Below are 72,089 nucleotides of genomic sequence, written 5' to 3'. Positions count from 1 at the left end.
AATTTTGACGGCCAGTGTATATGATATGTTGCTTTGTTCCCTATATTTGCACTGGTGGTGAACTTTGATGCCCAGTGGATGTAATATGTGTAATAGCAGTGATAGCCTAGCGTTAGTTGCTTGCTTATTTATTTCCTTGTTGTCTTGTTTATTTGTTTGCTTGTAGTCATTGCAGTTATTTTTCCGCGGTTAATTAGTGGCTGCAATAACCTATTTTTAAAAACTAGGCCACAATAACCATGGGCTAATATTTACTATAGTGACACCGGGCCTCCTACGGGATGTAGAAACAGTGGGCCTTCTATGGGCCGTAGAAACAGTAGGCCTTCTATGGGCCGTAGAAACAATGGGCCTTATACGGGCTGTATGATCGATTGGCCAAACATGGGCCAATAACAGGCCGCATTATGGCCGTAAACGGGCTAGAGTTGGAATCGTCCGTTCATGGGCTGACCGTAACGGGCCATCGTTAATAGGCCGTATTTGATGACGCTATGAAAACGGCCCAACGTATTAACGGACCACAAACGGGCCGACTGTAACCACGGGCTGAATTTGGCCCACAAGCAGAAAATGACAGTAACGGGCCGTAAGTAAACGAATGCTGGAAATGAGCCCAAGAATAAATGGGCTCTGAGAAGGCCGAAAGATAACATGGGCTGGAAACGGCCCAACGGAATAACGGGCTGTTAATGGGTATAAAGTGATACACTGTTCATTACGGGCCGTTAATGGGTGTAAAGTGATACACTGTTCATTATGGGCCAGTTTCACCACGGGCCATTAATAGGCCAAGAGTTACATAGGGCCTCATATGGGCCGAAAGACGTCATGGGCCATACATGGGCCAGAAGTGAAAACGGGCTGGAATCATATTGGATGGCCCAGATGATGCTACTGGGCCTAATTCGGATAGGGCGTAACGGGCCTTGGGTTAGCGGGTTGTAAATGGGCTATATGCGAACAGGCCGTTAACAGGCTTTCCATGGGTCGGCCCGCCACCTTTTGATCAAGTCAAACGGGTCGGCCTTTTCACAGGAATGGGCCTCTGTTGGGCCGTGCCACGTGTCGACGTATCATAGGCGCCTTCCGTCCAATGAGTGGTTGACATCTGTCCCAACGATGAGCCGACACGTGTTTCCTCCAGCTAATGATGATTTTACACGTGGAAAATCCCCATTGGTCGGGGCTGTTAACGGGTTATCGGATCCAAAACCCGACCCGATAGCTTAACGGCGTTCCGTTACGGTGGATGCCACGTGTCGGTCACCCTTGATGAAAGCACTTCTATGACGCGCGATTTATCGTCATGGAAGTGGACACTTCCATGATGATAATGTTGGTAATGTCATGGAACACTTCTACGACAGCACAGGTATGACTATCTTGATTCTGTCATAAATTTGTCATGGATGTACATGCATGACAAAAACGCGACCTACTATGACAAACACGTATCATCACGGAAGTGTATTTTTTTGTAGTGCTTGATGGTGATTCTTCTCTTCCACTTCTTCTTTTGGGAGAATCTTCTCTTCTCTTGTGGGGAGCCGTACACTCATTGGAGTAGTGTCCGGGTCTTCCACAATTGTAGCAGTTTCTCTCTCGGCTAGAAGATCTTTTGTCATTGTAGGACCTTGACTTGGAACTTCTTTCCTTGCTTCTACTCTTGTAGAACTTGTTGAAGTTCTTCACCATTAGTCTCAATTCTTCATTGAAAGTTTGTTTCTCGCTTGATGATGTGGGAGCTTCACATGAGGCTTTGTAAGCACCACTTGAATTGTTATGGAGCTCCTCCTTATCCTTGAGTGACATCTCATGAGCAACAATTCTTCCAATGACTTCCGTTGGCTTGAGATCTTTGTAATTTGGCATCATTTGGATCAATGTGCATACGGTATCGTATTTTCCATCCAAGGCTCTTAGGATTTTCTTGAAGATGAATTTGTCGGTCATCTCTTCACTTCCTAAGCCGGCAATCTCATTTGTGATAAGAGCAAGCCTAGAGTACATTTCAGCGACACCTTCACCATCCTTCATTTTGAACTTGTCAAGTTAACTTTGAAGCACATCCAACTTGGATTCCTTGACGGAGTCGGTACCTTCATGCATGTCAATCAAAGTATCCCAAATTTCCTTTGCATTCTCAAGACGGCTGATTTTGTTGAATTCTTCGGGACACAATCTATTGAAGAGGATATCACAAGCTTGAGCATTGTATTGTAGCATCTTCAACTCATCTGCAGTAGCTTCACGATTTGGTTCTCTCCCATCAAAGAATTCACCTTGCAAGCCAACACATACAATAGCCCAAACGGCGGGGTTATGTCCAAGAATATGCATTTTCATCTTATGCTTCCAACAAGCAAAATTAGTACCATCAAAGTAAGGACCTCTACGGTGATAATTTCCCTCGCTAGACGCCATACTCTCCTAGGTTGTGAAACCAAGGCTATGACCACCAAAAGCTATGGAAATCAAAGAAAATGGAGACCAGAGCTCTGATACCACTTGTAGGATCAAAAGTATGTCTAGAGGGGGGGTGATTAGACTACTTGATCAAATAAAAATCTATCCTTTTCCCAATTTTAGTCTTTGGCAGATTTTAGCTATCTTAGCAAAAGTCAAGCAATCTTAACACAACTCAAGCAAGCATGCAAAGAGTCTATGAGCAGTGGAAAGTACAGCATGCAACTTGCAAGAATGTAAAGAGAAGGGTTTGGAGAATTCAAACGCAATTGGAGACACGAATGTTTTTGTCGTGGTTCCGATAGGTGGTGCTATCGTACATCCACGTTGACGGAGACTTCAACCCACGGAGGGTAACGGTTGCACGAGTCCACGGAGGGCTCCACCCACGAAGGGTCCACAAAGAAGCAACCTTGTCTATCCCATCATGGCCATCGCCCATGAAGGACTGGCCTCACTAGCGGTAGATCTTCATGAAGTAGGCGATCTCCTTGCCCTTACAAACTCCTTGGTTCAACTCCACAATCTTTGTCGGAGGCTCCCAAGTGACACCTAGCCAATCTAGGAGACACCACTCTCCAAGAAGTAACAAATGGTGTGTTGATGATGAACTCCTTGCTCTTGTGCTTCAAATGATAGTCTCCCCAACACTCAACTCTCTCTCACAGGATATGGATTTGGTGGAAAGAAGGTTTGAGTGGAAAGCAACTTGGGGAAGGCTAGAGATCAAGATTCATATGGTAGGAATGGAATATCTTGGCCTCAACACATGAGTTGGTGGTTCTCTCTCAGAAAATGTGTATTGGAAGTGTAGGTATGTTCTGATGGCTCTCTCCACGAATGAAGAGTGGGTGGAGGGGTATATATAGCCTCCACACAAAAACTAACCATTACACACAATTTACCAATCTCGGTGAGACCAAAGTGAAAGATCGGTCAGACCGATTCAGCAAACCTAGTGACCGTTAGGATTTTCGGTGGGACTGAGATGCAACTCGGTAGGACCGATATGGTTAGGGTTAGGGCACAACGTAATCTCGGTGTGACCGATTACACAAACTCGGTGGGACCAATTTTGGTAATAAGCTAACCAGAGAGTTGGTCAGGTAAACTTGGTGGGACCGATCGCTCATTTCGGTGGGACCGAAATGTTACGAAAGAGAAACAGAGAGTTTACATTGCAATCTCGGTGGGACCGATCACTCATCTCGGTAGGACCAAAACGTTACGAAGGGAAATAGAGAGATTACAACCCCATCTTGGTGTGACCGAAATCCCTATCGGTGAGACCGATTTGCCTAGGGTTTGTGGCAGTGGCTATGACATTTGAAACTCGGTGGCGCCGGATAGAAAGAATCGGTGGGGCCGAGTTTGAATTTTGGTTTAGGTCATATGTGGATGTGGGAAGGTAGTTGAGGGTTTTGGAGCATATCACTAAGCACTATGAAGCAAGAACCTCACTAAACAACACCTCATCCCTCCTTGATAGTATTGGCTTTTCCTATAGACTCGAAGTGATCTTGGATCACTAAAACATAAAATGTAGAGTCTTGAGCTTTGAGCTTGAGCCAATCTTTTTGTCCTTAACATTTTGAGGGGTCCACATTCCTCATCCATGCCATGCCACTCATTGAGCTTTTTCTGAAATATTAATCTTGGAATAGCATTAGCTCAATGAGCTATATGTTGTTAGGAATTACCAAAACCACCTAGGGATAGTTGCACTTTCACCGCCCATTGACCTCGAAGTTCACCGGAGGAGAATGACCTTCAACAAGCTTGGCAAAGATAGGGGAGCACTGCAACACGTTGATGTCATTGTGAGTTCCTGGCATACCAAAGGAGTGCCAAATCCAGAGGTCCCGTGTGGCCACCGCCTCAAGTACCACACTGCAACCGTCTTTGGCGCCTTTGTATATCCCCTGCCAAGCAAATGGGAAGTTCTTCCATTTCCAATGCATGCAATCGATGCTTCCAGGCATCCCAGGAAATCCTCTTGCTGCATTCTATGCTAGGATCCGAGCAGTGTCTTCCGCATTGGGTGTTCGCAAGTATTGCGGTCCAAACACTGCCACCACTGCCCTGCAGAACTTGTAGAAACACTCAATGGTCGTGGACTCCGCCATGCGCCCATAGTCGTCAAGTGAATCACCGGAAGCTCCGTATGCAAGCATCCTCATCGTTGTCGTGCACTTTTGGATTGAGGTGAATCCAAGTTTGCCGGTGCAATCCTTCTTGCACTTGAAGTAGCTGTCGAACTCCTAGATGGAATTCACAATACTGAGGAAAAGCTTCGGCTCATCCGATAACGGCACTGAAATACTCTGCCTTCGTGTAGTGGAGCGTCGGCGCAGTAGTCGGAGTAGAGCATGCAGTAGCCTTCCAGACGATGCTGGTTCTTTGATTTCATCCACCCCAGTGCCGAGCCACCTCGCCGCGGCCTTTCATTGCTCGCGAGCAGGCAGGCGAGGGTGGCAAGGACCATGAGATGCTCCTCTTCCTAGACGTCGGCATCGGCTTCCCCCTCCAGTAGTGCGGCGAGCGTCTCCTCGTCGTCCGAGTCCATTGCCGAGTAGGTAAATCGCCAAACACCTTGTGGGCGTGGTGGGCGCACACCGCCGGTACACTGCCCTGCGCGGCCGGAACACCGGAAAAATCGCCTGGACGGTGGTGGAGAGGCTGCTGCGGCGAAACCTCCTCTATTTTTTGGTGGGAAATGGCCTATCTAGCGGTGGTGGGCAGTGGGTGGTGCCAGGATCGGTAGGGTGGCGGCCGAGCGCGCGTGGGGGGGGGGGGGTGGGCGGGTGGGGGCGAATGTGGACGGTTGGCTTGACTTTTCGCCTGACAGTGTGGCCCGGGCGTGTTTTTCTCTTGTGCCGGAGCCCCCGAGCGCGCCCCAGTGCGCCTGGTTCGGCCTGCGATCGCCGGGCCCAAAAACTGGCCAAACCAGCGGATTTCGGCGTCTTGGGGGCACAACTGTTGGGGTCGTGGTTGGAGTTGCTCTTAACATTTCACTTTTCAATGGGGAGATTTGTCTATAGATGATAAATGTCAAAGGAAGGATTGAAGTAGTACAAAGAGGTAGACCCTCGCTGTAAGTGTTAGGGCATCTCCGACACCGACTCTCAAAACGCCCGCATATGTCTGAACCGTGCTGTCCGGACATGTTGTGCCATTCAATCTGAGCATGTATCTGTCCACAGGACGGTCCGGACACACTTTCTTCCGCAAACCAGAGACAAACAAAGGGGGCTTTGCGAGCGTCCTAGCTCCCAAGCCTACGTCTGACCACCCTGACCCATCCAAACCCCCTTCCTCGCCTGCGCGCACTTCCCATCCGAAACAGTTCGTGCCGCTCTAGAGCATCAGTGCCACATTCATGCCCGGCCAGAGCAGATGTTACCACTGGCGCCGGCACTGAAGCGATGCGCCGCCCATGCGCACTTCCCGTCTGGAACAATTCGCGCTGCTACAGAGCGTCAGTGTCGCATTCATGCCGGCTAGAGCGGACGCGACCATTGGCGTCGGCATTGAAGGACATGCCGCCTGCCGGCACTTCCCATCCGAAATAGTTCGCGCCGCTGCAGAGCGTCAGTGCCACATTCATGCCCGGCCAGAGCGGACGCGACCACTGGCGCCGGCATTGAAGTGACGCACCGCCCGCGCCGCTTCCCGGTGCAGGCGACTGCTCTGCGTTTAAATGACACGACGGCTGTCCACACGTCCGTCTACCGCCCACATTAATGACACACAGTTGCCGAGGCGTCTACTTCGATGCCACCCGTCCGTCCCTCTGCCGCTCACTATTGCTATATGAATTGCTGCCCCAGCCATATCCGCAGTCATCCGCTTCCGATCCCTTTCACATCTCCGCACCACTCCCACCATGGTTTCCTCGCGCTCCAAAGCTCTCTGGGATGGGTCCATGCTGCAACAGAAGAAGTAGATGGCCGTCATTGCCGCCAGCTGATTGGTCGGCAGGCGGATAGAGGAAGATGATGTCCCAATGGAGGACGCGACCGACGACGAGACAACGCCACCCTCCTCGTCAGCGCCACCCTCGTCGGTGCATTGCACCATGATCATCGGCGAGGCCCGTGCACATTACATGGACATGGTGCGGGTGGAGCGGGAGGAGTACTTCCGAGTGGCGCAGGCCAACGCCGCCGACAACCACCAGCTCCTCTAGGGGCACCAATAGGCAGAGGGGCGGCTCGCTGCCGGTAGAACGATCGCGGTGGACACGGACTTGGCGGACCAGCTGGCGCTGCTCTCAAGTCCTACCGCTCCGCCCGCGAGATCCGCCTCGCCGTCTGGCGGTACCGCCAGGGTCAGCGAAACTGGAGGCCGCCTACAAGGATTTTGATGAGGCGGCGGACGAGGTGTTGGGAAAGACCGACGACGAGGCAGTGTACAACGTCGGCTCTGTCAAAGCCGTGCCCCGCCGCCACGACCATGAAGTCGGCACGTCCGCGGGCGCTACTGGCAGCGAGGAAGAGCAGAGCACGGTAGGTCACCACTGCTCGGGTCTCAAGAAGGACACAACTCCTCCCCTCCTATTGAAGCCAAGCTTGGTGGGCTGAACATCGTCGTTCGATTAGCCGCTTGGCGGTGATATGGTGGTGGACAGCTTCACTTTCCGGGTCTCCGGAAGTGGAGGTTACAGAGCCGGAGCTGGAAAGCGTCGAAGCAGAGCTGGCGAAGGCGAAGCTTCAGTTCTAGGGGCTTGTGGCCGGACACAGGGAACGGGCGCCGGCGATCATAGATTAGGCGTATTAGTTATATCTCCAGAGTTGGACCAGCACCTCTTAGTTGATGTATGTCCAAGATGTAATGAGATTGGTCATGTTTATATGACATACGACATGTTTATATGAAATTCGGCCGTTTTTGAACAAATTTCGTCCGGTTAGTTCACATTGTTGTCCAAATGTATGTGGGCAGTGTTGGATGGCGGCCTCCCGCATTCGTGTCCGCAGCCGGATGCGGGAGGAAATTTGTGGGTTGCTGTTCGAGATGCCCTTACTAGGGAGCAGTTGTCCCTTGATTGGAAGTAGACACAGATCTTTAACACTTTAATTTTGGACACTTCTACTTCGGTACAGTTCCCTAAACACAATGACGGCTCAAATTAGCACATATTTCTTTAAAAAAGGGGCATGATAGTCATATTACTCTTCACCTACTGTATACATATGAGCTGTACATGGAGTAGGGTCACACAAACCGGCGCACGTAACCCTTCGTCCTGGGTCTGGCCCATTTATTTTTCTTCTGTTTTTAACCTTCAAAAAATAGATGCATGAAGTATGATTCAAACTCTGAACCTCTTGGATTGCTTCAACTCGCTCACTTGTTGTGCCTAGTTTCTTCTTTTATTCTTGTTGTTGTGCATCTTCTCGTTCTGTTTTTCTTCTTTTGTTTGGCCTTTTTTCTTCGGTTTTATTTGTTTTTAATCTTTTTTTCATGTGCTAATTTTTTTGAAGCTTTTCTTAAAATGATTTTTTTTCAAATCCATGAACTTATTTTTAATCCATGTTTTTTTTCAAATGAATGAATGTTTTTTAATTTTTTCTTGTCAAATTCATAAAAAAAATTCAAATCAGTGATGTTTTTTCGAGTTCACGAACTTTTTCCAAATTTATGAACTTTTTTGTCAAATTCGTTAACTTTGTCAAATTCGCAATTTTTTTAAATCAATGAACTTTTCAATTTTATGAATATTTTTGTCGTACTTTTTTAAACTTATGAAGTTTTCTTTAATCTCAGGGTGGGTGGTAGAAACCGAGAAGTCAGTTTTTACCATTCAGTTTATTTTAAATTCCAATTAGCAAAACTATAAACCAAAATGACCATTTGGTTAATTGGCTTACTCAGTTCGATGTTCAGATTACATCGAACCAACTCGTCAAATGTGTTTCTTTATATTATGACACTCGGTCACATTATATAGCAGAGCTCTATGCCCCCATATTCGTTGCTCAGTGGGCTAAATTGAGCGCTATGAACGGCTGGGCGCACACGTGACCGAAAAGCTCAATCAGGTTTGGGCCTTCGTGGTTGGGTCCGCCCATATGGCGTGCAGAGAGCAAGCTCCACTCGCTACTTGGCGTGGGCTTGGCCCCTTGGGTCCTTAGCTCCACTCGCTACGGCGACAGTTTCTGTTTGTCTCGTCAATTCATTTTTCTTCGAACTTTATTATTCTTTCTGAAACCTGTTTAAAATTTTGAAATATTGTTTGAAATACTAAAAAAAATTTGTTTCAACTTTCAAATATTTTTTACAATTTTATAAAATCTTCTATAATTTAGAAAATATTCCAGTTTTTTGAATTTTTTGATCACAAATTTAAGAAATATTTGCATTTCAAAAAAGTTGATAATGGTATGAAGTATGAGGTTTGCAATTTGTGTTCACCATCAATTATTGGAAATTTCTGAACAAATTTCAAGAAATGGTTAGATATAAGAATATGTTCTTGTTGATTGGTAATGACGGAAATTATAAATAACTGAAGCATTTAAATTAGGAAACTTACATGTTCACGACATCACCCGTCTGCGCTAGTCTAGCACACTCCTCTTAAGTGGTAGTTTTTTGGACCATGGGTAAATGACCCCAACTTCTTGCGCAGTTTGACACGGACATATGAGGCATCCATGCCAGGTTTAAACAACTTCCAACACCATTTGCATGCGGCAACATGTTCGGCCATTTATCGACCATTTTCACCCAAAAAACTTCAGAAAATGCAAAACTTTGGTCATAGAAGCCATCGGGAAAAATTTGGGGCCATTTGACGGATGTAAACAATAATGTGCTTTCAAGTAGACCCTTCTCGCCCTATCTGAACACCATCGGTTGCACATGGTTTATTTTTGGACATCCTTAAAATGACCCCAAATTTTGCAAGCAGGCATGCAATGATAGGCATCCATGCCTGATTTGAATGACTTTCGACATCGTATGCAAGTCGCAATATGCCTGACCATTTATCATCATTTTTTATAGAGAAAACTTCAGAAAATACAAAACTTGTCGAAAACTCAAACAACTTGGCATGGTGTCTTGAATTGGTCATAGATGGCAATGAAAATAACTGGGGCCATTTAAGAGATGTCGAGAAACTAGGTGCTCCCAAACGGATCCTTCTTGCCTACACGAACATCCCTCCATTGAATATGGTCTAGTTTTGGACATCCTTGAAATGAACCTAGCTTTTGCATTGCAGGAAGGTGGGCATGCCCATGGTATGAACCCTTGCTAGGTTTGGATGATTTCCGGTACCGTATGCAAGTTGCGACATGTCCGGCCATTTATTGGTCTTTTTTCACCGGAAAAAACCAAAAAAATGCAAAACTTATTGAAAACCAAACAAGTTGTCATGGTGCCTTGAATTGGTCACTTCAAGGATTTCGAGAAACAAATGTTCTCACACAGAGCCTTCTCGCCTACCCAAACACCATCCGTTCAGCATGGTTTATTTGGACATCATTAAAATGACCCTAACTTTTGCAAGCAGGTGGACATGCCCATTGTAGGCATCCATGTCAGGTTTGAATGATTTCCGACACTGTATGCAAGTTGCGATATGTCCGGCCATTTATCGGCCTTTTTCCACCGGAAAACTCTAGAAAATGCAAAAATTATCGAAAACCCAAAGAACTTGGCATGGTTCCTTGAATTGGTCATGCGAGGCTATGAAAAAATTGGAGCTCTTTTAAGGATGTCGATAAACAATGTGCTCTCAGACAGAACCTTCAATCCTACGGAACACCCTCCATACAACATGGTCTATATTTGGACATTCTTAAAATGATTCAAACTTTTGCAAGTAGGTGAGCATGACCATTGTAGGCATCCATGTTAGGTTTGAACAAATTTTGACACTGAATGCTAGTTGAACTCATCCGACCATTTATCGGCCTTTTTTCACCGGAAAACTCCAGAAAATGCAAAAAATGCCAAAAGCCCAAACAACTTGGCATGGTGCCTTGAATTTGTCATACAAATCCATGGAATTTTTTTTGAGGCCTTTGACAGATGTCGAGAAATAACATGCTCTCAAATGGAGCCTTTTGGCCTAGTCAAAAACCCTGAGTTGAACATGCTGTGTTTTGAACATTCTTGAAATAAGCCCTAATTTTGCAAGCAGGTGGGCATGCCCATGGTAGATATCCATCAGGTTTGAAAGAAAAAGTATTTAAAATCATAATTTAAATAGTAAATGTTTTTAAAAAGCATTTAATAAATATTTGACGGAAAAAATAATTTCAAATCATAATTTTAAAAACTTCCTTTAAATTATTATTTTGGTATTAGAAAAGTTTTTTCAAATTTTTGGAAAAATTAAAAAAGGCAAATAAATTCAAAAGGGAGAAAAATGAATTAACGACAAAAAGAGAAGAAAACGAAAAATATAAGGAAAAAAACGCTCAGGCATGGCCCAACTAGGCGACAACATCGCTCCTATCAGGAGCCTGTTGGGTCGGCCAAGCGCTCGCAGATTTGAAAAAGGTTCAACGACTAAGGAAAAATGTCCCTATTTTCAAAATATGTTCACAAATTCATACCATATTCGTATTTCTAATACTTGTTCACAAATTAGAAAAATAATCGATGAGTTTCAAATAATGCTCACGCTTTCAAAATTTGTTTGGAATTTAAAATATGTTCCTGTTTTCAAATCTATTATACAAAAATACATAAAAATTGTTCATGTATTGTCATGCTTAGCAATTTATGAAGACACGGAGATTTTATTTCGAATTTATGCACAATTTATTAAAATATTAATATTTATTTTTGAAATAACGCGCATTTTTTGAAATTTTAACAAGTTATTATGAGCATATTTTGGAAAAAGAAAAAAATTAAAACATGACCAAAATACAAATAGAAAAAAGTAAAGAATGCAGGTTTTCTAGAAAAACAACATCAATAATCTGAAAAATATGAAAAAATATGAAAAATACTTCCTGGATTTGAAAAACAATTACAGGTTTGGCATTTTTTTTGCAAATATACTAAAAAAGTTCATGGATTTGAAAAAAGTTCAGTAAATGTTGCAAAAAACTGAGAAAAGTTCATGGATTTGGAAAAAAATCGCAAATTTTGAAAAAAGTTTGCGAAGTTGAATAAGATTCACATATTTGAGAAAAGTTTGGAATTTCTGGAAAATTCACGCATTTGTAAAAATCTGGCAAAAATAAAAAATAATATAACAAAAAATAATATAATATAAGAATTGTGTAAAACAGAAGAAAAACCAGCCAAAATTGCCCGATAGAAAAGGAAAACCAAAATCTTTATTTTTAGCGTTATATTTGACAGACTACAAAGAGATGGAAAAAGAAGTACTTCGACATAGGAGGTGAGTTATCCCACGTGGTTAACTTGTCGGATTATGAACCATGATGTTCTGATTTTGAGGCTAACATTATGCACTTTTTTTTAACACAACACAGACGCAAACGCTCATATACACGCGCATACACTCACTCCTATGAACGCACACACGCACATCCTACCCTTATGAGCGCCTCTGAAAGACTGGGCCGGCATATCATCTTGAAATTTACAATGTCACCGTAGGCACCTCGTCATTGACGGGAACGTCTCCTCTCAATGAATGCGCATCGCCGGAAATACTGAAATAAATCCAGGAAACATGCGAGCACTAGGATTTGAACTCTGGTGGGCTGGAAATACCATAGTACCTCTAACCGTCCAACCACAGGTTGGTTCGGAATGCGCTTATTTTTTGAAGAGTGCAAAAAATTGGGCAAATAAAGAAATAAAAAAAAGAATAGAACTAAAGAAAAAAAAGGCAAAACATGTTGGGTGAATAAGCCATGTCCTGCACAGAGGCGATCGTCGTCGGGTGCGGCAGGTACGGTCCATGCAGGGCACGAGCAGGTGTGTGTGCGCGTGCGTGGGTATGTTAGTTGGCGACAAGTCTGGAGGGGTGATCGCGTCAGGGCGCTGGACCTGGCTGCGTTGTGCGCGTACAAGCGCGACGGGCGCGCGAGCCTTGGAGCGCGGGGCGTGGAGATCGTGCGAGTGGGATGCGTCGGGAGCGCGACGTGGTGCGTCAGTGCGCGCACGTATAAGTCCCCCTCCCTCCTGGTTGTTGCAGCTGAGGTACCGAGTTCAAACTCGTGTGAAAATACAGAAAAGCCATCGGCGCTGCGAGGTATTTGTGCGCCACCAAAACTTGCGTGTTCATCCTCTCGCCACACTATCTTGTCTCCGGTGATCACTGGCGAGCCGTGATTCCATTTTTGCTATCAGTTGGCATCAGAGCTTCGGTTGGATCCTGCCGGCGGCCATGGCGATCGTCCCGCACGGCACTGGAGGGGGCACGAGGTCGCTCTCGCTGTCGATGCTCATGCCAGACAACTACATGGTGTGGGCGATCAAGGCAGAGGCGATCCTCGATACCTAGACCCTTTGGGAGGCAGTGTTGCTGGAGGGCGATGCGAAGAAGGACAAGATGGCGAGGGCAGTGCTGCTCGACGCACTCTCTGAGGATCTGTTGATGCAGGTGTCAACGAAGAAGACGACGGAGGTGTGGGCTAGCCTAAAGACGCGTTTTGTAGGAGCCGATCGTGTCAGGGCGGCACGGCTCTCCACCCTCCGCGGCGATTTTGATCGGCTGCGCATGGACGACAGCGAGGGTCTGGATGCATATGCTGGGAGGATCAGCGGCATGGCGGCGAGGTATGCGAGCCTCGGGTCAATGCTCGGTGACGCTGAGATGGTGAAGAAGCTGCTTGACACCGTCCCCGACCGTCTGTACTCCACAGTGGCCGGAATTGAGCAATTCCACGACATCAACGAGATGCCGTTCGAGGAGGCGCTGAACGGGCTGAAGACTTTCGACAAGCGCTCACGGCAACGCGTGCAGGCCGGCGGCGAGCGGGCGGAGGAGCAATTGATGATCACGGCGGCGCAGTTGGAGGCACAACAGCGACAGCACGGCGGCGGCCTCGACCAGGGCGGTGCTACAACTGTGGCTAGCGCGGGCACTTCTGACGGGACTGCACGAAGCCGAAGAAGAGTGCGGAGGAGGAGGAGAGGGCTCTTGTCGCCGCCGCCGACGTCGGGCCGGCGCTCCTCTAGGCCATGGCTTAGGGGGTGATTGTTGCGTGAATAAGCCATGTCCTGCACGGTGGCGGTCGGGGTCGGGTGCGCCAGGTACGGTCCGTGCAGGGCACGAGAACGTGTGTGCGTGTGTGCATGCATGGGTATGTTAGTTGGCGACAAGTCCAGAGGGGTGATCGCGTCAGGGCGCTGGACCCGGCTATGTTGTGCACGTACGAGAGCGACGGGCGCGCGAGCCCTGGAGCACCGGGCGTGGAGATCTTGTGAGTGGGGTGTGTCGGGAGCGCGACGTGGTGCGTCAGTGCGCGCACATATAAAGTCCCCCTCCCTCCTGTGTGTTTGCAGCTGAGGGTACTGAGTTTGAGCTCATGTGAAAATACAGAAAAGCCGTTAGCGCGATGAGGTGTTTGTGCTCCACCAAAACTTCTTCGTTCATCCTCTCGCCACACTATCTTGTTCCGGTGATCGCCGGCGAGCCATGATTCCATTTTTGCTATCAAAACAAAATCAAAAAAAAAGAAGAAAGTCTGAAAAGATGCACAACAAGAAGAATAAAAAAAGTAACCAGGCACAACTAGTCAGCTGTCCTAGTTTGTTAAAGCTGATGGAAGTAAACTAGGTGCTTGGGAGTTCGAATCCTACCTCTCGCACCTATTTGTTGAAGCAAGGCTCAATTTCTGAACAGTAAGATTTCTTTTCTTCATGTCTTAGTTTGGAGTAAAGTAGATGATTAGTACAGAAAGTTGTCATGGAAGTTCAGTTCATACTTCAACTTATTCTGGCATTTCCCGAACATATATATGGATGATAAGGAAATGCGCGGCCGATGAGCTGACGGCGGTGCGCAACGGCGTGGAGGAGTGTCAGCGACGCACGGGTGCAGGATACTAAAGATCACCACCAAGCGGCAACAGAGCCCGATACTGTTCACCATCCGACAAGCGAGGAAGTAACGGCAAAGAACCAGGCCTCGAGCGGGCCTGCGGCGCGGCCCACTCGAGTCAAGATGAAGCCCAGGTGGAACGGTGGCCCTGAATGGGTTCGGTAGTTAAATAGCACTGTATAACTCGAATAGGTTGCCTTTGGACTGGACGGCGGCTGTGGCCGATTGTAATGAACTTGTAGCTGTGAGGGAGGTTGGGAGGAAATACACGCTACCGAAATTCTCCATTCCACCATGAACCCTAGTTGCTAGTCGTAGATCGATCCCGACCCTTACACTTGGTATCAGATTTGGCGGTCCTGGCGCTTCCTCAACACCATCACGAGACGCGGTGGTGAGATCGGTGGCGGGCGGCGACGATGGAGAAGTTGTCGGAGGACGGGCGCGGTGTCTACGAGCTCCTTCGGGCAGATCTCGCGGTCGACCTCGACAAGCGCTTCCGCGACCAAGGTGCGGATCTCCTCAAGGCCATGGAGAAGCTGATCTCGACGAATACCTCGAACCTCGACGGCTTGCTCTCTTCGCGTGTGGACGGGGTCCGCGACGAGCTGTTGATGGAGATGGAGCAGATCCGCGGTGACCAGTTGAAAGGGAGTTCTCCTCCGCAAGAAGATCCTCTCCATCGCGTGGTGCTGGGAATGGTCGCGGCGGTGGCCTGACTGATTCCCTTGGCTTCGACAACGATCACCGGGGGAAGGTGCCTAATACTTATGTCCATCCTCCGGTCAGAGGTGCGCGAGAGTCGAATTTCCCGTTCCGTCCTTCACTGGGCCGTGAGTCAAATTCCCTTGATACTGCTGATTCGTTTGCCTTTGGTGCTCGTCTGGAACTGCCACGATTTGATGGAGCCAATCCACGTTTGTGGCAAACTCGATGTGAAGATCAATTCAGGCTGTGGGGTACACCGACCCATCGATGGATTTCTCTGGCCACATCTCAGTTTGAGGGTGCTGCTGCTCGTTGGTTGGAATCGATGCAACGTCGTCAACCGCAGGCGACTTGGTCTAAATTTTGTCAGAGTTTGCAGAACCAATTTGGGAGAAATCAACGTCAGACACTCTTGCGTTAGTTATTCAGGATATCTCAGACTTCGTCTGTAGCTGATTATGTGGAGCATTTTGCTGACTTATATGATCAGTTGTCTGCGTATGAGGATGCGCCCAATTCGCTGCATTACACTACATGATTCCTCGATGGACTCAAGCCTAGTGTTCGTGTTGCTGTCGATTTGCAGAAACCACGGGACCTGGACGCAGCGTATGATCTAGCGTTGTTGCACGAGGAGTTGGGGGAAGGGATTACTCCTCTTAATCATGTTTCGTTTGCTCGATCGGGGCCTATGCCGTTGCCACTGCCACCTTCTAAAAGTCACAGCTCTGACGACAAACGTAGCATGGAAATTCAGAAACCGGTTCAGACTGAAGATCGATGGTCTGCATTGAGGAATTTTCACAAGTCTAAAGGTCTCTGTTTCGTTTGCGGGGAGAAATGGTCTAAGGATCATGTCTGCAAGTCATCAGTTCAGTTGCACATTGTGCAGGAGCTTATAGACCATATTCAGTCAGAAGAGACAAGGTCATCTGTTGGCAGTGATCATGATCAGGATAGAATGTCTGTTTGTAGTATGCACTTGTCTGCTGCTGCTGTTGGAAAACAATCTAATGCACCGACACTGCAACTTCTGGTTGAGATACAGGGTATGGAACTAATTTTCCTAGTGGATTCAGGCAGTACCCACTCTTTTATTGATAGTAACTTGCAGCATCGATTGCTTAATGTTCAGTCACAACCTCCTGTGTCAGTAGCTGTGGCTGGTGGAGGCACATTGCAGTGTGATTCTGTTCTCAAAGCTTGTTCTTGGAGCTGTGGTCAAGCAAAATTTGCTACTACTTTCAGGTTGTTGCCCTTGGCTAGTTATGATGGGATTATTGGGTTGGATTGGCTTGCTCAGCACAGTCCTATGCAAGTGGATTGGGTGCAAAAGTGGATGTCCTTTTCCTACCAGGGTACAGTGGTCACTTTGCAAGGATTATTACCTGAGGATGTTGCTGTTACAATGTTTTCTATTTCATTAATCAGACCTGTAGAAGAGAAAGTGAAACATCCAGAATTGCAAGTGTTGTTGGATAAACATGTTGTAGTATTTGAAACTCCTACCACATTGCCACCCAGAAGACTCAAAGATCATACTATTCCATTGATTCCTGGAGCAAGACCAGTGTCAGTGAGGCCTTATAGGATTGCTCCTCATTTAAAGGATGAATTGGAAAAGCATATCAAAGAACTGTTGGCCTCAGGAATGATCAGGCATAGCAACAGTGATTTTTCTTCTCCTGTATTGCTGGTTAAGAAAAAAGAGGAGGCACTTGGCAATGGTGATTGATTACAGACACCTTAATGCTATTACATTAAAAATCAAGTACCCAGTCGTTGTTATAGATGAACTTTTGGATGAGCTGGCGGGTGCTTGTTGGTTTTCCAAGATGGATCTGAAAGCTGGGTATTACCAAATTAGACTAGCACCAGGAGAAGAGTATAAAACAACATTTCAGACTCATAATGGACATTATGAATTTAATGTGATGGGCATGGGGTTGTCAGGAGCACCAGGGACATTTCAAGGGACAATGAATTATGATCTTTCCCCTGTTTTGAGGAAGTCTGCTTTAGTGTTCTTTGATGATATTTTGGTCTTCAGTAAGACCTTATGGGAGCATTGGGAACATTTGGATGAAGTATTATCTATTCTGCATAGAGAACAGTGGAAGGTAAAAATGTCTAAATGTGATTTCGCTCAACCTAAGATAGCCTATCTAGGACATGTTATCTCAGCAGAGGGAGTTTCTACTGATCCTGATAAGATAGTGGCTGTTCAACAATGGCCTACTCCCCAAAATGTGAAGGAGGTGAGAGGATTTCTTGGGTTAAGTGGCTACTACAGGAAGTTTATTAAGCATTATGGAATAATTGCAAGACCACTGACTGATCTACTTAAGAAGAATGTTCCTTTTGTGTGGACCAGTATTACAGATGAAGCTTTTGTGACATTAAAACAAGCACTACTCTCTGCTCCTGTCCTAGCTTTACCAGATTTTACTAAACCCTTCATGATTGAGACTGATGCCTGTGAATATGGTATTGGTGCAGTGCTCATGCAACAAGGGCACCCACTAGCATTTGTCAGGAAAACATTGGGGCCCAAGAATAGAGCTCTCTCAGTCTATGAAAAAGAATATCTAGCTATCTTGTTAGCAGTGGATAAGTGGAGGCCTTATCTACAAGTGCAACATTTTACTATCAAGACAGATCAGAGAAGTCTGGCTCACTTGCAAGATCATAGATTACATACAGTGTGGCAACAGAAGTGTCTTACTAAACTGTTGGGTTTAAACTACCAAATTCAGTACAAGCAAGGTTCAGATAATACTGCAGCTGATGCATTGTCCAGAAGACCTCCAGACCAGTCCCAACTTTTCTTAGTGTCCAGTAATCAACCTGGTTGGTTGCTTGAGATCATGGATAGTTATCAGAAGGATGAGAAAGCTATAGCTATAATGCAGCAATTAGCTATTCAACCAGCATCTAAACTCCCCTACAGTTTGGTAAATGGATTACTTAAATATAAACAGAGCATATGGGTGGGTCCTGTTCCTGCTTTGCATCAGAATTTTTTTGCTGCTTTCCATGATAGTCCTTTGGGGGCCATTCAGGGTTTCCAGTTACATACAAAAGAATTCATGCCTTGTTTTCTTGGTTTGGTATGAAAAGGTTCATTCTGGCTCAGGTGCAGTCCTGTTTACTCTGTCAGAAAGCTAAACCAGAGAGGGTTCTTTATCCTGGGATGCTATCTCCATTACCAGTACCACATCAAGCTTGGCATACTATTTCTATGGATTTCATTAGTGGTCTTCCTCAATCTTCTCTGTTCAACTGCATTTTGGTGGTAATTGATAAGTTTTCCAAGTATGGTCATTTCATTCCCTTGAGACATCCTTTTAATGCTCAGAAAGTTGCAGAGGTGTTCTTGGACAATGTTTATAAGTGGGATGCCAAAGTACATTATCTTTGACAGAGATCCAATATTCACTAGCCAATTTTGGAAAATGTTGATTGCTAGAACTGGGACTCAGCTGAATATGAGCACAACAAATCATCCTGAGACTGATGGTCAGACTGAAAGGGTTAACCAGCAAGTGGAGTGCTATCTCAGGTGTTTCATTAGTGCTCAACCTCATAAATGGAGTAAGTGGTTGTCCTTGTGTGACTTTTGGTATAATTCCAATTGGCATTCTGCTTTGGGGAAGTCTCCTTTTGAGATCCTGTATGGGTACACTCCAAGATATTTTGGTGTTAGTGAGTCTGATACAATTGCACCAGTGGAAATGGAAGAGCGGTTGCAATCTCGCCAGGCGATTACAGAGACAGCAAGACATCATCTGCAGCGAGCACAACATCGTATGAAAAGCCAAGCCGACAAACACAGGTCTAACAGAACGTTTGCTGTGGGAGATCAGGTGTTCCTGAAAATGCAGCCATATGCTCAATTGTCATTGTATTCCAGGGCGAACCATAAACTTGCTTTTAAGTTTTATGGGCCATTCCAAGTTTTGGAGAGGATAGGGGACAGAGCATATAAGCTGGATCTGCCTGCAACCAGCCGCCTGCATCCTGTGTTTCATGTTTCACAGCTGAAGAAGTTCCTACCCCGCGATGCTGTTGTCAATCAGTCCTTGCCTACACCCCAAGCTGCACTTCAAATTCTGGTCCAAGTGTTGCAGCATAAGGTGTGTCAGGTCGGTCGCCGGAATATAGTCCGAGGACTGGTTCAGTGGTCTGATTCTTCGCCAACTGATGCTACATGGGAAGATTTGGAGTTTCTCAAACAACAATTGCTCCGTGCTCCAGCTTGGGACAAGCCGGCTCTCAAGGAGGGAGGATTGTCAGCGACGCACAGGTGCAGGATACTGAAGATCACCACCAAGCGGCAACAGAGCCCGATACTGTTCACCATCTGACAAGCGAGGAAGTAACAGCAGAGAACCAGGCCTCGAGCGGGCCTGCGGCACGGCCCACTCGAGTCAAGATGAAGCCCAGGTGGAACGGTGGCCCTGAATGGGTTCGGTAGTTAAATAGCACTGTATAACGTTCGAATGGGTTGGCTTTGGACTGGACAAGTCGAAATTATCCATTCCACCATGAACCCTAGCTGCTAGTCGTAGATCGATCCCGACCCTTACAAGGAGGGGAAGAGGGCATGCAGAGATGAGTAGCTGGCCAGTGAACGACGACGCCCCGTCCATGACAAGCCCGATTTCGACTTGCTTTGCTGGTTAATCCGTGTCCGGCTATTGTGTGGATCCGACTCTGGTCTAGGCCGCAAGCCCGATTTTGACTTGTTTTGCTGGTCGATGATTCCATAAATTGAAGAGAGGGCCATGCCATGATGTACAAGCATCGCAGACAAGCGCTTTGCGTTCCTGATTTCTAGTTGGCGAAACAGTAGCGGTTGGGCGATCGTGATCCTCGGGCCGACAGTAGTAGAACCATCTGCCACCAGAATCAATGAAGCTTCTTCCGGCCGTCCTCGGCCTCGCCCTCCTCCTGCTCGTCCTGAATCCGAATGGCGTGGAGGCCCGGCCTGCGCCTACCGGCGGTCATGAGAAGAAGTGATAACCCACAAGTATAGGGGATCGCAACAGCTTTCGAGGATAGAGTATTCAACCCAAATTTATTGATTCGACACAAGGGGAGCCAAAGAATATTCTCAAGTATTAGCAGCTGAGTTGTCAATTCAACCACACCTGGAAACTTAGTATCTGCAGCAAAGTGTTTAGTAGCAAAGTAATATGATAGTGGTGGTAGCGGCAACAAAAGTAAAGACATCAAAAGTAATGTTTTTGGTATTTTGTAGTGATTGTAACAGTAGCAGCGGGAAAGTAAATAAGCGTGAACCAGTATATGGAAAACTCGTAGGCACCGGATCAGTGATGGATAATTATGCCGGATGCGGTTCATCATGTAACAGTCATAACATAGGGTGACACAGAACTAGCTCCAATTCATCAATGTAATGTAGGCATGTATTCCGTATATAGTCATACGTGCTTATGGAAAAGAACTTGCATGACATCTTTTGTCCTACCCTCCCGTGGCAGCGGGGTCCTATTGGAAACTAAGGGATATTAAGGCCTCCTTTTAATAGAGAACCGGAACAAAGCATTAGCACATAGTGAATACATGAACTCCTCAAACTATGGTCATCACCGGGAGTGGTCCCGATTATTGTCACTTCGGGGTTGCCGGATCATAACACATAGTAGGTGACTATAGACTTGCAAGATAGGATCAAGAACTCACATATATTCATGAAAACATAATAGGTTCAGATCTGAAATCATGGCACTCGGGCCCTAGTGACAAGCATTAAGCATAGCAAAGTCATAGCAACATCAATCTCAGAACATAATGGATACTAGGGATCAAACCCTAACAAAACTAACTCGATTACATGATAAATCTCATCCAACCCATCACCGTCCAGCAAGCCTACGATGGAATTACTCACGCACGGCGGTGAGCATCATGAAATTGGTGATGGAGGATGGTTGATGATGACGACGGCGACGAATCCCCCTCTCCGGAGCCCCGAACGGACTCCAGATCAGCCCTCCCGAGAGGTTTTAGGGCTTGGCGGCGGCTCCGTATCGTAAAACGCGATGATTTCTTCTCTCTGATTTTTTTCTCATCGAAACTCAATATATGGAGGTGGAGTTGGAGTCGGAGACGCAACAGGGGGCCCACGAGGTAGGGGGCGCGCCCTAGGGGGGGCGCCCCCCACCCTCGTGAGAAGGGTGTGGGCCCCCTGGTCTTCATCTTTGGCGAGGATTTTTTATTGTTTTTTCTAAGATGTTCCGTGGAGTTTCAGGTCATTCCGAGAATATTTGTTTTCTGCACATAAAACAACACCATGGTAATTCTGCTGAAAACAGCGTCAGTCCGGGTTAGTTCCATTCAAATCATACAAGTTAGAGTCCAAAACAAGGGCAAAAGTGTTTGGAAAAGTAGATACGACGGAGACGTATCAACTCCCCCAAGCTTAAACCCTTGCTTGTCCTCAAGCAATTCAGTTGACAAACTGAAAGAAAGAAAGAAAAACTTTTACAAACTCTGTTTGCTCTTGTTGTTGTAACTATGTCAAGCCAGCATTCAAGTTTTCAGCATAGATCATAACTAACCACATTTGCAATAATTCTCAGGTCTCATCATTACTCATATCAATAGCATAATCAACTAGCAAGTCATAATAATAAATCTCGGATGACAACACTTTCTCAAAACAATCATAATATGATATAACAAGATGGTATCTCGCTAGCCCTTTCTGAGACCGCAAAACATAAATGCAGAGCACCTTTAAAGATCAAGGACTGACTAGACATTGTAATTCATGGTAAAAGAGATCCAATCATAGTCATACCCAATATAAATTAACAGTGATGAATGCAAATGACGGCTGTGCTCTCCAGCTAGTGCTTTTTAATAAGAGGGTGATGACTCAACATAAAAGTAAATGGATAGGCCCTTCGCAGAGGGAAGCAGGGATTTGTAGAGGTGCCAGAGCTCGGTTTTGAAATAGAGATAAATTGTATTTTGAGCGGTATACTTTCATTGTCAACGTAACAACTAAGAGATGGCGATATCTTCCATGCTAAACACATTATAGGCGGTTCCCAAACAGAATGGTAAAGTTTATACTCCCCCTCCACCAACAAGCATCAATCCATGGCTTGCTCGAAACAACGAGTGCCTCCAACATACATCAGGTCCCAGGGGGAGTTTTGTTTGCAATTAATTTTGATTTAGTTTGCATAAAGCATGGGACTGGGCATCCCGGTGACCAGCCATTTTCTCGTGAGTGAGGAGCGGAGTCCACTCCTCTTGAGAATAACCCGCCTAACACGGAAGATAAGGACAACCTTTGTTGATACATGAGCTATTCGAGCATACAAAACAGAATGTTTATTTGAAGGTTTAGAGTTTGGCACATACAAATTTACTTGGAACGGCAGGTAGATACCGCATATAGGAAGGTATAGTGGACTCATCTGGAATAACTTTGGGGTTTAAGGGATTGGATGCACAAGCAGTATTCCCGCTTAGTACAAGTGAAGGCTAGCAAAAGACTGGGAAGCGACCAACTAGAGAGCGACAACAGCCATGTACATGCATTAAAATTAATAAACATTGGATGCAAGCATGAGTAGGATATAATCCACCATGAACATAAATATCGTGAAGGCTATGTTGATTTTGTTTCAACTACATGCGTGAACATGTGCCAAGTGAAGTCACTTAAATCATTCAAAATAGGATACCACCCCATCATACCACATCATAATCATCTCAATAGCATGTTGGCATACAAGGTAAATCATTATAACTCATAGCTAATCAAGCATGGCACAAGCAACTCTGATCTCTAATTGTCATTGCAAACATGTTTATTCATAATAAGCTGAATCAAGAACGACGGGCTCATCATATTTACAAAAACAAAAGAGGTCGAGTTCATACCAGCTTTTCTCATCTCAGTCAGTCCATCATATATCATCATAATTGCCTTTCACTTGCACGACCGAACGGTGTGAATAATAATAAGAGTGCACGTGCATTGGACTAAGCTGGAATCTGCGAGCATTCAATAAACAGGAGAAGACAAGGCAATATGGGCTCTTGGTTAAATCAACAATAATGCATATAAGAGCCACTTCAACAATTTAATTATGGTCTTCTCCTACTGACCCCCAAAGAAAAGAAAAGAAATAAAACTATTTACACGGGAAAGCTCCCAACAAGCAAAAGAAGAACGGGAAATATTTTTGGGTTTTCTTTTTAATTATTACTACTACAGCAGAAAAATAAACTACTACTAATTTTTTTGGTTTTTCTTAAGGTTTAACAAACACACAAGAATAAAGCAGGAAAAAGAAAATAAACTAGCATGGATATTACAGTGAAAAAGTATGAGCACCGACATCTAGCAATGAGTGTGTGTGAACATAAATTTAATGTCGGTGAGAAATACGTACTCCCCCAAGCTTAGGCTTTTGGCCTAAGTTGGTCTATGGCCACGACTGGCCTGGCGGATATCCATAATAATAGTTGTTGGGGTCGTACTGTGATGAGGAGGAATAGTTGGGATCATACTGTGATGAAGAAGAAGACTCTGACTGCCACTGGCTGACAGTCATCTCTGGATCCCAAGAATAAATAGATTGTCGTGGAGGCTCATCTTGTGGTTCCTGTTCTGGCTCCTCGACTGGTGCAGGGTTCCGGTAGGCGTGAATAGCCGTCAACGGAATAAGGTACGTGCCTGCAGTCAAATCAAACAAAGAAGGAGCAGGCAAGGTAATAGTCTCAGGATGATATTTATTAAAGAGCAATTGATACTTAAGCTCTCCTGCCCTATTATTAACAATAAAATCATGTGCCACCATACTTTTATGATCTAGATAAACACGGGGCATCACCTTTTCTTCCTTCTCAGCATGCCTAATAGGTATGTTAAAATGTGCGGCTAGGCGTGTGGCATAGATGCCTCCAAAGATGGGGCCCTTAGTACGGTTCATATTTAACCGTCTAGCAATAATACCGCCCAAACTAAAAGTGTTATCACTGTATAAACCTTGGAGCAGAATAATTAAATCAGGGATACTAAGGTTTCCAGAATTTCCGCGTCCAATTAAACAACAACTAGCAAATAATGCAAAGTAACGCAAAACAGAAAATGTATGCTAGTGATTCGTGCGTCGGAAACCTTCCTGGTTTCTCCTACAGTGATATTATCAATAAACCAAGCCACATCATCATGATGTGGTTCTTCTATCTTGCCCTCAAAAGGGACTAAACAAATCCGACAGAAATCATAAAGTGACATTTCCTTATGCTCATCATATAAATGAAACTCCACCGTAGGTGGTGAGTTCCTAGAATGAAAATGAAAGTTTTGCACAAAGGTATTTGTGAGTAAGAGATACTGACCGCATTGGTCGTGGAGGAAAGCGGTGAGGCCTGCATGTGAGCCAATTCATGAAAATATTCATAGATACCGGCTTCTCTCAAGAAATCATCAGAAGGCCATTCACACGCCCGAATCTCCGCGGTGCGTGGCAAATTATACTTAGGCTTCGGTGCCTTTTCCTTCGAGTTTTGGCTCGATGAGCCCCTCAATAATCTCCTCATCATTTTCTGAAAAATTCTGAAATTTCTAGTAACTTCAAAATAAAAGTGAACCAAACTCAATAAAACTGATAGCAACTACTCCTACAAGTGCCTAGAGCCTATATCAAGCATTAGAACTACTTGGAACCATATAAATTTGACATGCAAGCTCAAGAACATGGTCACCTATGCAGCACAAATTTGCAAAGAATAAAGCACTAGAACAAAAACTAATTGGACCAATGGAGGAGTCACATACCAAGGAACAATCTCCCCAAGCAGTTTTGCGAGAGGTGCTTTGAGCAAGGAGATCGAAAATCGCAGCAAAAGTGGCTGGAACTCGTGCTTGAGTTGATTTTTCGGGTTTGTGTGAGATAGAGGAAGAAGATGGGTGCTGGGATAAGTGGAGGAGGGCCACCGTGGGCCCACGAGGCAGGGGGCGCGCCCTATAGGGGGGGCGCCCACCACCCTCGTGGCCAGGTGGCAGCTCCTCCCGCGGTAATTTTTGCACAGTAAATCCTCAAATATTCCCGAAAAAATCATATTAAATTGGCATGGCATTCTGAGGACTTTTATTTTCGGGATATTTTTATATTGCACAGATAAGTCAGGAAACAGACAGAAAATACTATTTTTACTTTATTTAATATAAATAACAGAAAGTATAAGAGGGTACAGAAGTTTGTGCTTCTAGTTTCATCCATCTCATGCTCATCAAAAAGAATCCACTAACAAGGTTGATCAAGTCTTGTTAACAAACTCATTCCGATAATCATGAAACCGGAGAAATTTCGAATAACACTAAGTTACCTCAACGGGGATATGCACATCCCCAATAATAAGAATATCATATTTCTTCTTGACAGTAGGAAGAGGAAATTCAAAACCTCCAAATATAATCGATGGAATTTTTCCAATAGAGTTGATACTATGAACTTGAGGTTGTTTCCTCGGAAAGTGTACCGTATGCTCATTACCATTAACATGAAAAGTGACATTGCCTTTGTTGCAATCAATAACAGCCCCTGCAGTATTAAGAAAAGGTCTTCCAAGAATAATAGACATACTATCATCCTCGGGAATATCAAGTATAACAAAGTCCGTTAAAATAGTAACGTTTGCAACCACAACAGGCACATCCTCACAGATACCGACAGGTATAGCAGTTGATTTATCAGCCATTTGCAAAGATATTTCAGTAGGTGTCAGCTTATTCAAGTCAAGTCTACGATATAAAGAGAGAGGCATAACACTAACACCGGCTCCAAGATCACATAAAGCAGTTTTAATATAATTTCTTTTAATGGAGCAAGGTATAGTAGGTACTCCGGGGTCTCCAAGTTTCTTTGGTATTCCACCCTTAAAAGTATAATTAGCAAGCATGGTGGAAATTTCAGCTTCCGGTATCTTTCTTTTATTAGTAATGATATCCTTCATATATTTAGCATAAGGATTTGTTTTGAGCACATCAGTTAATCTCATACGCAAAAAGATAGGCCTAATCATTTCAGCAAAGCGCTCAAAATCCTCATCATCCTTTTTCTTGGATGGTTTCGGAGGAAAAGGCATGGGTTTCTGAACCCAAGGTTCCCTTTCTTTACCATGTTTCCTAGCAACAAAGTCTCTTTTATCATAACGTTGATTCTTTGATTGTGGGTTATCAAGATCAACAGCAGGTTCAATTTCTACATCATTATCATTACTAGGTTGAGCATCATCATGAACATCATCATTAATATTTTTACTAGGTTTATGTTCATTACCAGATTGTGTTTCAGCATCGGACATAGAAATATCATTTGGATTATCAGGTGGTTCAGCAATAGGTTCACTAGAAGTTTGCACAGTTCTATCATTTTTCTTCTTCTTCTTTTTAGAAGAACTAGGAACATCAATATTATTTCTTTGAGAATCTTGCTCGATTCTCTTAGGGTGGCCTTCAGGATACAAAGGTTCCTGAGTCATTCTACCAGTTCTAGTAGCCACTCTAACAGCATAATCATTTTTTTCTATTCATTTCATTAAGCACTTCTTTTTGAGCCTTAAGTACTTGTTCTACTTGAGTGGTAACCATAGAAGCATGTTTGCTAACAAGTTTAAGTTCACCTTTAATATTAGCCATATAATCACCCAAGCGTCTAATCATATAAGCATTTTCTTTTAATTGTCTACCAAAATAAGCATTGAAGTCGTCTTGCTTAACATAAAGTTATCAAACTCATCCAAGCACTGACTAGCAATTTTAGTAGGAGGGACTTCACCTTTATCATATCTATAGAGAGAATTTACCTTTACTACCTGTGTCGGGATATCGGGATCAGGAGGTTCTTCAGTAAATAAATAATTGAGATCATATGTTTCTTCAACAGGCGGTATATTAAGACCATGTATTTCTTCAATAGGAGGTAAATTCTTAACGTCTTTAGCTTTAATACCTTTTTCTTTCATAGATTTCTTTGCCTCTTGCATATCTTCGGGACTGAGAAATAAAACACCTCTCTTCTTCGGAGTTGGTTTAGGAATAGGCTCAGTAATTGGAGCAGGAGTGGCTCAGGAGCTGGCTCAGGAGGTGCCCAATTATTTTCATTTGTCAACATATTATTCAATAGAATTTCAGCTTCATCCGGTGTTCTTTCCCTGAAAAGAGAACCAGCACAACTATCCAGGTAATCTCTGGAAGCATCGGTTAGTCCATTATAAAAGATATCAAGTATTTCAGGTTTCTTAAGAGGATGATCAGGCAAAGCATTAAGTAACTTGAGAAGCCTCCCCCAAGCTTGTGGGAGACTCTCTTCTTTAATTTGCACAAAGTTGTATATTTCCCTCAAAGCAGCTTGTTTCTTATGAGCAGGGAAATATTTAGCAGAGAAGTAATAAATCATATCCTGGGGACTACGCACACAACCAGGATCAAGAGAATTAAACCATATCTTAGCATCACCCTTTAATGAGAACGGAAATATTTTGAGTATATAAAGTAACGCGATCTCTCATCATTAGTGAACAGGGCAGCTATATCATTTAACTTAGTAAGATGTGCCACAACAGTTTCAGATTCATAGCCATAAAACGGATCAGATTCAACCAAAGTAATTATATCAGGATCAACAGAGAATTCATAATCCTTATCAGGAACACATATAGGTGAAGTAGCAAAAGCAGGGTCAGGTCTCATTTTATCTCTAAGTGATTCTTTGTTCCATTTAATTAATAACCTCTTAAGCTCATATCTATCTTTGCAAGCAAAAATAGCGGCAGAAGATTCCATATCAAAAAGATAACCCTCAGGAATAACAGGCATATTTTCATCATCACTATCATCATCGTATTCAGATTCAATAATTTCTTTTTCTCTAGCCCTAGCAATTTGTTCATCAAGAAATTCACTAAGGGGCACAGTAGTATCAGGCATAGAAGCAGTTTCATCATAAGTATCATGCATAGCAGAAGTGGCATCATCAATAACATGCGACATATCAGAACGAATAGCAGAAGCAGATGTAGGTGTCGCAAACTTACTCATAACAGAAGGTGAATCAAGTGCAGAGCTAGATGGCAGTTCCTTACCTCCCCTCGTAGTTGAGGGATAGATCTTGGTTTTTGGATCTCTCAAGTTCTTCATAGTGTCCAGCAGATATAAATCCCAAGTGACTCAAAGAATAGAGCTATGCTCCCCGGCAACGGCGCCAGAAATTAGTCTTGATAACCCACAAGTATAGGGGATCGCAACAGCTTTCGAGGGTAGAGTATTCAACCCAAATTTATTGATTCGACACAAGGGGAGCCAAAGAATATTCTCAAGTATTAGCAGCTGAGTTGTCAATTCAACCACACCTGGAAACTTAGTATCTGCAGCAAAGTGTTTAGTAGCAAAGTAATATGATAGTGGTGGTAGCGGCAACAAAAGTAAAGACAGCAAAAGTAATGTTTTTGGTATTTTGTAGTGATTGTAACAGTAGCAGCGGGAAAGTAAATAAGCGAGAACCAGTATATGGAAAACTCGTAGGCACCGGATCAGTGATGGATAATTATGCCGGATGCGGTTCATCATGTAACAGTCATAACATAGGGTGACACAGAACTAGCTCCAATTCATCAATGTAATGTAGGCATGTATTCCGTATATAGTCATACGTGCTTATGGAAAAGAACTTGCATGACATCTTTTGTCCTACCCTCCCGTGGCAGCGGGGTCCTATTGGAAACTAAGGGATATTAAGGCCTCCTTTTAATAGAGAACCGGAACAAAGCATTAGCACATAGTGAATACATGAACTCCTCAAACTATGGTCATCACCGGGAGTGGTCCCGATTATTGTCACTTCGGGGTTGCCGGATCATAACACATAGTAGGTGACTATAGACTTGCAAGATAGGATCAAGAACTCACATATATTCATGAAAACATAATAGGTTCAGATCTGAAATCATGGCACTCGGGCCCTAGTGACAAGCATTAAGCATGGCAAAGTCATAGCAACATCAATCTCGGAACATAATGGATACTAGGGATCAAACCCTAACAAAACTAACTCGATTACATGATAAATCTCATCCAACCCATCACCGTCCAACAAGCCTACGATGGAATTACTCACGCACGGCGGTGAGCATCATGAAATTGGTGATGGAGGACGGTTGATGATGACGACGACGACGAATTCCCCTCTCCGGAGCCTCGAACGGACTCCAGATCAGCCCTCCCGAGAGGTTTTAGGGCTTGGCGGCGGCTCCGTATCGTAAAACATGATGATTTCTTTTCTCTGATTTTTTTTCTCATCGAAACTCAATATATGGAGGTGGAGTTGGAGTTGGAGACGCAACAGGGGGGCCACGAGGTAGGGGCGCACCCTAGGGGGGCGCCCCGCACCCTCGTGAGAAGGGTGTGGGCCCCCTGGTCTTCATCTTTGGCGAGGATTTTTTATTGTTTTTTCTAAGATGTTCCGTGGAGTTTCAGGTCATTCCGAGAATATTTGTTTTCTGCACATAAAACAACATCATGGTAATTCTGCTGAAAATAGCGTCAGTCCGGGTTAGTTCCATTCAAATCATACAAGTTAGAGTCCAAAACAAGGGCAAAAGTGTTTGGAAAAGTAGATACGACGGAGACGTATCAACAAGCCGTCGAGCGCCACCTTCTTTGTCTTCGGGGATGACTTCGCTGACAACAGGAACCTCCCTCTGACCGACCCCGTCACCGAGAAGTCATGGCAATGGGCTTACCCCTACGGCTCCAACTACGTCGATGCCGATGGGTTTCCGCGACCGAATACCCCGTCCGGCCACTTCTCAAACTACAAGATCCAGTCGGATTTCATCGGTAAGTACCGTTGTTATACTTATTTATTGCCCTAAAACAAGTACTCTGTTATATTGTATAAATCCCCGGTGCATCATAATTAACCCTACTCATTGTTCTATTGATAACTTGCAGCAACAATGTTGGGGTTGGAGGAAGCCCCTCCAGCACATGCCCGTACAGCGGAGAAAACCTGCGACCCGTCCGGCATGACTTTTGCTACGGGTGGTGCAGTGGTGTTGGATAGTACATCACATGAGTTTCCCACCTTTACCAAGCAAGTCAATACTTTCAGGAAGATGGTCAAGGACGGGACCATCACGGAGAAACAATTGACTCACTCTGTAGCGCTCGTGGCCTTCTCCGGCAATGATTATGCAAGCACCGGCGTCATTGGACTAAGTAGCCCCAACGATGTGAGTACTATATCAACATAGTATGCATACACTAGTTTGAACAATTAATTTGTTTGTGCATCTTACTAACTTAATTTTCATGTATGCGGTGCAGATTAATGCTTATATTGGGAAAGTGACAAAAGAGATGGCTGCTAATGTGGAGCAATTGTTGAAGCTTGGGGTTACAAAGGTTCTTGTCAACAACTTACATCCTGTCGGTTGCACACCATCACAAACCCGAACTAACAACTACACCACGTGCGATATTTTTGAAAACTTGGGTGCTTCCATCCATAACAATAACTTGAAACAAGTTATGACAGCAAAGAAGAATGTCCACATCACCGATCTGTAAACCACATTCATTAATATTGTGGATAATGTGCCAGGTATGTATCTACATGCATTCAAAAGTGTCTTTATTTCAAAATTTTCTAATCTAAATTAATTCGATGTACATTAATGTAGGTAAAGGCTCAGACCTAACGAAGCAATTCAAGCGCAAACTATCGCCGTGTTGCGAGAGTTTAGATTCGAAGGGTTACTGTGGACAGCAAGGCGAGTTGTCCAGAGAGCTTCTTTACACCATGTGCAACAAGTCCAATAAATTTTTCTATTGGGACGACATGCACCCGACGCACGTGGGATGGGAGGCTGTCATGAAACAATTGGAAAAGCCCTTGAGGGTGTTTTTAGATCAAGACTAGGTAGTCAACTTTCATATGTCGTTGTAGCGCTTTTCATCCATGATGACAATATTCTGATTGTATTTGTTCGATAGTTTCAAGCGTTTCAAAGACTGTATTTTCTGTATTCGAGGATGAATATTATATTGCATTTGCATCTTCTTTTTTGAAAACTATATTCCTAAGAAGTAATTAGTGTATATCATTTGGCACATCTACAATAAAGACGTGTTCTAGCTATACAAACCGAATGCTTGCCTATATGCGGCTCAATAAGCTCAAGGCATTTCCACACCGTTTGATTATTTGTTGTCGACGTGATCTATCGGGTCGGCATGTTCTAGGGGTGACGGGTGCCTTGTCACTTAATTGAGGATTGATATAGGGGTATCTATGGATACCCGACCCGAATGGGTATGGTTTAGGTTTGTTTTTATGTGCATATACAACGCTTAAACACCATCAACTAGTCATGGAGAAGACATGAGCATAACTCTATACTTGCGCAACTAGACCCGATAGTCTAACTCATAGGATCCATAACTGTTTTTTCCACGCTAACCCACGGCAGTGCACTAAGCAATCCTCTCACAAAACATTGCAACCCACCAACACCTCCCGCCGCTTGCCTCCAATATGTGACTTCGCCTAATATATCCATGACGAGCTCCCTGGGTCTCTTTTGGTGCTCCACCTTATTGAAGACTCTCACATTTTTTTGCTTCCACGGGGACCAGGTGAAGACTCTCACCTTTCTTTGCCTCCGCGGGGACCAGATGGAGACTCTCGCATTTCTTTGCTTCCACGGGGACCATTTGACCGCTATGATTAATGTGTCGAAACCAATACCCCGATTCTCCGTGTGTGCAGATTCTGAATGCTACCCTTTTTGTATTTGTTTTTTGCGCGAACCAATGGCAACATTGTTTCACACGGTTTTCATTGGAAATGACTTGTCGACATGGCATGCCATAGAGTATGGCCTTGAATTGCACAATAAATAAGAGACTATCCGGCGAGTGGGAAATGGGGTGAACATTCGGGTTTGGTGTGGCCACTCGATCCCAAGAGACCCCCTTGCGATCTACCCCCCCCCCCTCCCGAGGCCAGTGCCACCTCCACTGGGTGGTCGAATTCATCTAACAAGGAGGTAAAAAGAATCCGGCTAGGCTGCAACAATATTTTTAGGAGCTGGATGTCGAGGAGATTGCAAAGCTTAAGCCTTAGAGCACATGGAAGCGTGAGCACTCGGAGAAGCATGGTTTACAGTTTGCAACGCTTATTGATTGCCCTTGGACGAGCATAGGGTAGCGGTGTGTCAAGCAATAAACAGGCTAACACTCGCCCAGATTGGAAGTCCATATGTCACGGTGCCCCAAAAATGTGTATTTTCATATGGAAGTTAACTTCCAATGCACTCGCAAACTAGGAGAATATGTGACATTGAGGTAGTGTGTTGTCTCTCTCTTGCCCACGGGGCAACTTGTGGAGCGCCATGCCTCTGATGGCCACCAAAAAGCCTTTTATGGATCCGTTTATCGAAGGCTTACCACCCATTATTTTATGATTATGCTGCAAGCATGAGTTTGGAAAGCCTTTTGATCCTGGAAAATAGGACCGTCAAATAAACCAACTCCCATAAAGTAAAATGTCATACATTTCGAGATAGAATCCTATACTATTAAGTACTGAGGTTCAATGACACTTCATTGGCCATTGTAACACTTTACTTTGGTATATTATTTTTTATTAAGAGTGGGCTCATGTTTGATTGCTAACCTTACGATCAAGGGGGAGATTGTTGGAATTGATCTCGGGTTGTTATTGACCTAGAGAGAAGGGGGAGTCTTTTTCCACAATGGTGCTTTGATCGTGGGCACCTAGAACCAACATATGGTTTCAGTCCTTCGCCCATCGGCCCGTCGTATAAACAGAAGAGGTCACGTACCTCTTCGTGTGTGCACACATATATGAGTTAAACCTTGCTAGAGGGCTAACTACCGATCCTAAAAAAGAGAGTTGATGGCCAGAAGACCCTCTACCACCACCGGCTACCACATGGTAGTGTCGGCGGCCCTCCCACGTACCTGCTGCCGTCTACCCTGTTGTTGCTCTTCTCCTCCGAAGGATTCCACATCACTGGAGACTCATGACAGTAAAATCAGGGACTATCCCATCTTGGTCATACAAAATCACGGTTAGTATGTAATCTTCCGATGTGCTTCAGGTGTTTCAATCAGAGATCCATATCCTATTATGTTAACCCTTAAGGATTATCTCTAACATACTCCAGTCAGTGTCACAAGAGTTAATTACACGATAGTACCACATTTGGGGCGGTGGTGATGAATTGATACTACTTTTGAAAATTTTTACGTGTCAGTACCACGTTTTAGTCGAACCGTTGCGAATCGGGCTAAACCTCATATTTCTACGTATTGACGCTGGAACTGACCGCCCGGGCCCGCGCGTCAGCTGCCGCGCTGGTGAATCGGTACCCGCCCGCTCGCTCGATAGGTGCGGTCCGGCTCGAACCAGACCGGCCCGTGCTCTGTCTCTCTTCCTCCACGCTCGTGCCTCTCTGCTCGCTCCTCTCTCGTCGCCCTCGTCGGCGCCCACAGTGTTGCCGGACCGGACCGCCGCCGCCCGCCATGGTTTTCGAAGACGAAAGCAGTGACGACACTTCCAGCCTGCCGTACATGCACTCGACCTCATCCATGGACGGGCTGAGCCAGGTGATTTTCCTTGAGCTAGGTTTAGGGTTAGGGTTACAGATTTGGGTTTTTTTTGATTTGATTGATTTTGCTGGGTTTTGATTTGGGCATTTTGTTTGTACGAGCTTCGACAGGTCCCTTTCAGTGTTGAAGATCTAGATTACCACGGGCTTGAGCTGGAAACGATGTCGGTATGTGAGAAGCACGGGAAGGCATCTGAGAGGCTTGTCGCATTTGAAGGAACAGACACAGGGAGAAGGTTCTTAGCATGTGCAGAGCCGGTATGAACTGTAGGCTGATAGTGGGATATTATATGTCATATTATTCCTCATGCGCACATCCCTCATGTTCCAAGCTAACATGCATAACCTTATCACTTTTACATGAGTTTACAAGAAAAAGTGATAAAGGGAGACTTACATGTCACAAGGATAACTGATCTGCTATATAGTATGTTCACATTAGTAAAAGGGCTGATTATTAGGGCATATTTAACTTGGCAGTGGAATCTTTACTGTCATTTTGTTAGGGTTGATTATTCACTTTTGCAACAGCAGTAGCTTGTGTAGTTTAATGACAGTGGTACTGTTATTTTGCAATGGGATTGTTTTTGCCCACATGTGAAATATTCAGTTTGAGACTTCTACAGGTTTTAAGTTGTTATTGTGGCATTTTTATGTAGTTGAATGACAGTGGTACTGTTAATTATGTTGCTGTTACTTTTGCTCCTGTTTGTAACTAAATATTGATTGAACTGTTAGTTTTATGTTGGGATGCACCTGCTGTTATGTATGTAAATGCTACAAATATTCAGTTGAATGGATAGTATGTACTGCAAATGCTTTGGCAGTTCACCAAGTTTGCAGTTTGAGATTGCTTTTGTAGGTGATTAGCAAAAACTAGTTTAAATCTGTAGCTGACTAGTGTTGTAGTTTGTCATGTTGTTATTTAGTGGGTAGGTACATCTCAATTACCAGTGTAGCTTAGTGTTGTTATTATTACCAATGTAGAAAGGACAAAATAGTGTTATTGCTTTGCACTAGTTATGCACTAACTTGTTTATTTTTTCTTTTTTTTCTTTTTGCAGGAAGGGCAGAATTGTGGGTTTGTTGAATGGGTTGATCACCAGTGGCCCCCAACAATGCAAAATGCACTGTTGAAGCTGTGGGCAATGGTTGAAGATAGCAAGAGTGCTAGGGTGAATGATAATCTTGAAAGTTCTTTCACTATCCACCATCTGACAGAAGAGAAGAACAACCTGGAGGCCAACTATGACAAGCTAGTCCAAGATGTGCATCAGCTTATGAGCTTCCAGGAGGATAGGGTGGTGGATTTCAGACATCTGCAGTCTGCCATTACATATCAGCATGAATGCAGAAGTGAACTGGTGGTTGATATGAATGCACAGATGGCAAAGAAAGATGCAGAGTTTGAGAAGTTTAAGCAGAATTATGATGTGCTACTGAACCTGACAAGAGCTCAAGCTACAGTCATCTAGAACCTGAAGTTGAAGCATATTACTGATAAGCAATTGCTTACTGAAGCTAAGATGAACTTGGAGTTGAAGAATGCATAGCTCACAAAGTCTGAGGAGAAGCTCACCCAAGCTAAGCTAGAGTTGAAGTTTCAGGTTACTGATTTGCTCAAGGGAAAGGAAAAGCATGGTGAAGAGAAGGGGCAGCTAGAGCTTCAGATTGCTGAGCTGATTAAGGCAGAGGAGAAGCTGAAGGAGGAGATCAAGGGGATCCAGGCCATCTTAGAGAAGTGAAGAAAATGAATATGAGAGTAGTGGGCAATGCTGACCTTTTGGGCATGATGGTTGTGTAGTGTATGGCTCTACTAAATGTGAACTTCTCTAAGATGAACTATGGCTGTGTATGTATGTAGTAGATATGCTTTTCATCCTTTTGTGAGAAAAGGATGAACTATGCATCTAAACTCCACTATGTATTGTCAACAATGGTTGTGTACTTTATAATATGTTGAACTTGAAGGAAATATGCCCTAGAGGCAATAATAAAGTCATTATTTATTTCCTTATAATCATGATAAATGTTTATTATTCATGCTAGAATTGTATTTACCGGAAACATAATACATGTGTGAATACATAGACAAACAAAGTGTCACTAGTATGCCTCTACTTGACTAGCTCGTTAATCAAAGATGGTTATGTTTCCTAACCATGAACAATGAGTTGTTATTTGATTAACGAGGTCACATCATTAGTAGAATGATCTGATTGACATGACCCATTCCATTAGCTTAGCACCCGATCGTTTAGTATGTTGCTATTGCTTTCTTCATGACTTATACATGTTCCTATGACTATGAGATTATGCAACTCCCGTTTACCGGAGGAACACTTTGGGTACTACCAAACGTCACAACGTAACTGGGTGATTATAAAGGAGTACTACAGGTGTCTCCAATGGTCGATGTTGGGTTGGCGTATTTCGAGATTAGGATTTGTCACTCCGATTGTCGGAGAGGTATCTCTGGGCCCTCTCGGTAACACACATCACATAAGCCTTGCAAGCATTACAACTAATATGTTAGTTGTGAGATGATGTATTACGGAACGAGTAAAGAGACTTGCCGGTAACGAGATTGAACTAGGTATTGGATACCGACGATCGAATCTCGGGCAAGTAACATACCGATGACAAAGGGAACAACGTATGTTGTTATGCGGTCTGACCGATAAAGATCTTCGTAGAATATGTAGGAGCCAATATGGGCATCCAGGTCCCGCTATTGGTTATTAACCGGAGACGTGTCTCGGTCATGTCTACATTGTTCTCGAACCCGTAGGGTCCGCACGCTTAAGGTTACGATGACAGTTATATTATGAGTTTATGCATTTTGATGTACCGAAGGTTGTTCGGAGTCCCGGATGTGATCACGGACATGACGAGGAGTCTCGAAATGATTGAGAAATAAAGATTGATATATTGGAAGCCTATGTTTGGACATCGGAAGTGTTCCGGGTGAAATCGGGATTTTACCGGGTTACCGGGAGGTTACCGGAACCCCCCGGAAGCCATATGGGCCTTCATGGGCCTTAGTGGAAAGGAGAAAGGGGCAGCCCAAGGGGGCTGCACGCCTCCCCCCTTCCCCTAGTCCTATTAGGACTAGGAGAGGTGGCCGGCCACCCCTCTCCCTCTTTCCCCCTTGGGAATCCTAGTTGGAATAGGATTGGGGGGGAGTCCTACTCCCGGTAGGAGTAGGACTCCTCCTGCGCCTCTCTCTCTTGGCCGGCGCCCCCTCCCCACTTGGCTCCTTTATATACTGAGGTAGAGGCACCCCAAAGACACACAAGTTGACACAAGTTGATCCACGTGATCTATTCCTTAGCCGTGTGCGGTGCCCCCTGCCACCATATTCCTCGATAATACTGTAGCGGAGTTTAGGCGAAGCCCTGCTGCTGTAGTTCATCAAGATCGTCACCACGCTGTCGTGCTGACGGAACTCTTCCCCGACACTTTGCTGGATCGGAGTCTGGGGATCGTCATCGAGCTGAACGTGTGCTCGAACTCGGAGGTGCCGTAGTTTCGGTGCTTGATCGGTTGGATCGAGAAGACGTGCGACTACTTCCTCTGCGTCGTGTCATCGCTTCCGCAGTCGGTCTGCATTGGGTACGTAGACAATACTCTCCCCTCATTGCTATGCATCACATGATCTTGCGTGTGCGTAGGAAATTTTTTGAAATTACTACGAAACCCAACAGTGGCATCCGAGCCTAGGTTATTTATGTTGATGTTATATGCACGAGTAGAACACAAGTGAGTTGTGGACGATACAAGTCATACTGCCTACCAGCATGTCATACTTTGGTTCGGCGGTATTGTTGGACGAGACGACCCGGACCAACCTTACGCGTACGCTTACACGAGACCGGTTCCCTCGACGTGCTTTGCACATAGATGGCTTGCGGGCGACTGTCTCTCCAACTTTAGTTGAACCGAGTGTGGCTACGCCCGGTCCTTGCGAAGGTTAAAACGGAGTCTATTTGACAAACTATCGTTGTGGTTTTGATGTGTAGGTGAGATTGGTTCTTACTTAAGCCCGTAGCAGCCACGTAAAACATGCAACAACAAAGTAGAGGACGTCTAACTTGTTTTTGCATGGCATGTTGTGATGTGATATGGTCAAGGCATGATGCAGAATTTTATTGTATGAGATGATCATGTTTTGTAACCAAGTTATCGGCAACTGGCAGGAGCCATATGGTTGTCGCTTTATTGTATGCAATGCAATCGCGATGTAATGCTTTACTTTATTACTAAACGGTAGTGATAGTCGTGAAAGCATAAGATTGGCAAGACGACAACGATGCTACAATGGAGATCAAGGTGTCGCGCCGGTGACGATGGTGATCATGACGGTGCTTCGGAGATGGAGATCACAAGCACAAGATGATGATGGCCATATCATATCACTTATATTGATTGCATGTGATGTTTATCTTTTTATGCATCTTATCTTGCTTTGATTGACGGTAGCATTATAAGATGATCTCTCACTAAATTATCAAGAAGTGTTCTCCCTGAGTATGCACCGTTGCGAAAGTTCTTCGTGCTGAGACACCACGTGATGATCGGGTGTGATAGGCTCTACGTTCAAATACAACGGGTGCAAAACAGTTGCGCACGCAGAATACTCAGGTTAAACTTGACGAGCCTAGCATATGCAGATATGGCCTCGGAACACGGAGACCGAAAGGTCGAGCGTGAATCATATAGTAGATATGATCAACATAATGATGTTCACCGATGAAACTACTCCATCTCACGTGATGATCGGACATGGTTTAGTTGATTTGGATCACGTGATCACTTAGAGGATTAGAGGGATGTCTATCTAAGTGGGAGTTCTTTAGTAATATGATTAATTGAACTTAAAATTTATCATGAATTTAGTCCCTGAAAGTATCTTGCTTGTTTATGTTGATTGTAGATAGATGGCTCGTGCTGTTGTTCCGTTGAATTTTAATGCGTTCCTTGAGAAAGCAAAGTTGAAAGATGATGGTAGCAATTACACAGATTGGGTCCGTAACTTGAGGATTATCCTCATTGCTGCACAGAAGAATTACGTCCTGGAAGCACCGCTGGGTGCCAGGCCTGCTGCTGGAGCAACACCAGATGTTGTGAATGTCTGGCAGAGCAAAGCTGATGACTACTCGATAGTTCAGTGTGCCATGCTTTACGGCTTAGAATCGGGACTTCAACGATGTTTTGAACGTCATGGAGCATATGAGATGTTCCAGGAGTTGAAGTTAATATTTCAAGCAAATGCCCGAATTGAGAGATATGAAGTCTCCAATAAGTTCTATAGCTGCAAGATGGAGGAGAACAGTTCTGTCAGTGAGCATATACTCAAAATGTCTGGGTATAATAATCACTTGATTCAATTGGGAGTTAATCTTCCGGATGATTGCATCATTGACAGAATTCTCCAATCACTGCCACCAAGCTACAAGAGCTTCGTGATGAACTATAATATGCAAGGGATGAACAAGACTATTCCCGAGCTCTTCGCAATGCTGAAAGCTGCGGAGGTAGAAATCAAAAAGGAGCATCAAGTGTTGATGGTTAACAAAACCACTAGTTTCAAGAAAAAGGGCAAAGGAAAGAAGAAAGGGAACTTCAAGAAGAACAACAAGCCAGTCGCTGCTCAAGAGAAGAAACCCAAGACTGGACCTAAGCCTAAAACTGAGTGCTTCTACTGCAAGCAGACTGGTCACTGGAAGCGGAACTGCCCCAAGTATTTGGCGGATAAGAAGGATGGCAAGGTGAACAAAGGTATATGTGATATACATGTTATTGATGTGTACCTTACCAATGCTCGCAGTAGCACCTGGGTATTTGATACTGGTTCTGTTGCTAATATTTGCAACTCGAAACAGGGGCTACGGATTAAGCGAAGATTGGCTAAGGACGAGGTGACGATGCGCGTGGGAAACGGTTCCAAAGTCGATGTGATCGCAGTCGGCACGCTACCTCTACATCTACCTTCGGGATTAATATTAGACCTAAGTAATTGTTATTTGGTGCCAGCGTTGAGCATGAACATTATATCTGGATCTTGTTTAATGCGAGACGGTTATTCATTTAAATCAGAGAATAATGGTTGTTCTATTTATATGAGTAATATCTTTTATGGTCATGCACCCTTGAAGAGTGGTCTATTCTTATTGAATCTCGATAGTAGTAATACACATATTCATAATGTTGAAGCCAAAAGATGCAGAGTTGATAATGAAAGTGCAACTTATTTGTGGCACTGTCGTTTAGGTCATATCGGTATAAAGCGCATGAAGAAACTCCATGCTGATGGACTTTTGAAACCACTTGATTATGAATCACTTGGTACTTGCGAACCGTGCCTCATGGGCAAGATGACTAAAACACCGTTCTCCGGTACTATGGAGAGAGCAACAGATTTGTTGGAAATCATACATACCGATGTATGTGGTCCAATGAATATTGAGGCTCGAGGCGGATATCGTTATTTTCTCACCTTCACAGATGATTTGAGCAGATATGGATATATCTACTTAATGAAGCATAAGTCTGAAACATTTGAAAAGTTCAAAGAATTTCAGAGTGAAGTTGAAAATCATCGTAACAAAAAATAAAGTTTCTACGATCTGATCGTGGAGGAGAATATTTGAGTTACGAGTTTGGTGTACATTTGAAAAACTGTGGAATAGTTTCACAACTCACGCCACCCGGAACACCACAGCGCAATGGTGTGTCCGAACGTCGTAATTGTACTTTACTAGATATGGTGCGATCTATGATGTCTCTTACAGATTTACCGCTATCATTTTGGGGTTATGCTTTAGAGACGGCCGCATTCACGTTAAATAGGGCACCATCAAAATCCGTTGAGACGACGCCTTATGAACTGTGGTTTGGCAAGAAACCAAAGTTGTCGTTTCTTAAAGTTTGGGGCTGCGATGCTTATGTGAAAAAGCTTCAACCTGATAAGCTCGAACCCAAATCGGAGAAATGTGTCTTCATAGGATACCCAAAGGAAACTGTTGGGTACACCTTCTATCACAGATCCGAAGGCAAGACATTCGTTGCTAAGAATGGATCATTTCTAGAGAAGGAGTTTCTCTCGAAAGAAGTGAGTGGGAGGAAAGTGGAACTTGACGAGGTAACTGTACCTGCTCCCTTACTGGAAAGTAGTTCATCACAGAAAACTGTTTCAGTGACACCTACACCAGTTAGTGAGGAAGCCAATGATAATGATCATGAAACTTCAGATCAAGATACTACTGAACCTCGTAGATCAACCAGAGTAAGATCCACACCAGAGTGGTACGGTAATCCTGTTCTGGAAGTCATGCTACTAGATCATGATGAACCTACGAACTATGAAGAAGCGATAGTGAGCCCAGATTCCGCAAAGTGGCTTGAAGCCATGAAATCTGAGATGGGATCCATGTATGAGAACAAAGTATGGACTTTGGTTGACTTGCCCGATGATCGGCAAGCAATTGAGAATAAATGGATCTTTAAGAAGAAGACTGACGCTGATGGTAATGTTACTGTCTACAAAGCTCGACTTGTCGCAAAAGGTTTTCGGCAAGTTCAAGGGATTGACTACGATGAGACCTTCTCACCCGTAGCGATGCTTAAGTTCGTCCGAATCATGTTAGCGATTGCCGCATTTTATGATTATGAAATTTGGCAGATGGATGTCAAAACTGCATTCCTGAATGGATTTCTCGAAGAAGAGTTGTATATGATGCAACCGGAAAGGTTTTGTCGATCCAAAGGGAGCTAACAAAGTGTGCAAGCTCCAGCGATCCATTTATGGACTGGTGCAAGCCTCTCGGAGTTGGAATAAACATTTTGATAGTGTGATCAAAGCATTTGGTTTTATACAGACTTTCGGAGAAGCCTGTATTTACAAGAAAGTGAGTGGGAGCTCTATAGCATTTCTGATATTATATGTGGATGACATATTACTGATTGGAAATGATATAAAATTTCTGGATAGCATAAAGGGATACTTGAATAAAAGTTTTTCAATGAAAGACCTCGGTGAAGCTGCTTACATATTAGGCATTAAGATCTATAGAGATAGATCAAAACGCTTAATTGGACTTTCACAAAGCACATACCTTGACAAAATTTTGAAAAAGTTCAAAATGGATCAAGCGAAGAAAGGGTTCTTGCCTGTGTTACAAGGTGTGAAATTGAGTAAGACTCAATGCCCGACCACTGCAGAAGATAGAGAGAATATGAAAGATGTCCCCTATGCATCAGCCATAGGATCTATCATGTATGCAATGCTGTGTACCAGACCTGATGTATGCCTTGCTATAAGTTTAGCAGGGAGGTACCAAAGTAATCCAGGAGTGGATCACTGGACAGCGGTCAAGAACATCCTGAAATACCTGAAAAGGACTAAGCATATGTTTCTTGTATATGGAGGTGACAAAGAGCTCATCGTAAAAGGTTACGTTGATGCAAGCTTTGACACTGATCCGGACGATTCTAAATCGCAAACCGGATACGTGTTTACATTAAACGGTGGAGCTGTCAGTTGGTGCAGTTCTAAACAAAGCGTCGTAGCGGGATCTACATGTGAAGCGGAATACATAGCTGCTTCGGAAGCAGCAAATGAAGGAGTCTGGATGAAGGAGTTCATATCCGATCTAGGTGTCATACCTAGTGCATCGGGTCCAATGAAAATCTTTTGTGACAATACTGGTGCAATTGCCTTGGCAAAGGAATCCAGATTTCACAAAAGGACCAAACACATCAAGAGACGCTTCAACTCCATCCGGGATCTAGTCCAGGTGGGAGACATAGAGATTTGCAAGATACATACGGATCTGAATGTTGCAGACCCGTTGACTAAGCCTCTTCCACGAGCAAAACATGATCAGCACCAAGGCTCCATGGGTGTTAGAATCATTACAGTGTAATCTAGATTATTGACTCTAGTGCAAGTGGGAGACTGAAGGAAATATGCCCTAGACGCAATAATAAAGTTATTATTTATTTCCTTATAATCATGATAAATGTTTATTATTCATGCTAGAATTGTATTTACCGGAAACATAATACATGTGTGAATACATAGACAAACAAAGTGTCACTAGTATGCCTCTACTTGACTAGCTCATTAATCAAAGATGGTTATGTTTCCTAACCATGAACAATGAGTTGTTATTTGATTAACGAGGTCACATCATTAGTAGAATGATCTGATTGACATGACCCATTCCATTAGCTTAGCACCCGATCGTTTAGTATGTTGCTATTGCTTTCTTCATGACTTATACATGTTCCTATGACTATGAGATTATGCAACTCCCGTTTACCGGAGGAACACTTTGGGTACTACCAAACGTCACAACGTAACTGGGTGATTATAAAGGAGTACTACAGGTGTCTCCAATGGTCGATGTTGGGTTGGCGTATTTCGAGATTAGGATTTGTCACTCCGATTGTCGGAGAGGTATCTCTGGGCCCTCTCGGTAATACACATCACATAAGCCTTGCAAGCATTACAACTAATATGTTAGTTGTGAGATGATGTATTACGGAACGAGTAAAGAGACTTGCCGGTAACGAGATTGAACTAGGTATTGGATACCGACGATCGAATCTCGGGCAAGTAACATACCGATGACAAAGGGAACAACGTATGTTGTTATGCGGTCTGACCGATAAAGATCTTCGTAGAATATGTAGGAGCCAATATGGGCATCTAGGTCCCGCTATTGGTTATTGACCGGAGACGTGTCTCGGTCATGTCTACATTGTTCTCGAACCCATAGGGTCCGCACGCTTAAGGTTACGATGACAGTTATATTATGAGTTTATGCATTTTGATGTACCGAAGGTTGTTCGGAGTCCCGGATGTGATCACGGACATGACGAGGAGTCTCGAAATGATCGAGACATAAAGATCGATATATTGGAAGCCTATGTTTGGACATCGGAAGTGTTCCGGGTGAAATCGGGATTTTACCGGGTTACCGGGAGGTTACCGGAACCCCCCGGAAGCCATATGGGCCTTCATGGGCCTTAGTGGAAAGGAGAAAGGGGCAGCCCAAGGGGGCTGCACGCCTCCCCCCTTCCCCTAGTCCTATTAGGACTAGGAGAGGTGGCCGGCCACCCCTCTCCCTCTTTCCCCCTTGGGAATCCTAGTTGGAATAGGATTGGGGGGGAGTCCTACTCCCGGTAGGAGTAGGACTCCTCCTGCGCCTCTCTCTCTTGGCCGGCGCCCCCTCCCCCCTTGGCTCCTTTATATACTAAGGTAGAGGCACCCCAAAGACACACAAGTTGACACAAGTTGATCCACGTGATCTATTCCTTAGCCATGTGCGGTGCCCCCTGCCACCATATTCCTCGATGATACTGTAGCGGAGTTTAGGCGAAGCCCTGCTGCTGTAGTTCATCAAGATCGTCACCACGCCGTCGTGCTGACGGAACTCTTCCCCGACACTTTGCTGGATCGGAGTCCGGGGATCGTCATCGAGCTGAACATGTGCTCGAACTCGGAGGTGCCGTAGTTTCGGTGCTTGATCGGTTGGATCGAGAAGACGTACGACTACTTCCTCTACGTCGTGTCATCGCTCCCGCAGTCGGTCTGCGTTGGGTACGTAGACAATACTCTCCCCTCGTTTCTATGCATCACATGATCTTGCGTGTGCGTAGGAAATTTTTTGAAATTACTACGAAACCCAACAGAACTGTAGTAAGTATTGTGTGTTATGATTGCTGGATCAGATATTCTGTGTTATGTTTGCTAGACTTCAGATTATGATTTCTCATGCACTAGGTTTTGATGATTATGTTAGCATTGGAAGACTATTTGATGGTTATGTTAGCACTGGATTATTAGATGGTTATGTTATATCATGCATGGAAGCCTATGTTTAGGTGGCTCCGTCGACCCCGAGTCACCGTAAACCCTAATGGTTAGGTTTAGGTGGCTCCGTCGACCCCGAGTCACCATAAACCCTAATGGTTAGGTTTAGGTGGCTCCGTCGACCCCGAGTCACTATAACCCTAATGGTTAGGTTTAGGTGGCTCCGTCGACCCCGAGTCACCATAAACCCTAATGGTTAGGTTTAGGTGGCTCCGTCGACCCCGAGTCACCGTAAACCCTAATGGTTAGGCTTAGGTGGCTCCGTCGACCCCGAGTCACCTTAAACCCTAATGGTTAGTCTTAGGTGGCTCCGTCGACCACGAGTCACCGTAAACCCTAATGGTTAGGCTTAGGTGGCTTCATCGACCCCGAGTCACCGTAAACCCTAATGGTTAGTCTTAGGTGGCTCCGTCGACCCCGAGTCACCGTAAACCCTAATGGTTAGGCTTAGGTGGCTCCATCGACCCCGAGTCATCGTAAACCCTAATGGTTAGGCTTAGGTGGCTTCCTCGACCCCGAGTCACCATAAACCCTAATGGTTAGTCTTAGGTGGCTCCGTCGACCCCGAGTCACCGTAAACCCTAATGGTTAGGTATAGGTGGCTCTGTCGACCCCGAGTCACCATAAACCCTAATGGTTAGGTTTAGGTGGCTCCGTCGACCCCGAGTCACCATAAACCCTAATGGTTAGGTTTAGGTGGCTCCGTCGACCCTGAGTCACCCTAAACCCTAATGGTTAGGTTTAGGTGGCTCCGTCGATCCCGAGTCACCGTAAACCCTAATGGTTAGTCTTAGGTGGCTCCATCGACCCCAAGTCATCGTAAACCCTAATGGTTAGGTTTAGGTGGCTCCGTCGACCCCGAGTCATTGTAAACCCTATTGGTTAGTCTTAGGTGGCTCCGTCGACCCCGAGTCACCATAAACCCTAATGGTTAGGCTTAGGTGGCTTCATCGACCCCGAGTCACCGTAAACCATAATGGTTAGTCTTAGGTGGCTTCATCGACCCCGAGGCACCGTAAACCCATCTGCTTAGGTTTAGGTTGGTTCATCCACATGACCAAATAGCAAAACAATAACATTAATGTATGAACATAAACCATCAACTATTCCACCCAAGTGGCATCAATCTATGAACCATCAAGTTATCCACCCAAGTGGCATAAATCCATGAACCATTAAGTTATCTCCAACAGAACCATCAAGATATCCATTGGCATCAACACAAGTTGCTTTAGTGGCATCAAACTCTAAATCATACACATGTAGCATGAGCACAAGTTGTTGATGTGTCATCAAAGAAAAATAAAGCACAATGTATCATCAGCACAAGTTGCTTGCAGTGGCATCAAACCAAAATAAAACACAATGTATCATCAACACAAGTTGCTGCAGTGGCATCAAACCAAAATAAAGCACATTGTAGTAGCATCACAAGTTACTGGAGTTTGCATCACCTTCTGCCACCTCTACTAGCATTGAACCAGGCCATCCATCCAGTGTGTGTGCCATCAGTTGGTGGAGGAGCACTAGAAGTTGAGGCACCATACTGCCTTGGGCAGAGAAAGGCCTTGAAGAATGAGCACCTCTCCCAGCAGAAGATTGAGCACTAGAAGATGCTCTTCCAGATCCTCTTCCACCACCAGACCTTCTTCCAGCACCTCTACCAGCACCACTTCCACCACCTCTACCAGCACCACTTCCAGTTCTTCCTCCAGCTGGAGCAGCTCTTGGTGTTGGTGCATGAGCTCTAGTTGTTGGTGCAGAAGTTGTAGTTGTTGGTGGTGTAGGAGCTCTAGTTGTTGGTGCAGGAGCTCTAGGTGTTGCTGAAGCAGCTCTAGGTGTTGCTGCAGGAGCTGTAGGAGCAACACCTCTTCCTTGTGAATTCCTTGCAGCAGGCTTGGAAAACAATTCAAAGGAAACACACTTAATAATACTAAAAGTAAAAAAATGCACAAGGGAGAAAGGTAATTTACAGAAACAACAAACTGAAGAAGTAGTTCAAAGGGGCTTACCACATGTTTGTTCTTTCTTAAGGCCAACTCAGGTTTCAACTGTTTAAGGCAACTTGTGTATTTATGCCCTTGCAATCCACAATTGCTACGAGTAATTATCCCCATTCTTGAGGTGGACTTTGGCTTTGGAACTTCAAATTTTCCTTTTATCCTCTTCTCTTTCTTTCTTCCTTTCTTGATTTTAAATGCTGGTGGTTCTATGTCTGGACCTTGGGTCTTTGTCCAGTCATGCTCACCAGGGACATGATATATCATAGGTTCATATGCTGCCAAGTAATATGGTTTCTTGAAAAATTTGCTTACAAAGTCCTCTAGAAACCTTTTTGCCTTGTTAATTGCTGAGATGGCATGGTTACATGGGATGCCACTGAGGTCCCACTTTCTGCAACCATAGGTTTGAAGTTCCAAATTTACAGCATGTGTTTGCTCCCCACTAGTTACTTGCCATAAGTTAACACCTGCTTGAATGGGTTTACAGTACCTGGCCCTTTCCTTTTCACTCTCCAACTTCTCACTGTAATGTGGTGTGATCTCCCATCTAGCCTCCTTTCCACTCTCTCTATTCCTGTGCCACCTAACCATCTACTTATCCTTTATGCCATCACACATAGTTCTTATTGGTTTTTTCCTATGATCTAGGATGTACTTGTTGAACACCCCAGACAAATTATTGACAACTAAGTCAGTCTTGCAATTTGTGTCAAATGCATGCCTAGCCCATGTATTCTTGGGTATTGCACTAAGCCACTGCCAAGCTTGCTCACTCTCAGCTTTGAGATCATCCATTGCTTTATTAAATTTGTGTTCATTATATGCATAACTGGCATTATCCATGCACTTCTTAAGGTCTCCCCCCCCTAAAGCCAGCATTTTGGAAGTTTGCATATATGTGTCTTAAGCAGAATCTTTGATTACTGTTAGGAAAAACTTTACTCACTGCATACAGTAGCCCCTGGTGCACACAATTTAAACAACTAAGCTACTGTGTAATACACATGTCAACACATATTTAGCAGGCAATGCAAGGTGGATAGACATACCTTCTGTCTGTCTGACATTATAGTATATGGACCATACTGTCCAACTTCTCCTCCAAGACAAATCTTCAGTTGGTGTAGAAACCAGCACTAGTTTTCTTTGTCCTCTTGTCCAACAATGCCAAATGCCAGTGGGTATATGTTGTTATTGCCATCTCTACCAGTGGCAGCAAGGATTTGTGCACCAGTAGTCAGCTTGATAAAACATCCATCAACACCTAAAACAGGATGTAAACATAACATGTTAAATGCATTTATATGTGCAAGCTATTGAAACTAAAAAAATCAAAGTAGTGCACAAGCTAAAATGAACTAACCAATGAATGGTCTACACCCCTGTAGAAATCCCTCCCTTGCTCCATTGATGCAGTAAAACATTGCATGGAATCTGGGTCCTGGATGTGGGATTTTTTGAGTGGGTGCTGGAGTTACAGTGGTGACTACAACCCTACTCCCAGGGTTTGTATCCATGACAGTCTGAGCATAGTCTCTCAGCCTTGGGTATTGCTTCCTATGATCTCCCAACACAGCCTCAACAACTAGGTTTTTTGCCCTATATGCCATTGCCTTGGGCACATCCACACCATACTTTTCCATGCAGGCATCAATAAGTGTATGTATGCTAGTAATGACATCAGATCTGAATAGTGGCTCATATTGCTTTGCAAGCCACTTGGCACTTACCCTGCTTGTTTCAGTAGAACTAGGGCAAGTGTGTTGTAATCTCATCTTCTTAATTGCAAAAGTGTTTTCCCCTTTTATAACAGCTGCCACAATGCAGAACTTGCATTGTGAATTCTTGCAATGCACAATGATCCTCTGATCTGAGTTCCTGTGATACTTGAAGTCTCTGCACTGAGTGATGTGCAGGCTCAACAATGCATCTCTGAATTGATGTTGATCTCTGAAACACATTTGCAGTTGTAGTTGTTGGTGTGGTTGCTCCAAATCCTCATTGTACCATACTCTAGGTGGCCTCTTCTTTGCCCTGCTCTTCCTTTTTTCAGGTAGCACAAATGCTAGTGGATGAAACCCATCATCTTCACTGTCCTTAAGTAAACTATTATCTTCTTCATCTGATGATGGTTTCCAATCAGGTTGCACTTCTTCTAAAACACTGGAATGTGACCTTGTTGTTGGTCCCCTCCTTACTTGCATCTTCTGCTTCTTCTTTGCTGGCACAGATATTTTTTCTTCCTCTTCTTGAACAATAGGCTCATCATCCTCCAACTCAAATAATTCCTCTACCTCTGTGTCACCCTCATAATGCACTGGTTCTTCCTCCTCTGTTTCTTCTTCTGATTCTTCTTCCTCTGTTTCTTCCTCATGTTGTTCTTGTACTTCTTCCTCTTCCTCTTCTGGTTCTCTCTGTCTATTTCCCTCTTCCATCTCCATGTCTTCAGCATCATTCATTTCCTCATTATAGTTAGGCCTTAAATCCCCCATATAATAAGGGTTAGTGTCACTGTCATATTGCCCTTCAGATGAAGATGCATAACTGGCATCATAGCCATCTTGTTCTTCTTCCACAACTTCTTTTAACTTTGGATTTACAACACTCATGCTCTCTTGTGTTAAAACAGCAGGGCCTACAGGTGCAATAGAGCAGCTACTCTGACGTTCATAAGCAACACCTTGCTGATCAACAGCATAAACAGGAGGATCAGCCAGATCATAAACCATGGGCTCAGAATAAACAATAGGATCTAAATTTTGCTTCTCTGCAAAACCCTTCTGTGCTACACTAACAGCTGGTGGACAAGCCCTAAATAACAAATTAAGCACCAAACTCTCCTCATTCTGCCTCTTGATCAACTGTAGTTTAACATTACTATCAACCAATTCCAAACCCTGCTCTCCTGGGGTCTCCATGTAAAACAGCAGTGAATCATCAATACTAAAGCCTTGTGTTTCCATCAAAGCAACCATATTCAGATATGTCACATCTGAACAGCTTAACTTCCTCTCTAACAAATCATTATTGTCAAAATGGATCCTAACATTCCATATGTCTTCATATAAACTACAATTCACATGCAATTTGCCTAATCAGTACACTATAACCCTAATTGCAAAGTAAATGAGAAGAAAAAAAGAGAGAAAACTTAGAGGACGCCGCCGAAGCCGTGGGTCAGCTCGTGGCTACAGCTAGGGTTCGCCACCCATTGCTGTGCCAGTCATACCCGTTGCTCCATGGACAGTGCGGGCTCCATGAACTCGTCGTCGTCGCTGGAATACAAGTCAGAGCTCGAGTAGCCGTCACCGCCCTCGATTGGAGATCTCCCGTCGATTCCTCCTGTCGCGCGGCTGCCGAAGAGGGGATTGTTTGCGCCGCCGCCATCGCCATTGCCGCCACCGCCGCTGCCGCCACCACCGCCCGGGGTTGCCGCCGCCATCGCCGTACAGACGTGCGGTGGAGCTAGGGTTCGTCGACGAAAAGAGGAAGAGAGGAAAGGAGAGAGAGACAGAGCACGGGCCGGTCCGGTTCGAGCCGGACCGCACCTATCGAGCGAGCGGGCGAGTACTGATTCGCCAGCATGGCAGCTGACGCGCGGGCCCGGGCGGTCAGTTCCAGCGTCAATACGTAGAAATACGAGGTTTAGCCCGATTCGCAACGGTTCGACTCAAACGTGGTACTGACACGTAAAAATTTTCAAAAGTGGTATCAATTCGCCACCACCGCCCCAAATGTGATACTATCGTGTAATTAACTCGTGTCACAATGAAAAACTCTGGGGAACCCATACCTTCAAATGCGTGGAATATTGCAGTTATCAAATGTTCTAGGAGTTCAATAATATCTCTGGTTTTACATGTCAACATACAAAGCTTTCAATGAGAAGTGCCACCGATCAGAAGAATCTGAATCTGAATTCCCCTGCTCCAAGCTGTGAAAAGGTGTGTGCTGTTAAATTTCATCCTTCCCCCAATCTTCACCACCCCGCTCCAACGCACCCTTCTCTCTTTCGCTACTTCGAGGTTGCTAACTGACTTTGGCAATTTTACAGATGCTTTAGTGGACCATGTGAATTACCGCTTCTTTTCTTTATTCTTTGTTATTATATCCAAACCATTCAATCAATATCCATCTGGGGGTTCACCGTCATTCACAATACCAGATGGAGCTGAGTTAAGTTGTGATGGTGTTCGTAAGCATGATAAGCACAATTTTTCTAATGCAGCATCGAGATCGAGCCGGCTGGCACATCTTTTTTTTTTTTTTGCGAGAATGCACGGTCCGGTAATGGTAGTCTTATGTGTGTCTCGATTTCCCGTGGTAACCAACAAAGGCATAGATGTTTGCGTTGCTAGTGTAATTGCTATCTCGAAGGCATAGATGTGTGTGTGGATTTCCTGACTGACACCTCTTCTGATCTTTAGGTTTCTTTGTACCGTGGGCTAAGTGTACATGTGTAGGGTGAACAAAAACAGTTTTGTTTTGGCTGATTCAAATGTTCCTTTTTTTGAACTTTAGCAACTTTATTTAAGAAACAACATGATGGTTCACTTCTTCCTCCTCCTGTTACACTGTTACACTGCCAGCTCTGGTATGATACTCCGCTTTCCGTTCTGCATGATATGCCAATCTCACAGTAAAACACCCAGACTTACAAAGTTGTCACGATATGAAGTCCGGTTGATCTTGAACTTTAAAGCTTTTCCCATGTGATTGAAGTAAATAATACTCCCTCCGTTTCCAAATATTTGTCTTTGTAGATATTTCAACAAATGACTACATACGAAGTAAAATGAGTGAACCTATACTCTAAAATATGACTTCATACATCCGTATGTTGTGATAGACAAGTATTCGGGAACGGAGAGAATAGATAGCATGAAAAATAAAACCCACGCAAGAGGCCTATTAGCTCAGCTGGTTAGAGCGTCGTGCTAATAATGCGAAGGTCACAGGTTCGAGACCTTTATGGGCCATTCTTTTTTTTTACACAATGGAAAATGAAAAAAAAAACAAATTAAATGGCTTCGCCCGGGTTCGAACCGGAGACCTTCAGCGTGTTAGACTGACGTGATAACCAACTACACCACGAAACCTTCATATTCTGTTGCTACAAAACAGACTTACAAACCAGGCGTCTCCAATAATCTAACAAGATGCCCAACTAATTGAATCACCTGATTGTTTCAGCTGTACAAACCAAGCGACATTAAAGCTGGAAAATCACACGGCTTATATATCTGCTTAACTAATAGCCCACTGCCACAAGGAAAGAAAGATACCATGTGAAGAAAATTAGGTTCACAGCCCAACCAACAAATTATCTACAAAATAGTTGGCTCAACACAACTGTGTCCGAACTGTTCTTCCAGACAAATTCTCCCCATTTTCAGACTAGCTCTTCTTTTTTGTCAAATCCCACACAACCAACATATTTGTTCAGATAGTAGCATAAGAGCATCTCCAGCCGCGCCCCCAACCCCCCAGGGCTTTTTTTTAGCGCCAGCGCCAAAAAATCGGTCCAGTCGCGCCCCCACGTGCCTGTTTTTTTTGCCGGATTGTGGCGCCGGCGCACCCAACCCGAACCCGGCGCGCTGGGGAGCGTCCGGGGGCGCCGGCGCGAACGTTTTGGCGCGAAAGAGTGGCGGGACCGGCGCGTCAGCGAGACGAAGGCTGGTCGTCCTCATCGTCTCGGTTTTCCCGCGGGGAATCAATGCCAAGGCTGCCGCCGGTCAGCCTGCCATTGATTCACGGGCGGCGAAGTGCGGCGACGCCGCGCCGCCTTCCGCCACGCGTTCGCACGCGGCCGCCCCCGAGCCGCTATAAAAGGCGCCCCTGGCCGCGCCGGTGAGGCACCCATCTCCCACCCTCCTTGCCTCCGCACTTCCTCCCCTCTCCGCCGTTCGAGCCCCTCTCTCTCCCCCCGGCAACCATGAGCGTGAGGTACCCCGGCAACGCGGTGGAGGCCAACGGTTTCGGCCGCTGCTTGCTGCATGAGCGGGAGACCTACCTCCTCCACGAGGCCAACTACCCCGCGCCGCCCGACGTAGGCGCTCCGTCGCGGTGGAGGCTCAGCGCCAGCGGGGTCCCTGTCCCCCCTCTGCCCGTTGCCGAGACGCCCTATTTCCACGCCGAGATCGAGCGTGCGCGGGCGTCCCTGACGGCCGCGGAGCGGGCGCTCCCAGAGTACGCCGCCGACAACCACGCGCCGTGGGAACGCTGGCAGGAGGAGCGGCTCGTCTCCACCAACAACGCGCCGATGCCGCGCGGCCGCAACAACAGCGAGGGCCGCCGCCTGTGCTGGGGCGTCCCTGGCCGCACGCTCAGCGGCGTCCTCGCGAACGTCGAGGGCGGCAACGACCCGCCGCTCGAGTGAAGCCGCGCGCCGGGGCGAGGGGTCGAGCAGTGGCCGTGTCAAGGAGGAGAAGCATCGGCCGTAGTTTAGGTTTTTTCTTCGTCCCTTTTATTCGTGTAAAAAACGCCTAAATTTCGTCGAAATTTGGTCGTGTTTGTTTAAATTTGGTCGTGTTTGTTGAAATTTGGACGAACTGTGGGAGCGTCTGGGGCGACCTGGGGCGGCGGCTGGGAACGTGCTCACCCCCGCACCGAAAAAAACGTCGGCTCGTCTCCAAACGTCGCTTTTTCGTGCCCTTGGGGGCCGAACGGCTGGATATGCCCTGTACACACACATAAGATCTGGGATTACACCGGGATGATAGGTCTAACTAAAAGCATGTATTCGAGCACGGCGCATCCGACAAACTTTTTACAGGAACGAAGGACAAGCTTGAAATTCTGTTGCCAGGAATTTAATGTCACCAGTGGACGGTAACAGCAGCTACAATGAACACACTAGCTTGATACCGGTGAAATCAAATGGCCAGCAGCTCTCTCCATGCCAGGGCCCAGCTCCGGCATGAACGCAACCATTAAGTTGCACATATGAATTTTCCTGGGCAAATTCACAGGTACAGGGCCCAACAGAAATTCCCAATCACCCAGTTTTGGATCGGAAATAAATAAACTAATAAGCTGAACATGACGAGTGCCACAAAAATCCACTAGTTTGTACCAGCCGTTGTTTATTCAGCGAGATTTTTTTTTAAGAAATGTTTATTCAGCGAGATAAGATGGCTCTCTGGACAGGCAGATCCGAGCGATCTAGCGCGTACCCCCGAGGTGCTGTTTTGTTGCTTGGGCCGGCCCATTCTTTCTACTTTCATTCAATCCGGTAACCTTCCCTGAACCACTTTTTGTTTTTCATTCGGTTTTTTCTTTTTTCGTTTTTTCTTTTTTCGTTTTTCCTATATGTTTTTTTTTATTTTTTGTTTTTATCTTATTTTTTGTTTTTATCCATAAATAGGCAAGATGACTAAGACCCCGTTTTCCGGAAAAACGGAATGGACAAGTTACTTGTTGGAAATCATACATACATACTGATGTGTGCGGTCCGATGAGCGTTGCCGTGCGCGGTGGATATCGTTACTTTGTCACCTTCACCGATAATTTGAGTAGATATGTGTATATTTATTTAATGAAGTACAAATCTGAAACGTTTAGAAAGTTTAAGCAATTTCAGAGTGAAGTTGAGAATCATCGTAACAAGAAGATCAAATTCCTATGATCTGATCGAGGGGGAGAGTATCTGTGTTATGAGTTTGACAATCACTTCAAACAATGTGGAATTGTTTCACAGTTGACACCACCTGAAACACCACAGCGTAATTGTTTTTATAACTCGGCAATTTTGGAGATCGTAGCTCGATAAGTTCTACATTTTAAAGCCAGCTGAATGTCAGTTGAATATTTGAAGACCAATATTTTTGTCAAGTCAGAGCATTGAAGGCCGACTCAAATGGATTCTTACAACCTCTGTTTTCTTAAGAAGACAGATCAGCCGGAACTGCTCAATTCGTATGACCTCTGTTTTCTTAGAAAGTAAAGTTATCATTTCAAAATTTAATTGAAACAACTGAAGTTGTCCAGAGAATAAATCATGGAACATCGGTAGCAAATCCCCTTTAACAATATGCCAACACTTTTTATAAAACTCCGCCGGGAAACCATCTGGCCCTAGAGCCTTATTATTCTTCATTTGTGAAATAGCTTCAAACACCTCTTTCTCCGTAAATGGGGCGGTCAAAATATCATTCTCATCCGCAGCAAGTTGAGGGACATCCTCAACCCTGGACTCATCCAAGGATACGAAGTTATCCTCCGGAGGCCCAAACATCTACTTATAGTAATTGGTTATATATAATTTTAGGTTTTCCTGTCCTAAAATCATCCCCTCATCCTGCTCAAGCTGAAATATCCTCTTCTTTCGGTGCTTGCCATTCGCAATCATATGAAAGAATTGAGTGGTATCATCCTCTTGGATGATTTTGCAAACTTTAGCTCACAATGCCCACCTCAATTCCTCCTTTCGAAGTAGTTCTTTCAGTCTCATCTCCGCCTCCACTTTAGTTTCCAGCTCCCTGGTATATGAAATGGTGGACTCGGCTTTTAAATCTAGGCATTGAATAAGTACAAGGAGCCTTTCCTTTTCAACCATATAAATCCCAGTCATATGCTTAGCCCACCCACGAAGGAATCTTCATAGATGCTTTATCTTATTCTGCCATCTTTCAACAGGGGCCCTCCCTCTTGAATCTTTAGGGACTCTTTGATTCATAGGATTTCCCAAATGCAGGAATAGGAAAAACGTGGGATTGGATTGGCATGTCATCTTGAATCCTACATGATTCTATGAGTGTTTGATTGTGCATAAGAAAAACGTAGGATTCTTTTAAAGAGGTTTGAGTGGATGGAAAATTTCCTATGAAATCTAGTGCAAATGAATCCTATGAAAAAATTCCTACGGTTTACAATCCTACGAATCAAACAACCCACATAGAAAAAAATCCTAAGGATTAGAATCCTTCAAAATTCCTTTGAGAATCCTTTGAATCAAAGAAGCCCTTAGCCCATTCCCTTGCTATCAGATCCAGGAACCCTTCTCTTTCAAACCACGCTAATTCGAAAGAAAAAGTGTTTTTATTCCCCACATGGGTTGCCTCGCCAGAGTCAACGAGCAACAGGGTGTGTTATGAGATAGCGCGCGATAACGCTTGGACTGTTACCAGGGAAAACTTCTGCTCCCATTCGACCCTAGCGAGGACACGATCCAGCTTCCCAAATGTCGGGTTTGGCAATGTATTAGGCCGAGTGAATTTTCTATCAGAAAGCTCTATCTCTCTAAGATTCAAACTTTCGATTATGGTATCTATTTATTATATACTTAAAACGATAGAAAAAGAACGGCTCATATTTTGTAGTAAAAAAGAGTTAAAAAGAACGGCTGTGATTTAATAAAGAAAATAAGTACGTATGTATGCATGTATCCTTATTCCATCCGATAGAATAGAATACAGAATAAAAGGAAAGAAGAGTTTCCATTGTAATCATGTACACGTAGAGATATTATAAGGGAGATGTGCAGATGTAGGTAAGAGAGAGATATGGAATAAAATAGAAGGAGATGCAGTCCAACTCGACAACATACGAGCACGCTTGCGATCCCATCGGAGCCTGTGGAGCTGCAGACGTCGGCGCCACTGCAAGCAGGCTAGAGCTAGGAAAGGACAACACGAAGCTCCAGAGGAAACTCTATGGAAGAAGGCCATTAACTTGACCTGAAACGCAAGACCTCATGCGAGAGTGACGGAGAGGCTGGCAACGCCGACGCCGGCGACAACACACAGTCGACGGCTAACATGGACACGATAACTTCTTCTCGAATTGGACCGCCTTACCGTGGGCTCCTTCCGCATCAAGGATCAATGCCCGTTCGGCACTAGCAAAACTAGGACAAACTTTGCTACTGGCCATTGAGCAGGAGGCTGACAAGCTGCTTCGGGCCCGCCACAACACCACCGGCTTGAACAACAATTGCTTGGACAAAAACAAGCTGAGAAGCATCGTTTGGGTGAGAGCAGCGTGTTAGAAGGAAGACGAGGATTGGAACAAGGGCAGTGCAAGATGCGGCGGGTAAGCAAGGAGGGACCATCCGTGGTGCAATTGCTGTAGAGAGCTTACTGGCCGTCAATGAACGGCAGTTGGTGTGGCAATCGATGTGCCGACACGTACACTGTGGAGCTGGAGGAGGAGCAGGGTAGCAATTAGGAGTGCCCTCATGGAAATGGAAGGTGGAAAGTGCTGCCCACGTGAAAAGCATCTTCTGCGACGCCGACGCCGGCAGAGCAGCCAGCTTCGATCGGATTGCTGGCTCGACAACTTAAACTGGAGCCAAGCCGAGGCATCTTGAGATGAAATAATGACTCCGTAGTATTGCTGCACCACATGGCGCGTTGGATGGGATTAACCTTTCTTCTAAATCTTATGTCGAACAAGTGGACGAGTTGCTATGTAAAAATAATATATTAAAATGTCAAAAAATCGGATGTTTTTAGTCATTAAAGTTTGTCTTGCATGTCCGTTTAATTCACAATTAAAATTTGATAAGATTTGCTTGAAATTTCTAAAATTATTTTTCATGATTACAAGATTGTTGCTTTCAAAATAAAATAATTTTTCATTGTTTCAGGTATAACCAATTTTATTTTCATTTTCATGTAAATATACATGTGCTTGAAGCATGAATGTGTACACTTGCAAGCACTTCATTTTGTACTATCAACTTTTCTCTGAATTTAGCGGAGAACATTATCCTCCCCTAAATAGCTTCTATATGGAGAATCTTAATTAGGTAAAGTTATATGTTTGCGACAAAATAGACGAATTACACATGAAAGTAGGACAGTAACCGCGCAGGAAATAGAACCAAAGACTTGAGGGTTAAGGAGGGAACAATCTCCAACATAACTATGGCATGACACATGAATATATATCAGGGGCGCTCGATCGAGTCAATGGTCCATCCAACATCAATGTACACCAACAAATATACATCCTTGAAGGCACTTTTCCTATCATCTATACATAACATCAGACAAATATAAGCTTGAAGATGCCAAGAGAAAAGGGTAACCTCGACTGATATGGCAAAACGAAATCATATGGAAAAAAGCAAGAAGGCCAGTGAGTGCTCATTAAGGTGGAAAAACATCACAGTTAAGGCTTTGTTTTAATTGTACACTGCCATCCTTGGATCACACACAATAATTATAAGCGGCTTGCACATAATGGAACAATAAATTTGTGCATGAAATTATAGGTTTTGTAAAACCAATGACATAGAAAGGGGATTACATAGTATGATATCTATCAATCAAAAATCCTGGAGTACAAGCGAGCTCCACCTTGCTATCATTGCCTTCAAGGATTGTAATTTTACATTATGTGCACTATTTAATAGTTAGGGTTTGGAGAAACATAGTCACACCTAATATAATAATGTAATAGTTGGGGTTTCGGAAATCAAACTAAGTAAGATCATAAAATCAGGTTTGCTGCATTTATTGAAGGCTAAAAATTAGACAAGCAGAAGGAAATCAAGTGACATGAAACTACAACTACTGTTTCATAGTGACAATCACCGATGAAACGTGCCACTCTATGAGAATACAATAGCTTCATGGGTAAAGAAAGGCCTGGCGACAGAGAGCAAAAGAGTGGAATCAATGTAGACATATTCCATATTTAAATGGTATAAATACATGAAGGTAACCGTCAATGCATACATCGTGACAAAAACTAAATCACTTGCTATAAATGTGTTTATTTAAATATCACACTTCAACTTACCATAACATATCTAAGGCCCATTGTCAAACAACTTTTAATGGGACCTAACAAATAAACTTGGAATGGTATACTATGTAGGGTGTCATCACATATAGAAAGAGATGCTCACATGCCAAAAAAAATGGTTGTCTAAAATACATAACTAGAAATAATAAACATCTAGCCGCGCAAATGCGCGGGTGGACCCGCTAGTTAAACATAAACGACCATCTGCCGTCAAAATTCTCATTATTCTTTTCCTCCCTCCTTCGAATAATGTTAAAATCGCTCCCAACCTCTTCCGAAGTAAACTTGACAGTGAACTTCCTGACTTCCACCTCTTCCGATCTTTAGGTTTCTTTGTATACTGGATTAAGTGTACATGTGTAGGGTGAACAAAAACAGCTTTGGTTATGCTGATTCAAATGTACCTTTCTGCAAGGTGTTCCTGAACTTTAACTTAATTTATATTTCCTCCGTTTCAGAATACTTGAAGTTCTAGGTTTGCTCTAATTGAAACTTTCTTAAGTTTGACCAAGTTTATAAAAAAAAATCCATGTTTATACTAGTATGAAAATATACTTTCTGATTAATCTAATGAAACTAATTTGGTGTTGCCATAAACAATAAGTTCTGAAAATTTGAATTGAAAATCAACATAAGCTGATATTTCTGTCAGCAAATATTGCTTAGTGCTCTACCTAGGTGCAAAGTTAATGTCATTGGTGTTGGCCTGGGCGGAAAAGAACAAAACCAGGGCTCCAAACATGCTTTCAGAAACAGCCTTTTGAAGCATCGTTTTTCGCCTAGAGCAATATGAATGTTTTTTCTTCATGAACTTTTGCACTTTTTTTTTGTGAATATTGTGGTTCGGGACAGAATTGTTTTAAAATAGTTCATCCCTGTCACCTTGGAAACGAGCCTGGCGGCAGTGTGGCAGTCCTTATCCTGATGTTTTTGAGCACCCTCACCGCAGCAGCGCCGACGCCTTCTCTTATCGCCATATAAATTAGCCTGATGCTCTAACCTGTCGGAGACTCTTTCCCCTTGTGGTTACATTCCACATATATGTCCTGAAGAAAAGATCAATTCAGTCAGTAGGCCTATTAGCTCAGCTGGTTAGAGCGTCGTGCTAATAACGCGAAGGTCACAGGTTCGAGACCTGTATGGGCCATTCTTTTTTTTCTTTACACAATGGAAAATGGGAAAAAAAACAAATTAAATGGCTTCGCCCGGGTTCGAACCGGAGACCTTCAGTGTGTTAGACTGACGTGATAACCAACTACACCACGAAACCTTAGTTATCTTTTTCCTACAAATTCTTTTACAACACTAGACAGATCTAATATCTAGCAAGATGGCCCACTAACTGAATCATCTAATTGCTTCAGCCATTGAAGCTGGAAAATCATACAGCTCATACATGCTTATATCTAATAATAGCCAACTGCCACAGGAAAAGAAAGATACGATGTGAAGAAAATTAGGTTCACAGCCCTACCAGCAAATTATACTGTATATAACAGTTGGCTCGAGCTCGACACAACTGTGATTGAACTGTTCTTCAAGACAAATTCTCCCCACTTTCAGACATCAAATAGACAGGTATGAACTTTTTTTCAGTACGGCTAGCTCTTCTTTTTCGTCAAAGCCCACACAGCCAACATATTTATTCAGATATAGTAGCATCAGTATGCACACACACAAGATCTGGGATTACACCACGTCGATAGATCGAACTAATAACATATATTCGAGGGCGGAAGATTCGATAAACATTTTACAAGAACAGAAGGACAAGCTTTGAAATTCTCTTGCCAGGAATTTAGTGTCACCAGTGGACGGTAACGGCAGCTACAATGAACACACATGCCAAGGCCCAGCTCCTCTCTTGCCAGGAATTCTCTTGCCAGGATTTCTCTTGCTTGAAATTCTCTTGCCAGGAATTCTCTTGCCAGGAATCAGCTTGCTACCGGTGAAATCAAATGGCCGGTAGCTCTCTCCATGCCAAGGCCAAGCTCCGGCATGAACGCAACCGTTAGTTGGAGAGCTCCTCTCCGGCGCCCACAGCGCCGCTTAGCCTAGTGGGCACTCAAAGGCGCGCAGTACTGGGCCGGCCCAGCATCGCTCCCCGTATCCACGTCCCCTAAAAAAATAGTCAAAAAACAAAAATAAATATGCAAAATGCGGGATTCAAAACACAGATGCTAACGTTGATGGACTTGGCACGGTAGCCACTACGGCACATCTCTACTCCTAATCTCTACTCCTAATGGAGCAGTTGATAGCCTGGTACTTCGGTTTTATTTTCGTCCGGTTTTATTTCTTCCCACCTCCCATCATCCCCTCCCACGGGTTTTCTTATCCATTGGTTTATTTTTTTACTTCACTATTTTTTTTAAAAAAATTAGCAGTTTCCAAACATACAAAAGATCATAGATCCAACTTTCCTAACTTATCCAAATTAACCGATCTGTCTCATTAATGCAATTTGCTTTAGGAAACAAACAATAGATTTTTGGGAAACAAATAAAGAATTTTAAGAAAATTAAGAAGTAAACCATGACAAACAAATCTTATTATGGAAGTGGTACTTTTTCTCCCACTCATAATGTCTCAGTACGTACGTTGTTTAGTGCGTTCGTTTACTTCTTCCCGTCGATCGAACGAGGTCTTCACCCCACTACCGATTTTTTTCAACGCTACCAAACCTGTCATGGTTTTTGCAATCCGTTGGTTCTACCCAAATAAACCAACCCCTCCCCGTTCACTCTTTTCTTTCTAATCAACACCTTCCTTTTTTTTTGAAGTAAAGCATAGCTTTAACATTAACGGTGTCCAGGCAAATCGCCTTGGACAGAAGCCACAAGCGTGGCAGGTACATCATAGTCCCACTGCATTGAGTGATCAGCCTCGCACAAGCGACCCAAACTAGCAAGTTCGTGGGCAGCAGAATTTGCCCCTCTCCTACATGACACTATTACATGATGAGAAAACCAAAGTTTCAGCTGTAGTTTGATATCTTCGATGACAGCCGAGTAAGCCGACGAGTCTGCCCTTCTCAGGTCCATTGCATCTGCAACAAGCTGGGAGTCGGTCTCGAAGATCACCCTCAACATACCAAGTTCCGCCGCCAGTGCAACACCGTGAGCCATGGCATTGACCTCTGCACCGAAAGGGTCTCCTACATGCTCCTGACGACCTGCGCGAGCACAAATGACAATACCTTCCGAGTCTCTTGCCACTACACCCCAACCTGCGTGTTGTTCACCTGGCACAAACGAGCCATCAACATTTATCTTGATCATGTCCTCCTGAGGCGGCCTCCACTTGTCATCACACTGTTTCTCAGGTTTTTTGGAGAAGACTTGTTGGTATTCTAAAGTGTAGCTGCGAGTGCGCCTTGCAACCTCCTCCGCGGACCAGGGGATCTCGCCCTCCCTGAGCTTATTCCGATTACTCCACCACAGCCACCAGGCGGTAAGAATGCATATTCTTTTCTGCTCATCAATCCTTCACAAATGATCCATCATCTCATGAACAGATGTTATCTCCTCCATCTTCATCCTTTCTTCTTCCAAGGCCAGGTCCCGCCACACCTATTTCACAACCTTACATTTTATGAATAGGTGAGCTCCATCCTCGGCTGCTCGTCCACAGAATAAGCAAGCTGTATCTTCAATCGGTACACCCCTCCTTGCCAAGTTTGTCCGCAGCGCCAAAGACTCATGTCTAACACGCCATGCAAACATTTGGACGTTCCTGGGGTAGGGGAGCTTCCAAATTTGTTTCCAGGAATCATCTTGGCACACATCCAAGTTACCCAGCGCTGTAGTGCTACTGCTTGCTCCTCCATCTTTTGCCATCCTCTCCAGCTGCGTGTGTAGTTTGTATGCGATTTTAACCGAATGTAGGCCTTTGGGGTCGAACTGCCATGCAATGAAGTCTTGCACCCCCTCCCGGACTGGTATTTGCAGGATACACTCGGCATCAACGTTCCAGAAGGTGTCCCGAACAAGTTGTTCATCCCAACTACCTGTTATAGGACTGATCAGGTCACTGACATACTCTAATATGTTCCCCCCTCGTGGCGTCATAACTGTCTTCGCCCATGGCCGCGGCAGCCAAGGCTCAGTCCAGAGCTTGATACTCGTGCCGTCGCCAACACACCACACATAACCCTCTCGCACTAGCTGCAAACCATGTAAAAGGCTTCGCCAAGAATAGGAGATGCCATCCTTTGGCTTCGCCTGAAGCACATGGGTGTCCGGGAAGTACTTTGCTTTCAGGATCTGGGCACAAAGAGAGTCCGGGTGCTCAATCATCCTCCAGATCTGCTTTGACAACATAGCAATATTGAACCCATGCATATCTCTGAAACCTAATCCACCTTGGGCTTTTGATTTTGTTAGTTTATCCCAGCTAATCCAGTGGATGGTGTTCTCCTTGTCCTGCTGCCTCCACCAGTAGGACCCCATAAGCGAGCTCAGTTCTTGGCAGAAAGATTTACACAGATCACAAATATAACTTTCCTAACGTCCCACCCTTAAAAAAAGAATCTTTCCTAACGTCCCAAGTCAATCGATCCTCGCCCCCTGTCCGGCAGATGCGATCATCATCACCACTTCCTCCCAACGAAACCTAGCACCGCCTCGCAGCCACGGCGACATTCTCTCCATCAGCCCTCTTTTCCTCCTTTGCTAGGTGTCGCCGCCACCCTGTTCGTGTGGCTGCCTGCTTTGCTTGAGCCCTCGTTTCCTCCTTTGCACGAATCCTCCTCCCCTAAATAGGGTTTGCTCCACGGAGCTCTCCTTCTCCCCAGATCGGTGTCGGCGGCTCACATGGCCCTCATTACACAACCAATCCATCTCCTGCACCATACCCGTGTCGCCGGCCACGGCGCCACAAACGTCCGATGTGGGCAGTGGATATTGCGAGTCTTGGCGGACCGGAGGGTGGAGGATCTCCCGGCACAGGAAGGAAGGCAAGTACTCGTTGCCTCGTCGGATGGCCCTACTCGAGCCCAAGCGGCCGTCCCCACACATCCTTCCTTTCCGTCAGCACTCACCCTTCCTGGCCCCGGCATCAATCAGGCCCTCCTCACCGGCCGTCGTGGTGCTGGTGACACAGCGGTCCAGATTTCAAGCCGTACGTGGTGAGCGGGGGCGTTGAGTGTTGGGGAACGTAGTAATTTCAAAAAATTTCCTACGCACACGCAAGATCATGGTGATGCATAGCAACGAGAGGGGAGAGTGTGATCTATGTACCCTTGTAGATCGACAACGGAAGCGTTAACTTGGTTGATGTAGTCGTACGTCTTCACGGCCCGACCGATCAAGCACCGAAACTATGGCACCTCCGAGTTCTAGCACACGTTCAGCTCGATGACGATCCCCGGACTCCAATCCAGCAAAGTGTCGAGGAAGAGTTCCGTCAGCACGATGGTGTGGTGATGATCTTGGGCTACCGTCGCAAGGCTTCGCCTAAGCACTGCTACAATATTATCGAGGATTATGGTGGAAGGGGGCACCGCACACGGTTAAGAATATGATCACGTGGATCAACTTGTGTCTCTAGGGGTGCCCCTGCCTTCGTATATAAAGGTTCAAGAGGAGGAGGCCGGCCGGCCATCATAGGGCGCGCTAGGAGGAGTCCTACTCCCTCCGGGAGTAGGACTTCCCCCCCAATCCTAGTTGGAATAGGATTCGCGAGGTGGGAACAGAGAGAGAGAGAAGGAGGGGGCGCCGGCCCCCTCTCTCCTTGTCCTATTCGGACTAGGGGGGAGGGGCGTGCGGCCCAGCCCTGGCCGCCTCTCCTCTTCTTCCACTAAGGCCCATTAAGGCCCATGTACCTCCCGGGGGTTCCGGTAACCTCCCGGTTTTCCGGTAAAATCCCGATTTCACCCGGAACACTTCCCGAAATCCAAACATAGGCTTCCAATATGTCAATCTTTATGTCTCGACCATTTCGAGACTCCTCTCATGTCCGTGATCACATCCGGGACTCCGAACAAACTTCGGTACATCAAAACGTATAAACTCATAATATAACTGTCATCGAAACCTTAAGCGTGCAGACCCTACGGGTTCGAGAACAATGTAGACATGACCGAGACACGTCTCCGGTCAATAACCAATAGCGGGACCTGGATGCCCATATTGGCTCCTACATATTCTACAAAGATCTTTATCGGTCAGACCGCATAACAACATACGTTGTTCCCTTTGTCATCGGTATGTTACTTGCCTGAGATTCGATCGTCGGTATCCAATACCTAGTTCAATATCGTTACCGGCAAGTCTCTTTACTCGTTCCATAATACATCATCTCGCAACTAACTCATTAGTTGCAATGCTTGCAAGGCTTAAGTGATGTGCATTACCGAGAGGGCCCAGAGATACCTCTCCGACGATCGGAGTGACAAATCCTAATCTCGAAATACGTCAACCCAACATGTACCTTTGGAGACACCCGTAGAGCACCTTTATAATCACCCAGTTACATTGTGACGTTTGGTAGCACACAAAGTGTTCCTCCGGCACACGGGAGTTGCATAATCTCATAGTCAGAGGAACATGTATAAGTCATGAAGAAAGCAATAGCAACATATTAAACGATCAAGTGCTAAGCTAACAGAATGGGTCATGTCAATCAAATCATTCATCTAATGATGTGATCCCGTTAATCAAATAACAACTCTTTGTCCATGGTTAGGAAACATAACCATCTTTGATTAGCGAGCTAGTCAAGTAGAGGCATACTAGTGACACTCTGTTTGTCTATGTATTCACACATGTATTATGTTTCCGGTTAATACAATTCTAGCATGAATAATAAACTTTTATCATGATATAAGGAAATAAATAATAACTTTATTATTGCCTCTAGGGCATATTTCCTTCAGTCTCCCACTTGCACTAGAGTCAATAATCTAGTTCACATCGTCATGTGATTTAACAGCAATAGTTCACATCACCATGTGATTAACACCCATAGTTCACATCGCCATGTGACCAACACCTAAAGGGTTTACTGGATTCAGTAATCTAGTTCACATCGCTATGTGATTAACACCCAAAGAGTACTAAGGTGTGATCATGTTTTGCTTGTGAGAGAATCTTAGTCAACGGGTCTTTCACATTCAGATCCGTTATGTATTTTGCAATTTTCTATGTCTACAATGCTCTGCACGGAGCTACTCTAGCTAATTGCTCCCACTTTCAATATGTATCTAGATCGAGACTTAGAGTCATCCAGATCAGTGTCAAAACTTGCATCGACGTAACCCTTTACGGCGAACCTTTTTGTCACCTCCATAATCGAGAAACATATCCTTATTCCACTAAGGATAATTTTGACCGTTGTCCAGTGATCTACTCCTAGATCATTATTGTACTCCCTTGCAAAAATCAGTGTAGGGTATACAATAGATCTGGTACATAGCATGGCATACTTTATAGAACCTATGGCTGAGGCATAGGGAATGACTTTCATTCTCTTTCTATCTTCTGCCGTGGTCGGGCTTTGAGTCTTACTCAATTTCACACCTTGTTACACAGGCAAGAACTCTTTCTTTGACTGTTTCATTTTGAACTACTTCAAAATCTTGTCAAGGTATGTACTCATTGAAAAAAACTTATCAAGCATTTTGATCTATCTCTATAGATCTTGATGCTCAATATGTAAGCAGCTTCACCGTGGTCCTTCTTCGAAAAACTCCTTTCAAAAACTCCTTTATGCTTTGCAGAATAATTCTACATTATTTCCGATCAACAATATGTCATTTACATATACTTATCAGAAATGCTGTAGTGCTCCCACTCACTTTCTTGTAAATACAGGCTTCACCGCAAGTCTGTATAAAACTATATGCTTTGATCAACTTATCAAAGCGTATATTCCAACTCCGAGATGCTTGCACCAGTCCATAAATGGATTGCTGGAGCTTGCATATTTTGTTAGCACCTTTAGGATTGACAAAACCATCTTGTTGCATCACATACAACTCTTCTTTAATAAATCCATTAAGGAATGCAGTTTTGTTTATCCATTTGCCAGATTTCATAAAATGTGGCAATTGCTAACATGATTCGGACAGACTTAAGCATAGATACGAGTGAGAAACTCTCATCGTAGTCAACACCTTGAACTTGTCAAAAACCTTTTGCGACAATTCTAGCTTTGTAGATAGTAACACTACTATCCGTGTCCGTCTTCCTCTTGAAGATCCATTTATTATCAATGGCTTGCCGATCCTCGGGCAAGTCCACCAAAGTCCACACTTTGTTCTCATACATGGACCCTATCTCAGATTTCATGGCCTCAAGCCATTTATCGGAATCTGGGCTCATCATCGCTTCCTTATAGTTCGTAGGTTCGTCATGGTCAAGTAACATGACCTCCAGAATAGGATTACCGTACCACTCTGGTGCGGATCTCACTCTGGTTTACCTACGAGATTCGGTAGTAACTTGATCTAAAGTTACATGATCATCATCATTAGCTTCCTCACTAATTGGTGTAGGTGTCGCAGAAACAGGTTTCTGTGATGTACTACTTTCCAATAAGGGAGCAGGTACAGTTACCTCGTCAAGTTCTACTTTCCTCCCACTCACTTCTTTCGAGAGAAACTCCTTCTCTAGAAAGGATCCATTCTTAGCAACGAATGTCTTGCCTTCGGATCTGTGATAGAAGGTGTACCCAACTATCTCCTTTGGATATCCTATGAAGACATATTTCTCCGATTTGAGTTTGAGCATATCGAGATGAAACTTTTTCACATAAGCATCGCAACTCCAAACTTTAAGAAACGACAACTTAGGTTTCTTGCCAAACCATAGTTCACACGGTGTCGTCTCAACGGATTTAGATGGTGCCCTATTTAACGTGAATGCAGCTGTCTCTAATGCATAACCCCAAAACGATAGTGGTAGATCGGTAAGAGACATCATAGATCACACTATATCTAATAAAGTACGGTTATGACGTTCGGACACACCATTACACTATGGTGTTCCAGGTGGCGTGAGTAGTGAAACTATTTCACATTTTTTTAATTAGAGGCCAAACTCGTAACTCAAATATTTTACCTCCGCGATCATATCGTAGAAACTTTTATTTTCTTGTCACGATGATTTTCCACTTCACTCTGAAATTCTTTGAACTGTTCAAATGTTTCAGACTTATGTTTCATCAATTAGATATCCCCATATCTGCTCAAATCATCTGTGAAGGTCAGAAAATAATGATACCTGCTGCAAGCCTTAGTATTCATCGGACCACATACATCAGTATGTATGATTTCCAACAAATCTGTTGCTTGCTTCATTGTTCCGGAGAACGGCGTTTTAATCATCTTGCCCATAAGGCATGGTTCGCAAACATCAAGTGATTCATAATCAAGTGATTCCAAAAGCCCATCAGCATGGAGTTTCTTCATGCGCTTTACACCAATGTGACCTAAACGGCAGTGCCACAAATAAGTTGCACTATCATTATTAACTTTGCATCTTTTGGTTTCAATATTATGAATATGTGTATCACTACGATCGAGATCCAATGAACTTGTTTCATTGGGTGTATGACCATCGAAGGTTTTATTCATGTAAACAGAACAACAATTATTCTCTGACTTTAATGAATAACCGTATTGCAATAAACATGATCAAATCATATTCATGCTCAACGCAAAAACCAAATAACACTTATTTAGTTCAACACTAATCCCGAAAGTATAGGGGAGTGCGCGATGATGATCATATCAATCTTGGAACTACTTCCAACACACATCGTCACTTCACCCTTAACTAGTCTCTGTTTATTCTGCAACTCCTGTTTCGAGTTACTACTCTTAGCAACTGATCCAGTATCAAATACTAAGGGGTTGCTATAAACACTAGTAAAGTACACATCAATAACATGTATATCAAATATACTTTTATTCACTTTGCCATCCTTCTTATCCGCCAAATACTTGGGGCAGTTCTGCTTCCAGTGACCAGTCCCTTTGCAGTAGAAGCACTTAGTCTCAGGCTTAGGACCAGACTTGGGCTTCTTCACTTGAGCAGCAACTTGCTTGCTGTTCTTCTTGAAGTTCCCCTTCTTCCCTCTGCCCTTTTTTTGAAACTAGTGGTCTTGTCTACCATCAACACTTGATGTTTTTCTCGATTTCTACCTTCGTCAATTTCAGCGTCACGAAGAGCTTGGGAATCGTTTCCCTTATCCCTTGCATATTATAGTTCATCACGAAGTTCTACTAACTTGGTGATGGTGACTAGAGAATTTTGTCAATCACTATCTTATCTGGAAGATTAACTCCCACTTGATTCAAGCGATTGTAGTACCCAGACAATCTGAGCACATGCTCACTAGTTGAGCGATTCTCCTCCATCTTTTAGCTATAGAACTTGTTGGGGATTTCATATCTCTCAACTCGGGTATTTGCTTGAAATATTAACTTCAACTCCTGGAACATCTCATATGGTCCATGATGTTCAAAACATCTTTGAAATCCCGATTCTAAGCCGTTAAGCATGGTGCACTAAACTATCAAGTAGTCATCATATTGAGCTAGCCAAACATTCATAACGTCTGCATCTACTCCTTCAATAGGTCTGTCACCTAGCAGTGCATCAAGGACATAATTCTTCTGTGCAGCAATGAGGATAAACCTCAGATCACGGATCCAATCCGCATCATTGCTACTAACATCTTTCAACACAATTTTTCTCTAGGAACATATCAAAATAAACATATGAAAGCAACAACGCGAGCTATTGATCTACAACATAGATATGCTAATACTACCAGGACTAAGTTCATGATAAATTTAGGTTCAATTAATCATATTACTTAAGAACTCCCACTTAGATAGATATCCCTCTAATCCTCTAAGTGATTACGTGATCCAAATTAACTAAACCATGTCCGATCATCACGTGAGATGGAGTAGTTTCATTGGTGAACATCACTATGTTGATCATATCTACTATATGATTCACGCTCGATCTTTCGATCTCAGTGTTCCGAGGCCATATCTGCATATGCTAGGCTCATCAAGTTTAACCTGAGCATTCTGCGTGTGCAAAACTGGCTTGCACCCGTTGTAGATGGACGTAGAGCTTATCACACCCGATCATCACGTGGTGTCTAGGCACGACGAACTTTGGCAATGGTGCATACTCAGGGAGAACACTTTTATCTTGATAATTTAGTGAGAGATCATCTTATAATGCTACCGTCAATCAAAGCAAGATAAGATGCATAAAAGATAAACATCACATGCAATCAATATAAGTGATATGATATGGCCATCATCATCTTGTGCCTGTGATCTCCATCTCCGAAGCACCTGTCATGATCACCATCGTCACCGGCGCGACACCTTGATCTCCATCATAGCATCGTTGTCGTCTCGCCAATCTTATGCTTCCACGACTATCGCTACCGCTTAGTGATAAAGTAAAGCATTACAGCGCGATTGCATTGCATACAATAAAGTGACAACCATATGGCTCCTGCTAGTTGCCGATAACTCGGTTACAAAACATGATCATCTCATACAATAAAGTTTAGCATCATGTCTTGACCATATCACATCACAACATGCCCTGCAAAAACAAGTTAGACGTCCTCTACTTTGTTGTTGCAAGTTTTATGTGGCTGCTACGGGCTTAAGCAAGAACCAATCTTACCTGCGCATCAAAACCACAACGATAGTTTGTCAAGTTGGTGCTGTTTTAACCTTCGCAAGGACCGGGCGTAGCCACACTTGGTTCAACTAAAGTTGGAGAAACTGTCACCCGCAAGCCACCTATGTGCAAAGCACGTCGGGAGAACCGGTCTCACGTAAGCGTACGCGTAATGTCGGTCCGGGCCGCTTCGTCCAACAATACCGCCGAACCAAAGTATGACATGCTGGTAAGCATTATGACTTATATCGCCCACAACTCACTTGTGTTCTACTCGTGCATATAACATCAACATATAAAACCTGGCTCGGATGCCACTGCTTGGGAACATAGTAATTTCAAAAAATTTCCTACGCACACGCAAGATCATGGTGATGCATAGCAACGAGAGGGGAGAGTGTGATCTACGTACCCTTGTAGATTGACAACGGAAGTGTTAACTTGGTTGATGTAGTCGTACGTCTTCACGGCCCGACCGATCAAGCACCGAAACTATGGCACCTCCGAGTTCTAGCACACGTTCAGCTCGATGACGATCCCCGGACTCCGATCCAGCAAAGTGTCGGGGAAGAGTTCCGTCAGCACGACGGTGTGGTGACGATCTTGATGTACTACCGTCGCAGGGCTTCGCCTAAGCACCGCTACAATATTATTGAGGATTATGGTGGAAGGGGGCACCGCACACGGTTAAGAATATGATCACGTGGATCAACTTGTGTCTCTAGGGGTGCCCCTGCCTCCGTATATAAAGGTTCAAGAGGGGGAGGCCGGCCGACCATCATAGGGCGCACCAGGAGGAGTCCTACTCCCTCCGGGGGTAGGACTCCCCCCCCCCCCAATCCTAGTCGGAATAGGATTCGCGAGGTGGGAACACACACAGAGAGAGAGAGAGAGAGAAGGAGGGGGGCGCCGGCCCCCTCTCTCCTTGTCCTATTCGGACTAGGGGGGAGGGGCGCGCGGCCCAGCCCTGGCTGCCTCTCCTCTTCTTCCACTAAGGCCCATTAAGGCCCATGTACCTCCCGGGGGTTCCGGTAACCTCCCGGTTTTCCGGTAAAATCCCGATTTCACCCGGAACACTTCCGATATCCAAACATAGGCTTCCAATATATCAATCTTTATGTCTCGACCATTTCGAGACTCCTCGTCATGTCCGTGATCACATCCGGGACTCCGAACAAACTTCGGTACATCAAAACGTATAAACTCATAATATAACTGTCATCGAAACCTTAAGCGTGCGGACCCTACGGGTTCGAGAACAATGTAGACATGACCGAGACACGTCTCCGGTCAATAACCAATAGCGGGACCTGGATGCCCATATTGGCTCCTACATATTCTACGAAGATCTTTATCGGTCAGACCGCATAACAACTACGTTGTTCCCTTTGTCATCGGTATGTTACTTGCCTGAGATTCGATCGTTGGTATCCAATACCTAGTTCAATCTCGTTACCGGCAAGTCTCTTTATTCGTTCCGTAATACATCATCCCGCAACTAACTCATTAGTTGCAATGCTTGCAAGGCTTAAGTGATGTGCATTACCGAGAGGGCCAGAGATACCTCTCCGACGATCGGAGTGACAAATCCTAATCTCGAAATACGTCAACCCAACATGTACCTTTGGAGACACCTGTAGAGCACTTTTATAATCACCCAGTTACGTTGTGACGTTTGGTAGCACACAAAGTGTTCCACTGGCACACGGGAGTTGCATAATCTCATAGTCAGAGGAACATGTATAAGTCATGAAGAAAGCAATAGCAACATACTAAACGATCAAGTGCTAAGCTAATGGAATGGATCATGTCAATCAGATCATTCATCTAATGATGTGATCCCGTTAATCAAATAACAACTCTTTGTCCATGGTTAGGAAACATAACCATCTTTGATTAACGAGCTAGTCAAGTAGAGGCATACTAGT

The 72,089-nt window shown here is 44.4% G+C and overlaps 4 non-coding genes and 1 pseudogene across 4 annotated transcripts; 3 read left to right on the top strand and 2 right to left on the bottom strand.

Annotated features, from left to right (window-relative positions):
* Positions 1–20,080: 20,080 nt before the first annotated feature.
* Positions 20,081–31,143, top strand: LOC123059510 (GDSL esterase/lipase At5g03600-like; annotated as a pseudogene).
* A 20,506-nt stretch (positions 31,144–51,649) lies between these two features.
* On the top strand, positions 51,650–51,723 carry TRNAI-AAU (transfer RNA isoleucine (anticodon AAU)). The gene has a single exon. It is a non-coding gene; the product is annotated as a tRNA-Ile (tRNA).
* Positions 51,724–51,769: 46 nt separating this feature from the next.
* TRNAV-AAC (transfer RNA valine (anticodon AAC)) lies at positions 51,770–51,843 on the bottom strand. The gene has a single exon. It is a non-coding gene; the product is annotated as a tRNA-Val (tRNA).
* Positions 51,844–59,571: 7,728 nt separating this feature from the next.
* TRNAI-AAU (transfer RNA isoleucine (anticodon AAU)) lies at positions 59,572–59,645 on the top strand. The gene has a single exon. It is a non-coding gene; the product is annotated as a tRNA-Ile (tRNA).
* A 49-nt stretch (positions 59,646–59,694) lies between these two features.
* On the bottom strand, positions 59,695–59,768 carry TRNAV-AAC (transfer RNA valine (anticodon AAC)). Its single transcript has one exon. It is a non-coding gene; the product is annotated as a tRNA-Val (tRNA).
* Between the last annotated feature and the right edge of the window lie 12,321 nt (positions 59,769–72,089).

Source organism: Triticum aestivum, chromosome 3A, assembly GCF_018294505.1.
Source record: "Triticum aestivum cultivar Chinese Spring chromosome 3A, IWGSC CS RefSeq v2.1, whole genome shotgun sequence".
Classification (NCBI taxonomy): Eukaryota; Viridiplantae; Streptophyta; class Magnoliopsida; order Poales; family Poaceae; genus Triticum; species Triticum aestivum.
The sequence above is the reverse complement of the archived record's forward strand: the minus strand, read 5'-3'. Positions and strand labels throughout refer to the sequence as shown.